Raw genomic sequence first — 62,442 nt, 5'->3', positions numbered from 1 at the left:
TTTCTGCATTACATTTGTAATCATTACGCAAAATCCCCCTTGTTGAAAGCTTCCACAGCTTCCCATATCTTGGTGTTTTAAATGCTTTTGTGCACAAAGTAGCATTCAGCTGGTTTAACCCACTAAAAGAAAGGAAAAGGAAACAGCATGCTTAAAGAACATGCCTGATGCTAAGCTAGCAATCACATCCCACTGACTGGATGCCCACTGCTTCCAGCTGAACTAAGGAAATAACTGCATGCAGTGGAAACAATTCAGTTCTCAGCATTTCATTTCTCATAGCCACCTCTCACTGTTCTCATTAGGATTCTTCCCTCAGACTCTCTTGCTGGGGTTTTAACCCTCAAATATGCATCAATAACCAGCATCTCAAGGAAGTACATAAACCATTAAAAAAGTGTTATTAGGCTGCTTTCTGCAATTCCTTTGGGTTCCTTTATATTGCTCCCATTAATACCATCTACAAACATCAGAAACACAAAAGACTGGACGGCTGGTTTGAGACACTGTTCTAAACCCACCCCACTCAAATTCCACCGCTGAGCAGACACAGCCCTTGGCAACATGACGCAGTGTAGCACTGAACTCAACAGTCAAAGCATTAAGACAACTTATCCCTGACATTTTAAGCCCATAAATGAAGGTGAAATGTGAATTAAAAGGCAAACAGCAATAGACTGTCCCTCAGAAAGACTGCTGCAAAATACCATTACACAGTAAAATCTAAGCAAGGGAGAGGGGAAAAAGACTCCAAAAAAGTTTGAGTACCTGAGAACAGGGAATGTTTGTAGAAGAAGGGTCTCACAATCAGTTATTCTGCAGAGGATCACATTACCCAAGGAGCAACATTCAGGACTTGCTGGGTCTCTTAGTGGTACTAAAAGCCAGTCCATGCAAAACAAGTAAATGCGGAGAGAATGCATCAGCAGAGCATCCAACTCAAACTGAAGTGAGCAGAGCGGGGGCAAACACCCAGGAAGCCCAGGCTGCTATCACATATCAGATACCCAAGCCAAGAGACACAGGGCACCTTGTAACGCAACTCTGTAATATGATTATGTAAGCACGATACCTACACTGTGTGGGAACCTTCTGAGTAAGTGCAAATATAGCAAGAGAAGCCTTGTCAAACGTATTTAGCTATGATCTTGCTCCCCGTTCTGACCTTGCCTGCTAAACCAGGAATGCCTGCACCTCTGTAGGAGGGAGGGGGTCTGGGACCTCCACAGGAGGAAGTCTCAGGACAGACCACACAGTCTAGAATCACCCACAGCCCAGAAATGAAGTCACCAGCAACAGAACAACAGGATGGCACAAGCTGTAGTTCAACAGCCTTAACGATGCTGCTTGGACAGATCTGTTGCTCCCTAGCAGCTGCAATACCCAATTGCCACAGGTTTACTGCCCCATACTTGTCTAATTGAGGGAAGTTTGAGAAAAAGAACCTGTGCCTATTATACCCATGGGAAGCTGTGGAAGAAAGACGGCTGATAACTCACACCTGTCCTGGAAACCTTTCATACCTGGAGAAAGTACAGTGGCAGACCTTCTATGCCCTCTCCTCAAAACAGAGCTGCAAGACAGTCATTCTGCTTCTCAAAGCAAGAGGGACTCCAGCTATAACTCCTGGAGGGTGGGGGGGGGGAGAAGAAGAAAAGAATCAGAAAAGGCAGTGAAAGGTAGCTACTCAGTGCACACAGATACAGATGGACAATTAGTACTGATAATGATGTAAGATTTTCAGGTGTTACCACTGGGCAGCTAGGCCATATTAGCTAAAGACACACATCCTCCTAGGGTTTTAGAACCAAAAAGACAGACTTGTTTTTAAAGTCATCTCTTGTATTCCACTCAAATTATAAACAGGTATGTTCCACCACTTCGTAAAGAAAACCAGAAATAAACTGCACAACTACAGAATACATCTGCTTCTTAAACATCCATCATACCACTTCAGCCTCTAGTGGCCCAGGCTACCTGCTCTGCTTCGTATTTGCATCTGGCTGAAAGCACATACTAGGAAACACAGCTCAGCTGAAGAGCAGTGACTCACTAAACTGCAGCTTGATCACTTAGAAACCCCAGTCCACAGCTGGAGAGAGACCTAGACACAGTAGCCATTGATTGGGTAACACCAGAGAAGATCATGATTTCAGCTGGCCAGGCCCAGTGCAGTTTGTAAAAATTCAGAGAGGCTGGAGCTCTCAATGCATTGAAGCAACATATCTAGCTAATAGTCACTTTAACCATACCAATTAGATATTAAAAGTGTTTCAGTTATTGCACACCTGAACACAAAAAACAGCAGCAGCTACCACATTTCACAAAGCATCCCGTGACACACTGACAGCAGTGCCAACAGCATGGAGACTCAACAGCCTGCAGCTCCCTGCAGAGTCCAGCTGGTCTGCGTACCCCCTTTTGCTACAACCCATACAGCAATTCACAGATGAACCAAACCCTAGAAGGCCGAGAGTTAATTATAAGCTTGAGATACACAAGCTGGCACTGTACCAGGTAAGGAGGGCATAGAAGGGGACATGAAATGGAAGGATATGAACCCCTGATGGCACATGCATTTCCCTGCTGTAACTTTGGTAGCATTTCAGAGAAATGGCAAATTCTTAGCAAGAAGTGGTATACACACTGCATGCAAAGGTACCACTACATATTAGCCAAGCTTGAAGACTGTGAGGGCTCCCATGAGGAATACACATCACTACACACACAGCAAAGGGAAGAGAGGCAGTGATATTAACTATATGTTTCCATTTTATTTAGAATCATCTACCATGCACCTGTGGGATTTTCCATATGCTTAACTTTTATTCTACTATTTGTAGGAGAGGCTTACTTGACAGAATACAGCCAGATGGCTGGAAATCAGAAATTGAGTTTATATGTTAAATATACATAAAGCCCTGAATCAAAGCCCCCAACCCCTGCTTCTCATCCAGACTAGTATGAACTCATCCAGCTCTTCCCACATTAGAGCAGCCTGTTGGATGGTAGAACTCAGCAGCAAGTGACTTTATTAACTTCTCCCACCTGTGGTGGCTTCTTTTCAGCTGGATGAGAAAAACTGAGCAATTCGTTTTGTTTTTGACAAAGAACTGCTGAAGATAGCAGAATTCCAGACTTCCTCAAATACTATTACAACATGTGAAAGCCAGCGGCAGCACCCATCTAAGTTGATATTTCCAGTTAGAAACAGGGGGACTCTGCAGGGCCATAGTTTTTCCTCCCCACTTCTAGAGTAAGGTGGAGAGAAAGGTGTGTGACATTTCCTCTGCCTGCAATGCCTTTCACTTAGGTAGATGTTGACACAGTAGCTGATGCTTTACACACATAATAATAATATGGTACCAAGCTGTAAGGTATTTTTTAGAGCTCTTTCACATAAGAACTTGAGAACAAGCCTTTCAGAGCTTGCTATAAGGAAACCTCAAAATGGAATGGTGCCAGCATAAGCCTTTACTATCTTTTAGACGCAGACATTTTCTCAGGCAGAACTTCATCTTACCCCCTGAGAAACACCTATGGTGCAGGGGTGAAGCAGCACAGAGGGCTGCAAGCCAGCAGACTGCTGTGGAGCCTGGCCACCACTCCATCACCTTGTGGAGATGCCTGGAGTCCTGTTGCAGATTATAATCAGAGACAAGCAACACAAGCATTCAAACAACAACATTCACACATTCTTTATGACACAATAAGGAAGTCTCTTTGGCTGAGAGGGGAAGAAGAAAAAGGAACAGCATAGAGCATTCTGCTCTCAAAACCTTGTAAAGCTAGCAGTTTCTTCTACATATGTATCAAAATAAGCTTCATGCCTAATACTTCCACACCTTCATCTCATATAAGTTAATTTTCTCACCAAAGAACCACCACTGACCTTTTATGCACAGCTGCATACTAAATCCCTGGTATTTGCCAACCTGCAGCAGTAGATAAGCTTTCTTGAAGGAAAGCTCCTCATTCCTTGCCTTGCTACTCCATAGGAAGTCATACTGTGCCATTTTATCCATCAACACTACAGTCAATAGTTCAATACTCAAGTTCAATTTAAGAATGGAGACATGCTTCAGCTTAACATGTAAAACGAGAGTAGGTCCAGTCACCAGGTCCCTTGACAGTGCCACAAAGCACCAGCACAGAACTGTTTCAGCTTGCCCTGAGTAAAGTTCACAGTCCTATTTTCTCTGAACACAGGCATGCTGTACACAGGCACACTCATTAGCCCAATCAGACAAGCGGTGCCATCAGCACAACCCCCTTCTCACTGTCCACAAGCCAATTTTACTACTTGGATGAGTTAAGTCAAGAACAGCACATGCTTGGTTTAACCCTGCCCTAAAGCCAGTGGGGTTTTATATAGAAGCTGACCCAAATACATCAATACATTTAGTAGCAACTTACCAGGGTCAGCCTTTGACTTTACAAATACTTCAGGGCCAGTTTTTTGGTTTTGTGGTTTGGGGTTTTTTTTTGGTTGTTTTTTTTTTTTTCTAAACTTAAAGACCCAGAGAGAGCTAAGCAGACAGTGCCACACACTTAGGAGCAATGCCAGCAGCAAGGCTGATGCTCACAGGCAAAAGGAGCCGGGGTCCCACTGGCTGCTTCTACCACGCTGTGGGTGAGCCCGCTCTGAAGCAAACCACCACCAGCCTTCAGGGAGAGGAGATCCAGCATTCGTCCAACTTCCTCTAAGTAGGACAGAAATCAGCAAACTTTAAAACCGTTTTTTTTTAACCAAACCTGAAACAACCCTCAGCCAGCCTGCCAGCTTGAGCCTGCCACTCACCACCACTCGAGTTTTCACCCGCTCCCTCCCTAATCCCCGCAAAATTATGACTAAAACTTCCCTCTCAGATTCCCCCAGCTGCACGGATAACGGCTCCCGGCACCCTCACACACCCACTCACCGGTCCCCCCGGCTCCCTGGGAAGGCCGCGGCCGCGCGCCGGGAAAAGCCTCGCGCCCCCTCCCTCACACGCCGCCCCCCCCCCGAGGGACCACCGGGGAAGGGGGACCCAGCGCCAGCGCCTCCCGCCCTCCCTACGTCTCCTCACCGCGGGCACGGCGGAGCCCGGCCGGGCCCATACCGAACGCGCAGCGGCCGCGGCCCCAGCCGCGCTGCACCGCACCGCCGGCTCCACGCGCCGCTTCAACTACCGCGCGCCGGGCCCCGCCCCGCCGCCGGCCCGGCCCGGCCCGGCCCCGCCCCGCCCCGCCCCGCCCCGCGCGGCGCCGCGCCGCAGAGCGCTGTCCATTGTGCTGCGGGGGGAGGGGCGGGGCAGTGGCCCCGCCCCCGCGCACGTGCGCTGGCCGCCGCCATGTCGCGGCGCGGGGCGCGGCGGGCCTGGGCGGGAGCGGCTGCCAGAGCGCGGCGAGGCCGCCGCGGGGATTTTACCACAGGTGTTAGAGCAGCGTTTCCTGCTCCTTGTCCGTTAGGCTGCTGCTGCAGGCCTGGCGCAGCAGGCCGAACTGTGGTAATGCATAATCTGTAGAAGGCTTTAACTTACGACTGTTACCTGCCTTAAAAGAGGGGATGTGTGTGGAGATGAGCTCATCCAGGCCTGCAGGCTGAGCTTCCCAGGCTGGCACCAGCCTTTGAGGATGAGGAACCTGCTTGGAGCCTCGGCTAGAGGAGGCAGAGCCACAGCTCCCAAATGAGACCTCACCCTGCTCATGACGGGGCGGATCAGGCCTTCAGGAACTGAGATGCCTGCTCACCTCAGTCCTTGAACTCTATCATTGCATTGTATGGAGGTTTGGTTTATTATGTGACTTACACAGCTACAAACTCACACTTTGAGCAAATGTTCCCATAACTGAATTCTTCCAACAAGTTAAAAGGTGATCATCCAGCTAAGTAGCCTTGAGGAGGATGCTGGGGTGCTTTCTCACCTCTCCGCCTTTTTTTCTCCCACCATCTTTGAAAATCTATATGTTGTTTCATGAACCTTGGGGAGATTTCAGTTACCCTGTGCTTTGGAGTGCATGGTGAGAGTGGACCACGTTCATCAAACCATGAGACTGTAGTAGATAGTTGTCACCATCTTGTGAGGGTTCTTGAGGACATGGTTCTGCTGGAGAAAAAGACACCCACGCTGCAGCCACTTTGGGGTGGAAGAGACAGCTGCTGAGCAGGTGCGTGGTTCTGGGGCAGGAGGAGCATGTGGCACCAGAAGTGGTGGAGGAGAGGGATGTGGAAGACCAGCCTGGGAATGTTTTGCACCCACAAAGCCTCCTTTCGAGATGCCCCTAGGGACCAGCTGCCAGTGCATGATGTTATTGAAAAACATGACACTCGTATTTACTGCTGCTTTTTCTTTTCCTGTCTCCTTATAATTTCTAGCTGTAGAGCACCCCCTTATCTGGGCAGGCATTTCAGGAAGCTGCGGTCCTATTTCTGATCAGCAATATTTCCTGAAATGTTCTGCTATCTCAAACCGAGCAGACCAGCCTGACACTGCTCTGTAAACTACGAACCCACAGCACTGTCAAATGTCAAAGCACTCAAGGCTGCAGCCTGCAGAGTCAGAGCAGGCAGCTTTTCCTAGAGGCCTTCACAGAACAGTCAGGTATCAAAAGCAGACTAACAAAGTTATCCAAGTCCTGCAACATCTACGTTCACTTTACAAACAAATGCTGTCTTTTCCCATTCAGAATGCAACTTTTTTTTCAGAGAAATGGTATTTTTCTCCCATTCCTCAATCACTCTTAAATTTCCTCAGAGAAAACAGAAGAAAAAATAAAATACTGTTTCCACCCTCTTGCTACAAAACTTAGAGCAGCCCATTAGTACTTCGTGACATAACAGCGGCAGTTTTCCTTTTGTTCTAGTCATAAAAGCTAGTCAAGATTTAGGTGAGTAACATCCCATCCTTTCTTCTGCTGGGCAATCCTGACTTTAATTCCTGTTTTCCAACATATATTTTCTCCTGCTGCTGCCAAAAGGTCACCTTGGCATTTTCTAGTGTCGGTAGGCTATGTTCTCCCCTGACACAGAGCCAATCTCCCCTGGCGTTCCCAGAGGCTGTGAAGTCTCTTGCTATCCTTCCACCTACAAGGACTGGGTGCTTGCCTCAAGGGCTGGCATTCAGCCCTCTGTGTCTGGTGGGAGCTGCTCAGAAAGAAGTTCTCACCCCACAGCAGCCCAGCCCAGGAACTCCTGCCAGTCTCTGCAGTTAGAAAGGAGAACATCTGCCAGGAAGGACGTCTGGTCTGGAGATACCATTCAGCCTCCACTTCCACCATTACCAAGGGCTTTTCACTGCAAACTCTCTCTTCCTCTCAACTTTCATGCCTCATCTGTGGGCGTAAATTTGAAAAACTCAACAAGCTAGTGTATGACATGCAGAAAAAACTTGCAGGGATTGTTCATGGGATTGTTATTACTATTTACCTTATTATGAAAGCAGCTGACCTCTGAAGAAGCTGCAAAGGATGTTTGTAGCAACACTGTAGTCAACGAGGCCAGAAAATTCTGTGGTCTGTCTTGGAGGTGGTGGGGTATACTCAGCCCTGTGCAGAAGAAAGATCATGGTGTAGCGGAAAGGCAGCATCACACAGCCAGTCCAGCCCTTTGTCCATTGTCACACTAAGGTGCTTTCCAGCCCTCTTTCACACATGTTCAACAACTCTTAGAAAATCAGCATTGTTTAAACTTTAAAGAGTCTCTTTAAAAATTCAGCAGCAAAGTTCACCTGTTTTTTAGAGCCATATTTAAAGCGGTGTGGAAGTGTATTTCCACCGTCAAGAACTGGGCCTCAGTCCAGCCCGTGTCACTGAGTGGAGCTGGGAGAAAGTTGAGGCTCTGCAGCCTCCAGTGCTGGGAACAGACATGCCAGTCTACTCCACAGCAGTGTTCAGGGCTAGCCTTTCCCCTCTGCTACCTCTACATCTCTAGAGAAACCTTTTAGCACTTAACCTAGCTCTGTTTCATGAAAGCTAAGCAAAAGTTGGGTCTATTGTTTGAGAGCCAGCAAAAGATAAAATATTGAGACTTTTTTCACGGAAAACGCAGAGCAGCAGTACCTCATGCCACACCATTTTTCAGATCCTTTTGTGCCAGAAGGTTGCACCCCATATCCTATGGGTCCCTAGGGCTTTGCCTTCCCCCTGCCACTCATAGAAACTGATACTGTCAGTCCCATTTTTTATGGTGCAAAACAGATGAAATGTGCTGCCCAAGGTCACACAGTGAGATGGCAGAGATCATTGGCAGAGATGAAACTGGAGATCTAATGAGCTCTAGTCCAGCACATTTACAGCAGATTCAGTTACCTTACCCATCAGACTGCAAATAAACAGTGTGCTAATGGCTCTCTGCTACATTCACCTTTCAAGATAGTGCCTAGGTGGCTACCTTCCCAACCTTTCCTTTTTCTGCAGCTGTTCAAATAGTTAGATAGTCATATCTTGTTTTGTTCTATTTCGTTAGGGAAAGAGGTCTCCCAACCTCTGACCCACCAACAGTTAAGAACTGAATTTCTGCTTTGCCTAAGAAAAATACAAAATAAAACCATTGCATTGGTGATATTTAACCCCCAAAGCTTCCAGGTCAACAGATGACCATGCTGATGCTCTTTAAATGCATCTTTATGAGTTTATACATAAGCAGTGTGTTGAACGTGGTCTATTATGTCCATTTATGGGGACTGTTTGCATTTTCCTTGGTGGCTCATAAAATACTTGCCATTTTCCATCTTACCCATTCAGGAAGATCTGATACCAGGAAGGGCTGATTTTTACCAGAAATACTCCTCTTTCTACTCCTTATTTTGGTTCGGTTGTACTGGGACCCTTTTAGACAAGATGCAGCACGTTGCAACAGCAACACATCTCCACAACCTTCCAAGCAAGCTATAATATTGCAAATAAAGATAGAATTCTGCTTTTTGCAAGAGTGCTAGACAGGCCCTGCGTAAATAAAATTAATCCTGTTTAAATGACATATTCTGTGACTTCTCTTTCTGTGCTGATTGTTCCTTTATGCATTTCCCCTTTTGCCTCTTGGTAGCTCTGTGAGGAGACGTCACCTCATGACTTGCTGAGTTCTGACGAATTCCACTTGCCTGGGAGTAAAGCATGACACAAGTTTGTTATTCTGGGTCACTGAAATCAACATCAGCTCCAGGAGCACAACTCTTGTCATATCTTAGCTTTCAACATTACCTTGAAAAGGTAGCAGTTAGTAACAATGCTATTAATAGAGAATGGGAAGTTTTCTATGCTTGAAGTAAAGGCAAAAGGAACATGATAAATTCAAAGAAAGTAATGAAAATCAGTTAAGTTAAATATGACTGCTTTGGAAAGCACACAATGCTTGATGCTTGCTCTGTGCAAGGATCTCCAGTGGCTGATAGGAACCTGGGGAATTTCTTTTCCAAAGAGGTTGCCAGTAAGCTGAGAGCACAGAACTGTCTAGGCTTTGTAAAAGGTCAATATCTTCATGGCTCTTTGCTAGCAGACAGCTCGGGACACACAGAATACAGTGGCCCTGGGTCAGCATCTCGCCGTTTCCACCCTTTGCCATGTGTTAACATCAACTGCACAATGTTTGTACTTTGTCAGGCTTGTCTCATCCAAGCCTTCACCCACTGTGATACTTTTACACAAAATCTTCCTTCTTGGGACATTAAAATACAAATCACTTGACTATGGAAGGAGCAGCAAGTATATTCTCTTTCAGACCATGTAACTGATCCATGCTGGGACAGGACTGGGCTGTGTCCTTCTAGTACTCAGGAAGGTGGAGTTCAACACTCGTGTTTTGAAAAAATTCCATGATTCTCAGAGTTGGTAGCAAAACTCCTGTTGATTTCCACCAGATTAAAGTTTGGCCTAAATAATTCTGTTTTCCCCATACCTTGTCCCTTTTCTACTAGGTTTCTCAGGTGCCATTGGGAATATATAATGACACAGTACAGCTGAAAACCTGCTACTTTGCGAAATCTTGTGTGTACTGTTCTCTGGTAAGTATGGCAAGCAGTGGCTGGAGACATCTCTCTAGGATGCAACCTCCAGCCGAATCCTTTTGAAGACACGCCGCTAGAAGCAGATTGGTATCTGCCATATTAACCCCAGGGGAACTGGAGATGTTTTTCTAGAGACAGAGTAGACCAAACTGGTGAGACTGGATTTTGCTCTGTGCACCTCTTACCTGTCTTCTTGCAGCTTTGCCCTGGCTATATCACACACGAGATGATAACAAAGCCATAGGGCTAAACCCACAAGTAACACCAGTATTTACTGTCATTCCACCGAAACAGAGAGCACTGGGGAACAAGCTATTAACTATAGGGTATCTCAAGATGAATATTTTTTGAAAGTATCTCCTTCCTGGGATTATTCCTTGTGAGTGGTCCAAAGAATTATGTTTCCTTTTAAAAGAAGTCCTTTAGTTTATATTCTGAGGCACACATTCAAAAGATTTAATTTACCCTGAGCTATGAAATTAAGTTTAACCAAAATTTCAGACTGGTTATTTATGTGACTGTGAAGTTCCACCACACAGTTGCTGTTTTAGCAGTGCAGTGATATCCTTAAGTACAGTAGATACTGGTGAGGGTCATGATTTTTCCTAAGCCTTTATTTTACGCTATAAAGGATCCACATGCTTTGAACCCCCACAAAGGAGATTTGAAGTAATCGTAACAATTCTGTGTAAAAGCCAGAACGCACCCCATTTTCCTGCAACTTCTCAATGCATCTTGCTACCAGCTGCCAAAATAAGAGGGAGGAAAAAATGGACCCAGGCAAGGTATTTGTCTCAGAGACACTGAACACAGCAACTGCAATCATAACCCAGAAAGCAAATGCCTTGTGAGCACTGCTTCCATTTTATTTTCCAGACCTTGTGTTCATCTTGGATCTCTACCCCATTCATTGCTAACCACATACAGTCTTGCATCGTGTATCTGATTTCCAAGTGACACTGCAGATCTTTATTGAAATATGTTCACTATGTCCTCTCTTGCCTTCCAGGGAGTGCTTGGTGTTAAGCAATACATCGTCACAGGTAGCATACAGCTGGCTATCTCTGCACTCTTTCTCCAACTAGCTGAGATGGTGCTTTCCATTTCAAGCATTGCAGCTGGGATAAGCTATACAAAAAGAATAAAAAGAGAAGTACCTATCCGAAGACAGCTAGGATGCTACAGATTAAGCTGCTTTGATTACAGTCACTAAATATACTTTGGTTTTTCATATGAAATACCAAAAGGAATCTGTTGGAGACCCCCGAGTCCCTTGGGTAAGTTCATGCTCCTCTTACTACCCAGGATACAAGCTCTAAAAGGCTGCCAGTGAAATCCAGGCCCTTGTAGCCTCTTGAGAATATTTTTCCTATAAAGCTGCAAAACCATGATCAAATAGCCTTGTATGATAACTCAGAGGTAGACGCGCAGGGGAGGTTGCTGAAAAAGTCTTGGGTAGTTAGGAAGAATTAGCCTCATGTTAGAAAGCTTTTTTCTCAGTCTGGTTTTCCTGGAAGCTGAAGCACCCATGGTGTGTCCATCCCATCTCCCAGCACAGCAGCAACTGTGTTGTGGACAGTCACAATTTGGAGCACGAGCAAGCCATGGGAGATTTATGTAGGCTTCTTAGGCAGTTCATTGGTTGGACTTGGTGGCTGCAGTTCATCACTCTTGCTCTGGCTTGGAGGAGGGGGCCATGTGGTCTTCTGATGAAGATGGCTGAAAATGAGAAGTATGTTTTATGTAGTTTGGGAGAAGAACACAGAGGATAACATGAAGACAACACTGGTTATTTAGGAAGGAAAAAAGGAGGCCACAGATCTTGCATGGCTAGTGGATTGTACTGGCCATCTGTTTTGTCTGAAAATGCTTTTCATAACCTTGAAATCATGGTTTGCAAGTGTCTACTTTGTACCTAACTAAAAAACTGTGCTGGCAGATACTCAGGTTGAGTTGAGGTGATCAGCTAAGACAGTGGTTGGTACATTTAGGTCTCAAAGTGCCCTTTCAGCAGGTATCTTTAGGACATGGCTCTGTTAAACATAAGCCATTTAAGAGGTTTTAGGGAAATTCTTAAGGTACTGAAGGTCCAAACAAAGCCATGTTGTCCTGCTTTCCTTGGCTGGGACTTCACAGCATCTTGATACCACAACATAAAAATTTAACACATTCAGTGATGCTTTTTCCTTTACTCAGAACTCAGTGGTCTATAAAAATGCCACCTATACAAGCCATAGAACCTTAAATTCCCATCTGGACTGAAGGAAAATGAACATTTTAGGAAGCAAAGAAAGATCCAGGAATTCACACGGTGCTTCACTGTGCAGGGCAGGAAGTCTCTTGCTGTCTAGGAAGGGATGTATTTCTCTGACATGGCCATCTGGAGACCTCTACTAGATTATCTGGTTAAAAGTTGTCAAGCAAAAATTTTGATTAAAAAAACCCAACAAAACAAACAGGAATTTTTAGTATGTGTATTGTCAAAATTACAGACCATGACAGTTTTGACACCTACTCCTTGTAATTCGGGTTTCCTTCAGCAGGCAGGCACTGGTCCCTGTCACATGGCAAAGCTGCAAAGGTAAGCACACAGCCAAGTATAAGTGAAGGGTTAGAAAACATGCCAAATGCAAGTAGTACTACTACGTTATGATAATGTACATTTAAATGATGCAGGAACTCTGAAAATGCTGACAGGCTCATATATCAGAGGTGCTCCTTAAAGGCTACAATTATTTTCCTTGTGTCTTGTGCTTTGAGACAAAGACAATGCTGGACCATGGCCATGTTTAGTTGTGAATACCATCAAAGAGTAAAGAATGGGCACCTATCTGGGGCTGTACGCTCACCCAGTCGTGAGGAAGAGATCATAAACTCTCCTTTTGCATGGAAAGAGACAAGCGGGGTCAAATAACTGCTAACATGGACTAAGCTCAGAGTCCCAGACTGGGAAAGTTAATTCAGACTCCCAAGGAGCTAGATGCCTTTTCTCTGATTTTCTCCCATCCACAGACATGTGAGTGGAAGGAAGTCTAAGCTGATTTGTATGCCAAGGAAACAAGGACATTACTATTCCCCTCTGCTCGGCACTGCTGTAGTCATACCTGGATGGCGTAACAAAGGTTTGGATCCCTGGTTCAAAGCTATTGAGAAACTGGATGGGGTCCAGCAAAGGGAGCCCTAGGGCTCATAACCTGCAAGGAGAGGCTGGGGAAGGCTGAGGGAGCTGGGCTTGTTTAGCCTGGCAAAGAGGAGGCTGAGAGGCAATCTCGCAGCACCCACTCCTACTTCAAGGGCAATTAGAAAGATGTCAAAGCCAAACCCTTCTTGGCAGTGGCAGACAATATAACTGGGGGCAGTGGCCACAGATTGCACCTGTGGGAGTTCAGACTAGTTGCTAGGAAAATCTTGTTCACAGAGCATAATGCAGCTCAGGAATAAATTATCCAGAGAGGCTGTGGATTTCCATCCTTGGAGGCTGAAAGCACAGCTGGCTAAACCCACTGGTGATCTCATCTAGTGTGATGGTCCTATCTGGAGCAGGTTTGACTCCTGATCTCCAGCAGTCCCTTTCAACCAGCATTTCTATGATTCTGTGAAACCATCCTCCTGCCTGTTAGGTTTTTTCCCCCTGGATAAATGCCTTTCCTCTGGCCCTGGGCAAAAGTCACACCCTTTGACTCCTTACACTGTGAGTCTACATTTCAGATTCAAAGATGAGTCACATGGATACACGGAGGGCAATTACATCTCGGTTAGCATGAGAGAATCAGATTACATGTATGGGAGGCTTAACTGGTATGGCAAAAAAATACATAAGATGGTGGAAACTGTAAATAACACTAACAGACATCCGTGAGACTTGTTTGGATTCAGGCTTCTCTAGTTAATTTATTGCTTACCATCCTTGTTGGAGAGGATTTGCGCTAACAGTTCTTTAGCTTCTGATAGCAAAAGGTCAACAACATCTGAAGATGGAAGAGATGTATCTGAGACTGCGTCTGTTGTATCCTCTTCTGTTTCACTGTTGACTCTTATAAATATGGAAAGTGCCATCAATACTTCTATCATAGAATGGTCATTGAAAATCCTGGCCAGCCTCTCATGAAGGATATTCTATGTAAATTCTGTGTATTCAGGGGGGATTGCATCTCGATCGCTCAGCATCACAGAAGACTCTTTTAGACATAGTTGCATCGTGGTGTTACAGACACATTTCAATGTATTTTTTTAGAATTTCTCAAAAACATTTTTCCTGCATTATATTAGAAGTAATCATCTTGGAAACTTAAAATTGGATTTCATCATTCTTAAGAACTGGCTTTTTTAAGGGGCTGGTCATTATCAATGAGACAGTGACCTTTCAACAAGTTAATCAATTAAAAACACACCAGCGTTCTGATAATAGAGTTGTGATACATTTTTTCCAAGTGATTGGAGATAGGTTCAGGTTGAACAGGAGTCCGTAAGCTTGAATGCTCTTTCTCCAACCATTCATGCAGTTGAGAATCATGCTAGCTCTTTGCTTACACTCTACCAGTTTCTGCAACTGCTGATAGAAAAGGACATGGTCCTAAAGCCAAAAACTGACATATGTTGGGAAAAGCAGGTGGGTCAAAACTCTGCTTCTTTGAAACAACCCGCTTAGGGTCTCTGCTAACAAGAGCAACTTAACCAGAGGAGTGTTTCACCTACTTATTCCCCCAAAAAGCCTGAATGGAGGCCAACCCCCCCAAGTACCAATCCACCAGCAGCCTCCAGATCATCTTCCTCCCATGGTTTCACTTCCAAAGTGGAAGTATTTTTAGAAACTCTGGGTAGGTTACACGTGAATCACCCTTCCCTAAGAAAGATCAGAAAAGGACATTTTGTGTTGCTGTTCACAATTCCCAGAAGCCATCTCCTACCTTTTCTCATCGGGTAAATGACTGGATGTGCTCAGGACCTTGTGGACATTCTGCCATGCAACAAAAAAAGAGAAAAAAAAAGGTTTCAAACTTGTAGGAATGAATAATTCCTGAGAACAAACCCCATGGGTTTTTCCTGGTATTCAGATTTAATATGACAGTAATCAGCTTCTGCTTATTCACTGCCCTTGAAGCGAATATCTCAAGGCCTTTTTCAACTCAAGCAACATTCACAGCCTATGCAAATATACAGACACATCTAAATTATGCATTTTTAATACAAACACTAGAAATATATGAAATGCAACATAAAAATACTCTTCCAAAGAACAATTTTGCAGGCTGCATTTCAGTGAGCCTTGATCATTGCTACTAGCAATCCCTGCACGTGTAAGTTCTCATTACCATACACGGTTAGTGAATTCTCAAACATTACTGAGGGATGTATAAAAAAAGGAAGATATTGTGCTCCAGTGGTCAAAATCCTGTGATGTTTGACCCTGGGGCCAAGTCAAATCCATTTCCAAAGTCCAGCCCCAAACTGCATAGGCACCAGCACATAGTACTGCAGGTCTAGAGGCATTTTAATTCTTCCTTCTCTGAAGCAGCGGACACAGCATCTACGCTTCCTTTTGTTCCACTGTTTCCTATTGATTCCAAGAGCTCTTGGGATAGGCTACTAGTAGCTGTAGCAGATATACTGAATAGTAGTGATCCCATGCTGGCCAGTTTACTAATTACACAAGCTTGTATTCCCGATACAGGTAGTGAAGTGGAAGTAAGTCAATTAAAAGACTAAAGTAATTACGTGTGTGATTTTGCAGGAAATCGGGGGGGGGAGGGTGGTGGGTGTCGGGGGGAAAGCACTGGAAGAGCAAAACTGGTCTTCAAGTTTACATTTGCTGTGTAGAGAACCAACCATCCAGGTATACAAAGGGAAGGTTGAAACACATGATTTTGACCATCATGTCCGACAGAGTTCCTGGAGCAGCCTCAACCAAAGCATCACGGGGGACTGGTGAGCCGGGGACAGCAGAGCCACCAGGCAAAACCTGCACCACAGTGTTTACATAGCTCTTGGGTATATGAGTATATATGAGTTCATTCCCTAGTTTCTGCTAACCAACAGACAATGCCTTTTTAGGATGAGACAGAATTAAAAAAACCCCTCTCTTGCTTATGGAGCAGGAAGTTATTTGGACTTGCAAAACCATCCTTAAGGAAAGAGGCCCCAGTGATGCCACCAGCACTGGGGATGGTTCAGCACTTCACCTGTACAAACAGGAGCAGTTTCCTATTGCAGATCTCCAGGCGCTTCCGTGAGACTTCTGATTTTCGTAACTGGCCGTCAGCCAGGGACAACTGTCTTTTCAGTTCCAGGATGTCCTCCTGAGACAGGGCCAGAGGAAGAAGAGAAAGGTGATGATGACGCTCCAGCCTTGGCTTTTCGAAAGCAGTTTATGACATTTGCTACAAACACAAAACCACTGTCCTCTTGGAATGGACAGTGGACTTTATACAGATTATAATACAGACCAAGAGACTATGCTGGCCTTGTGGTCATACACAACAGATGATGTATGTGCTATGTTAATTTCCTCCTTTATAAATAGAAGGACGGGAACCCACAGAAGAAGGTTCAGGAGGGTTGTGGGTTTTTTGCCAGACTGAGGGGTTGCATTACCTCTATTTCAGAGACGTGTTTTGCTTTCTTCCCCGCCAACTGCATCTTCAGTTCTGCAATTTCAGCTTCCAGCAAGTGGATCACTTCCTCATAGTCCTGCTCTGCGCTGTGAGCCTGTCTCTGCACAACCTCTGCCATCTGCAGTTTGCTGTGCAGTGTCCGGTTCTCAGAGAGGAACCCCAGTGCTTTCTGGAAGCAGAGAGAAGTTCTGGTGAATTTACCATGTCCCCCTCAGCTGCCAACCACCAAAACCACCCCAAGGCCCCCAGCATTCTCTTCACTAACCTGGTTCAGTCTCTGAAGCTCATCTTCCATTGACTTCTTGCTGTTCTCCACCTCTTTCAGGAGAGACTATGGAAAATATTTTCACCAGATTAGAAACAACAAGCGACAGGACATTCTCTAGAAGATGGCCTGGTCTTGTAGCCCCTACACACCAGAATAATATTTTACAGAAGCAGTTGTGTGCACTCTCCCCCACCACAGTGCTTTTTAGGCTGCGACCTGCGTGCCTGCAGAAATCCACCTGGACACTGCCATGGTGCTAACAGCCATGCTGGCAATCTGCAGCTAGGTCAGGATGGGAGGACGGGCAGTGCTTCTGTTATTCATGGACTTGAATTACTTGTGAGACACGTTTTTGTATTTTTAAATATATTTACTCACTGCTAAAAAGTGACTGCATACTTTTAGTGCAAATAAGTTTTCATTTGAGGTTGAGAACGAGAAAGAGGTAATTAAGGAGAGCTGAGGGTGAGAGTCTCCTTTATAATGAGGAACACACAGAATGCAAGCTGGTGACTTCTTAAGAGGGACAGGCTACACCATTACCCCGCATACGACTACAGTGAACTACAGCAGAAGGCACCAGCCAAGAAATCTGCTCAGAGGAGAGGCTTCACCTTTAGCCTTCGGACTTCTTGCCGCAGATCCATCATTTCCAGTTGCAGCTGCTCCAGCTCCTCATTGCCATTACAGCTGAGAGAGTCAAAGGTCTGCAAGGCAGAGGGACAGACAGCATCATGCACCACTTATGCTTTACCAAAAGCATGGGGCTATATGGCAGGCATATTGTTTTCCATGCCCAGAATAATGATGAATCAAAATCACTTTGAAAAGGACTCAGCATTTTTATGCAACAGATCAAAAAGCACATTAAATAATTCAACTGCAAGATTTTTTTTCACCCCACAGGATTTCACTCTCTGATCCCTGACATAGCTGCAATAGCTGTGCTGCACTGAATTTTCATTTTGTGAACCAGCTGAAATTAGTTGGAATTGATTAATTGTGGCTAATCCTCTTTCTGCATCGCTGCCAGGCTGCTTCCTTCATATCATACCATAGATATTGTTATTTCCTTATTAAAAGTTAGAAGTTTGAGGCCTTTTATAGAATTTCCTGTAATTGAAATGATTAATGCATAGTTCTGCCTTCTCTTTATAACTCTAGAACAATGAAAAAATGGTAATTTAGCTTTTCCTGTCTCATAATTTCATGGATTTCACATAGAAGATCCATGGATTCAATGTAGAAGAGCATTGGACTGACTGACCGGAGAGTGAAAAGCCGATGTGTCCAGCAAATTGGCCACTTCATGCTGTGTGAAGAGCATGGAGTTGGAATCCAGACCAGCCTCGTCCAGCTCCTCCTGCATCAGATCCCTGAGTGCTTGGAGAAGATCTGTGAGAAAGAATCAGTTTTTACCAGGCTAAAAGAGAAAAGCACTGTGTGTTAGGAGAAAATGCCACTGATTTTGGGGACATACACTGGCTGCCAAGCAGAGCAGCTTTAGAGATACCAAACAGCCTCCTCTAACACTCCTGGGTTCTTCAGCAATCCCATCAAGCTTGAATAAGTCGTTGAGAATCTTTACCAAACTCTTGTTGAAAAAAATTAAACTTTTAAAAATCAAACCCCCCAGATATTTTTACAGGGGAGTTTTCACAATCATGGTTCTCAGAGTTTTAAAATTTTAAGCCAAAACAACCTTTCTCTGTCAGAAGTCACCCGCCTGCCTGCTGGCATTTCTCATGCTGCTGATTTAAACAAAAAACAATGCAATAACTTCAGCACTTAGAAAAGGTGTTAAATGGACAAGTCTGAAAATCCAGATTCATTTTGCTTTCAGACATGAAGGAAAGCATGGTGCGAGGGGCTGCGTGGGACAGGCAAAAGCCCCTCCAGTCTTCAGCCCCTGGGCTCCAGCAGGAAGCAGAGTCTTTCTGCAAGAGCAGCATCTTCACTGCCGGCACATTTGCTGAATACCCCTAATCATCCTTATTTCTATTGCCACAAACTACGAAGCCAGTCACTCTTAGGAGAGGCGCACGGTTCTGTATCCCATCGTTTGCTCTGCGCAAAAACATCCATCCAAGAGGCATTGTGCTTTGCAAGTCTGTTCTGTCTGGTGGCGACATTGCTGACGGCTTTGAATTTTTGTGAAAAAACTTCTGGGGAGCAGACCCTGCGGGTCAGATATGCTCTGGCAGGTCACAGAAAGCAGAGCAGGCTTTTATTTTCTGCATGTCCTCTGGCCAGCTCTTGCTAGGCAAGCTAGAGGTTTAAGGAAAGTGAGCCCTCTCACCGACTTCCTTGTATTTTCCTTTTACATATGCTTGTACCAAACACCTTCTTTTGTATTTGTGACTTTTCTTAGGTAGGTTTGAGGCTACATCAATACCCAGCCAGGTACCTTACCTGCCACCTTTCAACAGATGCCTCTCCCCTTTCTCTGCCTCCAGCAAAGCTACATAAAAATGAAAAAGCCCGTCACACGCAGAGCTGCCCCCTCACCTCCATAGGCCACTGTCCCCTGTGAGTCTGTGGTCAAACTTTGCCGTAACTGCCTTTTCTTCTCCTCGGTCACATCCAGACCAAGATACTGCAGAACCTTGAAGAGAAACAATAAGCCTTTAAAAAGAAAAAATACTGGAAAGGCAACTCTTTGAAGTAGGTGCTGGGAAGACACTTGTTGCTGGGTTTTCTCCTAGAAGTGGCTCTCCAGGCAGCATCTCCCAAAGGAGCAGGCTTGGGCTGGATTTCCAGTCTCTCCTTTCCTACACGCGTACAGAAATGCTTGTTCCTGAAGACAGGGACACGTTCACATCCCTCCAAGAACATTTTGTACAGATTTGCAGCTATGACAAACTGTCAGGAGCTTTATCAAAAGCTGGTGGAGCTGTGGCAAGGCTCAGCTGCCAAAAGCTCAGCCTCTCCTCTTTCTCTTACTGCCCAGGGATTGTGTTTGGGACCGAAAAGATAAAAATCTATTCACAGAGTATTTCCTGTGGCAACAGGAGACATTCATTTTCCTTCTCCACTGCGTGTTTTGCTCTCATTATGCCTGATGCCCTGTCTTCTACTGATATTTATCAATTCAACCCCAGGCCACCACACAGAAGCAGACAAACCTGTGCAAACCCCACTTCACTGCTGGCAGCAGCAAGTAAGAGCTTTTAAGCTTTTAAGTCAAGCTCAGCAGACTCTGGGAAAGAGCCCAAGTTAAATGCTCACCTGTCCCAGGCTGCACCCATGGCTCCTCCTCACACATATATAGCACCTCCTGCATGGTTGCCTGGAAAGGGACTGGAGATGAGTCCTTGCTCATGTTTCCATCACTGGCAAGCCCATGGGACCCATCCACTCTCACATGCTGCCTGCGAAGCCCATTTGAGTCCCTGCTCCTGCTCCTCTGCCCACCACCCCTGCACAAGGCAGTGCTGCAGGCTCCTGGGCTTTGGGGTGCCCTGATCCTCAGTCCGCAGATGGGCCACCCCAAAAACCGTCTCAGATTATGCTGGTCGACGTGCATGTCCTGAACCTGGCACTGCTGCAGCCGCCCGCTCATAACACTGGCTTTTAAAAGGGGAAGCCAAGCATCCCCACTCCTCCCACCAAAGAGGAGCTGCTTTTATACCCATGAGGAGCAGGGGTCGCTGCGAAAATGCAGTCCTAAATCACGCTTTAGGAGAATTACGCAGGCTTAGAAGAAAAGTTCCTGCTTGCGTGCTGCCCTTCCGGGAGGCGAGAACAGCAAAAGGGCGAGCGCTGCATCTGCCGTCGGGTGGCAGCAGATGCGCGTTGCATCGGGTTCTCCTTGGAGTCCCCCGGCCCTGCAGAAGGGGCTGCGTTCCCACGCTCCCCCCGGCTCCCCCAAATCCAGCAGTACCCGGGGGGGACATGCACCCCAAAACCAGCCCGGGAACATGGCCCCCCTAAGAGCACTCTGCTCTTCACCAGGGTCTCGGTGAGCAAATGGGCAGCTCTACTCCCTGCCCTTTGATGGTGCCTGTGGAATATGTTTTCCATAAAATGATGAAAGAAGCAGCGGTTCTGGCTGGATCATTGGTGAGATATCTCGTATTTCAGTCTTCCCTCGCCCACACCAGACTGCCTGAGGTCACCCCAGCAGTGACAGCAGCACCGGAAAGTTTGGAGGGCACCTGCCTGCACCTATAGCCCTTAGTCAAATGCATTACATCCAAGGGAGATGCAACTGCCAGGAGGAGACTTCTGGAGCTCCCTGGAGCATTGAGAAATAGTTGACATGAGCCAAGGTATGTTTAAATGCTCCCTTGGACACAATTGGGATGTTTCACTATGCCCTCTTCTCTCTTTTTACCTTTAGACTCTGGACACAACCTCCAGCAAACTTGACTGAAATGTTGAGACCCTTTTTTTTTCCTAGACTCTTGGTAATAAAATACAGTTTTGGTGGCCAACTCTTATGCCTCTATCTGAAAAATCAGATTAATTAATCGTAGCACGTAAGCAGTGTGATGCTAATAAGAAAAGCAATATTCTGAGCACCACGGCTGGCTCTGCACTCCACATTGCCTGTGCTATCACTATTCCCAACACAGCCCAGTTAAATTCCTGAAGAGGGAAGGGGAATTAGGCTGGAACAGGCTGTTCAGCAGAGGATGGTGTACCTGTAGATTAGAGCACTGATCAAGTGCTATAGCTTTATTCTGTGCAAACAGGCAGGCTAGTTCTTTTCGACTATTTCTATGCAGACTTGCGTTTTATAATTCCTCCAAAAAACAAGCAACATAGTGACCCCCATGCTAGTACCTGGCCCAGTCCTCACATGCCTGAGTGCAACCTTGGTGCAAGAATCAAAGCTGAAAGATCTCAATCAGTTCTTTCACAGAAAAGCAATATGAGGAGACCATTCATGTGAGCTTATTTTGCTTGCCAATAATGCAGCAGCTGGAAGCAAGCAGGTATCACGCCAGTGGACTATTTTCTGTATAGCACACCTTGGGAGAGGATTGAAAGGAGACCTCACTTTTGGGAAAGGGACCCATTCCACTTACCAGTTCCAGTTTCCCATCCTTGAGCCTGATATGGGGATCCAGTGCTACTTTTGGTTTGGTGCCTGAAGCTGCTTTATGATTAGATGCTGAAGCAGGTGCTAAAAAGCCAAAAATAAATGTTAATGGAAGACCACGTGGGTAGAGAAAAGAGGTGCCTGCAAAGCAAAATTCAGAACTCTTGTTGCATTAAACATATTGTGTGTGCAGCAGGCCAAAAATCAAAGACCAGGATTTACTAAATCCAGTCCTGGAAGGCTCAACTAGGCCACCAATGAAAAGATTGGATTCTGGGGCAAACCCTTACTGAAACTGGGCTTCCACATGGTTTAAAATGGGATGTTTCATTCAAGGACCTGGGACTGAAAAAAATAACACTTTGGAAATTTCCAGTCACAAGTTTTTGTGGAGTCTTGGGGTCTGTAGCTATGGTGGTCTTCAGGGGAAAAAAAAATCTGCCTGGATCTTGTCTTCTCTAATTGATTAAGTAAAACTGAAACCCAGCATTTTATAAAATGCAGCCTTGGCTTTCACAACACCCATGGAAAAGGGAATCAACGGATTAAAAGTGATGTGGAAAAACACTGCACAAGACTGCAAAAAGCCTTGAACACTTTTCTCTTAGTTGGTCAGGCAGGTTTTTTTGGGTAGAAGGAGCCACATGCATTGCAAGGCAGACACAGAGGAAGAAAGAGGCAGAAATGGCAGCTGCTTTGCTGGTGAAAAGCTTTCATGAGATCAGAAGAACCAGCTGCTGACAGCTGGCTTCTCATTACTGGCACTGCCTTCACAGCTGAAATGGTACAGAGTGCAAGCCCTGCTGCCATGCCCTGCCACTTGTGCTCCTCTATCCCTGGAGGGAACCCCACCTTTCTGTTACAATTAACTCTTGTCCATAAGAAACCATGACATTCCCTGGGAAAGGGGCTGCAGAAGGCGTTACTTGCTCAGGAGCTCCCTTGCCAGACTCCAGAAACATGCAGAACTGCTGTGCCTGCAACCCTGCTGCCTGCTGGCCCATCTACCTGCCCCTGCTCACCCTCAAACCATCAGCCCAGGTTGGTGACAAAATTCCTTCTTGTGCCAGAGGCACAGGATTTGCCCAGGGAGCAATTTCTTTCACCTGCCTGGGTTCTAATTAACATCACAGGAAGCCCCATCCTGCCAAGTAACACCACTTCTCCTGAACCTCTCGAGCACTTCTCACTGCACCCTCCTCTGTCGGGGCAGAGATTAGGCGCAAGAAGGCAGCGAGAAGCAGCAGAGGTGCTGCACAAGCATAATCCCCCTAATCCGGGTATTCATCTGCTCTTCTAGTGCCAGCAGCTGGGAAGCAGGAAGAGGTAATAAATGGGTTTGCTGGATTGGCCACCAACACTTTACTCTCCAAGTTCAAGGGCAGAGCTGTTACCCTTCAACACATGGCTAATCAGGATTAGCTCCACGTGGCTTTGCTGTCAGCTCTGGACACGGAGATATCCAGGACATCCCTCAGGCACCCACAGAGAGGCACTCACTAGCCCAGGCTCCAAGTCTGGCTGCTGCTCTTTCAAAGCCAGTTGTCTGTTTTCATGGATGACAACACTGACACAAAGCCTCCTCAGCATTTCACATTAAAAAACCACGTGTAATAAAATCCCCTAAGTCAGGAAGTGATTAGGTCATTGCTATTTGCTGAATTGCCTACATGACCCAGGGCTTTGCTCCTCATCACCAGGAGCTCTGGCTGTTGGTGGTGGCCACCTAAGAGCCTACCTGAAATCAAGGCTGCAGGATGCTTGGGGCAGGGAGAACAGACCAAGGACCGTCCCTGTCCCAGGTTCTTTACAGTGTAGAGCACAAAAGGTGAATGCTGAAGCCTGCTGAGCTTGCCCAAGGTGAGACAGGCATCCCTGGGAGCAGAACACTGACGCACACCCAGCCCTGCACCATCTGCTCCCTATCTCTCTCACTAATAGACTAAACTAGGTATAGACTAAACTAGGTATAGACTAAACACAATTTACCTTGCAATGCTTACTTTTAGCCTTCCAGGCGGAAATTACAACACAGCACAGGGATTCACAAGTGGGGCCAGTGCCTCGGCAGTGCATGGGGAAGGAAGGGCTGTTGGACTTGCGGCCGCGAGAATGATGAGCTGTGCTTGCTAAGGACTCACTAGGGAAAGCTCAGCTTTTCCTCTGGGCAGAAGTAACCTATATATTGTAGGGACATAGGGTATCTTGCTGGAGGTCATCTCTCTGGACACTGGATCATGGAGGTTATTAAGGTTTCCTGTGATTCCTAAGGGACCTATGACGCTGCAGGGTGATTTGAGTTCACCCCCTGTTGCTGCCATCCTATCGGGTGAACAGTAGGTCTCTCCCACAAAAGTTAAGAGCTCAGTACGGGACTCAGAGCATGGAGAGGAAAACATAGCGTGGCAAAGTAAGCCAAAAATGAAGCTTGGATGTAGAGAGAAATCTGACTTAATCACATTTATAAGCAATTTCCCAATTTGACCAACTGAGGGCAACCTTAATGCCTGTATAATACCCAGGGTTACCATGTACATTACAACTATCATTACTTAACTTTTTTTATACTGCATCTCTGAGGACCACCCATTCCCATCAGAAAGGAATGTTGCCTGCAGTGAGACCTGCTGCATGCAAATCAGACATGATCTTTGCACGTGGGCAAAGGCCCTGCTGCAAAGGAACCACAGGCTGAGAGTGGAAGAAGTTGGTGTCTCCTGTTTCCAGTCCTCTGCATGCCTTAGTAAAGAATTTTGCTACTATGGACACACGTGGACATGATTACTACCTGTTGAGTAGCTGCTACCTTCCCTCTCTCCTAGTGGGCTGAGACTCATTATCACACCATTAGATTCCACTACAGCAGTATAAACACTGATCAAAATTAATTTCATCACCCTCAGCACTGAGGAGCCAAGGCTGTGCTTGTCATCCACACAAAGAAAACAATGTAGCAGGATTCTTACCTGAGACGGTAAGCTCTGGTGGGCAAATGTCCGGTGACAAAGAAGGCACAGGAAAATGATTTTCACGTCTATTCTAGAAAAAGAAGACAAAATGGCACAGGCAATCGCTAAGCAGAATCTGTTGATATAAATAAAGAGCAGAAGATAGAGGAGTTTAAGAGAGAGCAACCCATCTGGCCCATAAAGAGCAAAGGCACCACGTACATCCCTTGTGCAGATGGGCCAAAAGAGACTCCAGGAGTTTCTCTAGGAGCACTTGGCACAGGCATGTGCCTGAGCCATCTCAAAATCTCTGGTCACACACAGAAAACTGAGTTTGTCATTACCGTAATTGACAGCTGGGCATGAATTTGACCTTGCATGTTTTCTCCATAGAGGTTCTCCCTAAAGCTCTACATCCAACACACCAGTGAGGTCCTGATTCTGACCGTGGCCAATTGTGTTATTTACCCAAAACACATAATTATCACAGTGTGCATGACAGGAAGCCAAGACCATCGCCTACCCTTTCTTAAGTGTCAGGTCATGGCTGAAAGCACAAGAAGGAAAAACAGAGTCACAGGGTGGATGTGCTGAGCACCACTGAGACAGTGCTTCCACAGCTGGGAACTTATATGCAGAGAGGGGCACAGGACTGGTGCTGAGGACATACGGGCAGGTAGCACAGGCATCTGAGCACACTTTCCCTAATGTGGAAGCCTAGACCTCATTAAAAGTCCCATCTTTTAGCAGCAAAGTGAATTTAGTTCCAGCTGGCAATGTGATTTTATATAGGTGCACAACATTACACAAGCACACCTGCTGGATGATGAAGAACTATACTACTCAGCTATATGTATATGGGCTAAGGCTGACTTTCATAAGCATTTCTCCAGCCTGGTACACCCAAAGGCAACATATATATGACATTCTTGCAAGTCCATGTCTCCACAGGGTCTGGAAAGAAAGACCTTTTGTGAATGATGCTTGTATGAAAGGAACATTCAGCCAGCCTTTTCTAAAGGAAGTTTCTGTGGAAGAGGGGAAAAGATACACCTGGCATTGCACCAGTCCGGGAGAGGAGTGACAAATGCACAGAATCCAGTCACAGACCTAAATTATTATAAGGGTTGTGTGGTTAAACCCTGTCTCAGCATGCACAGCTCGAGCACTTGTCTCTGTAAACACAACATGGAGCTAGGCTTCACAGGAAGAATGAACCTGGCTTATCATTAGACTAGTGAAGAACAGAAATGGGCTGCTTAGGAACGCTGCGGATTCCTCCTCATCAGAGGTCTTTGAGAACAAAGAGTTGTTCCTGCCTTTGGGTAGGAGACTAGATCAAACCGACTCCTGAGATCCCTTCCAGCTCTATGACTGGTATTGAATGAGATGCAGGTTGCTTGCTATCCACAGAAGGGTTTGATTTTTTTAAAACCTGAGACTTCTGAAACAGGTCTGAATGCAGGCCCTGGAGATGAAACTCCTCTCGTTACCTCCACAGATCCTTCACTGTCTCAAACCCAAGACAGAAGAAACAATATTTCAGATTTAAAATACCTGGCTGTAGAACAGGGCTACATACATCAGCATTACAGACTTTCCACTGTCCAGAAGGGCTACCATGGAGTCCCTAAAGAAGAGCTTTCTCATCAAAGAAACATCACAGGACCGATGTCTGTAGCCTTAGATAGGAACTTCAACCTACCTCTGGGGACCTCACATGGACCTTCATTCTGCAGGAACTCAGACCATTTCCCACAGCCTTTGGAGGTGGTGATGGGATGTTGTTATGAACTGACAGTCCAGGATGTAACCGTCCCCTTCCAGGAATAAAGGCCACTTCTGTGTTTCCCTCATGTCTTAAACAAACAACAAATATGGAACATTTTATTAACAGCACAACTTAAATTTGCAGAACTTCCATGCCCGTGGTTCTTTCTCTAGGATAATCTCACTTAAGCCTGCACCAGTGTAGCTGGATCTCCACCAGCTGTGTTGCTTGTTTGAACTTCAGTTCTGTTGCAGAACTCTGCTGGGCAGTGATAGGGGATATTCAAACATTGGTATGACATAAAAGGTTTTTGCCTAAGACTCAACAGCACTGTGATGATGACGGGAAATATGTTACATGCCTACCTGAATTTGGCTTTTGCAATTATTTTTCTGGCCTCTTCATGTGTGCTGCCCACCAAAGAATCTTTATTGATAGCAATTAGTTGGTCACCAGGTCGGAGCCGACCATCCTACACAAAGAAGGAGAAAGTCAGAGTATTGGGAAGGAATGTCCCTCTGCCCAAAGCCTTCTCCCACAGCACAAATCCTCATTAGTCTGTGCAATGCATTATTCACCTGTTCCTGGAAAAGCTGCTTCAGAACAGCTACAGCTTCTAGGAGAGGTCCCCATTGCAAAGTCACTGAGTCACACTGGCTTACCTTGTAACAGTCACCATCTGGCATAAGCTCTTGAACATAAATCATGGGGCCGTCAGGCCTGTTAGATCCACCACTGATTGTCAGCCCTAAGCCGGAGGATTTTGCTATAGAAATGCTCTGGATTCCTGATTCAATTGAGTAGCTGCAAGGGAGAGATGTTAGAAGGTCACTCAATGTGATCTGGTTTATTTTCCCATGTCACTGAACAAACTCTGCCTGGCTTTCTTTCCGTGCATGATCCTTCTAAATTCTCCCAACCTTTCTCTGCATCTTTTCTTCCACCCAACCTTGGAAAGAGGAGGTGAGAACTCCTGTTTCTTAGCAGACATTGTTGAGCATTATGAAGATGACTGGCTTGCAGAATCTCAAATGCTGGGGAATACTTGTTTGTATTTAGAAAATAAAGAGAGAAGAAACTAAAGGTTTAACCAGAATATATTTGGCACTCCTCATTTTTATAGCCAAAAGCATACAAAGGATCAATGTGGTTATTGTTCAAATCCAATTAAATCACCAGACAGCAATTTACAGATCGGTCAACTATTAAGCAGCCCAGCAAATGTCAAAGTGAAGCTCAGGATACACAGCTATGTCTTAACCAAGGTTTGGACTCAAAACCTTGTAAGATGCCCTAAGAAATGGGCCCTTGAGCACCTTTATAGCAACACCCACCACACTGTGATTTACTTCTGTGGCAGTGGTACAGATGACTCACCCAGTCAAGGATGTACTGTGAATGGAGCAGTGACAAGGTTGGACCCTACCCTCAAAGAGCTGCCTGCTAGACAGGACCCAACAGGCCACCAAGACCGGGACACAGCAGGCAGCTCCATGCAGGGAATGAGGTTTAGCAATTGCAGTAAGAGTTTGTGGGAACAGAGATTTCACTGACCACCCACAGGCGGGTGGGAACGACTGGGCAGCATCGCAACAGGAAGATTTTGTGGAAGGATTCAGTGGGATCTAAGGGTCAGTAAGCCCTTTCCTCATAATGGGTTGGGTGCAACTGGCATTTCTCCTTTTCAGTTTATTTCCACAGCAGCCACTCACCAAACGGTCTGCAGTTTGGTCCTCCTTGTGTTATCTGATAACTTAAGATGCAACGATAGCTGTGCATCCCGTGCCTCCAGCACTCCAGTGACACCGGCACATAACCACCCCGTGCTCCTCAGCAGTGTCATCCCCATTGGTCAGACACCCCAGTGACAGAGCAGCATGCTGCCAGCACTCCCCAGCTGCCAGCTGGCTATATGGGGGAAAGGGACTGCATTCGTGCAGCATGTGTCTTACTCTTATAGAAAAATATTGCTCTAAGAAATATTTTAGGAAAATGATGTCACAAAATGTAACATTAAACCCTCCATTCAAATCAAAATATCAGACACTGTCTGTGGTGAGACTGAATCATATCTGGGTCCCGTTGCTCAATGGGGTGGCAGGACCTCAGATGACACTGCAATGAGAGGTCACATCCTGGGGACAACCTGTGGTGAGCAGAAGGGATGGAAGCCACATGCATGAAAAGACCCATGGCTCAAATTACAGGTCTGCAGCTGACCACCAATGCTCAGTTGCAATCAATGGTCTGTGATTTCAAACAGCTCGTGCTGCTCCCAGGAGAAGACCACTGGGGCCTGGCACTGGCATGGAGACAAGCAGAACATGGCACAGTGTGGCAGCACTGAGCAAGGAGGCCACCAAGTCAGGACCCCTCTAGCTTATATTGCAGCCTGGCGTGGGTTAACAGCAGAGCAAGGTTGTCTAGTTTGTTAAAACCAGCTGCCAAGTAGATGAGCTGGCCCCTCCTCTGTAAGGGTCTCTCACTCCATGCAAGCAGCTTAAAACTCTGGTGCCAAATATTTGTCCTCTGCAAATCCCTAATAAAGAGCTGGTATTTAGCAAGAGGATTTACTGGTTCTGCAGTGAGGGCTGATTCTCTTTACCAGCGACTTGGCTTGTTTATGTTGGCAAAGGAAGGGAAGCTGCAAGCCCTGGGGACAAATGGTCCCGATTCCATGACGGTTAATACCCTTTGAATTGTCCCTCTTGAGAAGGGCAACTCCAAGCACGCTGGAGATGAGAATCCACAGAAAAACAAGCTCTGTCTGTCCAAACCTCTGACCCTGTGAAATATGAAATGGACAGATGACCACATGAAAACACATGCTCCAGGAGATGCTCTGGAGACAAAAGGATGCGGTGTCTGCAGGCAACTGCTGTTGACACCAAAGCAAAGGGCATCAGGAGTGTTTGCATTGAGAGGGCAGTGCCTGTGCTCCTGTTGCATGATGTCAACGTGCCAGAAGCAGGACAATAGAAAACAAGCTCCTGAAACACCTTCTGAAAGCACCACTGGCCTCAGAGAAACACTCTGCTCATGATGTGGTTTATAAAGGTGATGTGCAGGGTCCTCTCAGATGGCTGCAAGCCACAGCTTCTCCCCAGGTTTCAAGAGGGGAGGAAGAGGAGCAGTTGCATTTTTAACCATATTGCAGTTGTATTGACTGCCTCAACAGGGAAGCTTTTCAGCTCTTGGGCACAAGCTTCCCAGGAACAGTCGAGATGCCACCACAACAAGGACTTCTAGAAGATGCTGTGGTCTCCTAGCCATTGTGGTGATACAACGGTATAGGAGACATAAGAGTGAACAAAGCAGTTCTTCAAACACTGAAAGTATTTACTGGATCTACCCCTAAGACAGTGTTAGACATTCGGTGATATCTTCATGACTGACCAAGGGACAGGCTTTGTGGGGCTTGCCCCATGCAACCTGTACGTACTGTGCATGAGGAGGGTGTGCCGGGTTTCCGATGACGGGGCCATGCGAATTGGCGGGGCTCAGCAGCAGCGGGCTCTGAGACCGCGAGGAGGAGCCTGAAGATGTACTTTCCAGGTATCGACCTAAACAGCAAAGTCAGAGTCAGTCCAGGGAACGCAAATACTGCAGTGTCACCCTCCTCCCCTGCTCTACCACTGAGAGCTGACACCGTTTTCCCAGCTTTTTGGGGAAAACCACATGGTAGTTAAAGACATCAGTATATCACTCATGGAGAGGAAATGTTCAGCCTCCTTGGCACAATTCCAGCATGGGACTGTCACCCCTCTGCCAGCCCTACATACCTCTGCCATAGGGGAAGGGTTGGCAGCCTTCTGGTGGGATACCAAGCCAGAGGGACACCTTCTTTCCCGATGCACACATGATTTGATGCACTGGCACCTGGCTTATGTTAACCTTGTTGCATCTCATTAAACATTTCTCATTTGCAAATGAAAAATCATGATCATTGAATGAACGATTGCTGAAATGCTTTGAAATGCATAGTAGAAAGCTGCACGTGCAGGGGTGGGTATTGCTGGGGTTACCTGCTCAGCACATCAGTTAAGCAGAGTATGGGGATCTGGGAAGCTATTACAACCCAAACTCAATTCTTCCTTTCTCACCCCAAGGAGGCTAGCTTGCTGCCTCGCTTTGTGCTTGCTGCCTTGTTTTGTGTTTGCTCTGTGCAGGCAGGACTGGCCATGCCCACTGCTCTGCACCCAGGGATGCACTAAGCGCTTGCAATAAGGATGAGGACTTCTCTTCCTTCAAACCTCCACCCAAGCACCTGCACAAATCCAATCAAAACGCCTTCAAAATAACACTGGCATAAAGAAAACCCTCTCAGCAGAGAGAGGGGCTTTTGGTTTCCCCCCAAAGGCATGCTGAGCTACTCACTGCCACCATGCAGGATCGGCGAGCTCCGTGCTGAGCCTGTATTGCTCTGGGAGCCAAACTTCTCCAGCAGCTCAGAGAACTCTCTCCTGGAAACAAAAACATGGAATAGTCAGCTGCTGCTTAAAACTATTCCCCATGTGATTATATGACAACAGTGCCTCTGATGGCAGTGACTTACTACTAAGTCCATAGGGCCAATGCCCTCCAGCAATGGGGAGCAGACAGAGCTTCTTTATGCATAAGTGTATAATCCCTCTGGTTTCAAGAGGTTGTTGTGCAAGACCTAAGGTCGATAATCAATCTTATGGCAGTGCAGCTTTCATGCAATGGGCTGGAACTTTGGTGTGCTCTTTCCCTGCCCTGGAAAGTGTTCAGGGTGAACATGGGCAAGAGGAGCTGGGAAGGGACATATGGACAAGGCACTGGTGACAGGGACTGTCCTTCCTGAGAGATGGCAGATGAACACAGGAGCCCTACTTTGCACCCTGCCCTGCACCCCTGCCTTGCACCCCACCACTTGGACCCTTCCAGGAATCAGCTGGAATAATTTCACCCCCAGCTATAAGGCTCAGAAGTTCTGCTAACACACACACAAATTAAACAGACTGTCAGAAGGAGCTGTAACTATGCAAACATAAAACAAAAATGCTTGGCCTATTTGTGACTCCTTCCAGAATAGTTAAATGTCGATTATTCTCTGTTTTTTCTCCTCCTTTCCTAGACAGAAAGCAGATCCTGCTAGCTGTTGCTGGGGTAAAGATCGGAGGTGGCTTCTGAAGCACATGCAAAAGCAGCAGCCCACTCTGAATCCATCCATGGTGATATCCTCCATGAACATCACAAGATAAACTCTTGGAGCACACAACCTTAACAAAGACCTGCACTTCTAAAGTGTGCTTGGGCAGTGCAGGCTTCTATACTCTTCCCAGAAGCTCGTAGATGAAGATGCTGAACCAGCAGGCACATGCTAAGTTTACAGATACCAAGGTCAGAAGGGCTTGTTGGTGAATTCAAGAACAGGGAGGAATGGCAACTCACAAACATTTAGCATGATCTCTCTGTCTTGAGGTAACCCTCCTGCTTCCTATAGTACCTCTCTGCAAAACAATCTCATCCACAACATCCCCTGGAAAGCTGGCTTCGTGCCCAAGTGCCTTCATTAATGCTTTGCTTCCAGGTTGAGTTTGACTACCATATAACTACCCAAGTGTGTTGAGTCCTTGATGAGCTGTAACTACCTGTACACAACAGGTGAATTGCTTCGTGACCTTCCTTTTCCCAAGTGTAACATGTTGAGTTCTTAAACCATTAAGAACCATGTTTACCAGCTCCTACATCCTTTCTGTAATGCTTCTTTGAGCTGCCATGAGCCTCTCGCATCCTTTTGGATGAGGAGGCACAGAAAGGGGGGTGCCACATTCAAGCATCAGCCTCCTGTGCCCATCCCTGCCACATTGGCTCCTTGGGCAATGCAGCTCCCAGGAGCATGCTGTCCCTCTGTGACTGCGCAGTCTTCTCACTTCATAACCCAACAATTCTGGATCAATTCAACCTTTTGGCAGAGAGAAGAGTCTTGAGGATGCCTAGTTTCTTACAGGTGTCACTAAACAAGCAGCCAGGCAACAGGAAGAGATCCCAATCATTTCTGTGGCCATAGTAACAACGTTAGATGTCCACTTTGAAGGCATGAAGGAATCCCCATGGGAAGGTGCCTTCTTGATGCCATGGGAAAAGCCTCGTTATGAGCAGCTAGCTCTCACACCTGACAGTCAGACAAGCTCAAGACATAAATCTGTAGGAAATCAGCCACAGCAAAGTTTCTTTGGTGAGGAGACTGCTCTTACACACAAGCAAACGTTGTGTCATCTGCGTACTTTACCGGGACAGATGTTGTATATTATTGGCTAGATTAGAGTCAACAATATTAAATGATGAATCAGCTCCTTAGGTTCCTGCTGGAAATGCTCTCAGTAATTTACATCTTCCCATTAACAACCAGCTCATTAACAAACTTCAAAGACCAGTGCCTGCCTTATCTAGTATTGCCATCAAATGTATGCCTTATTCATTACATTTAATGCTAATTTTAAATCCAAGTGTCACACAATATTTAGTGGAATGCCTTGGTGAATCCCAATACTTTGCATCAACACTATTGTCTTTATCAACTACATCCATGACCTTAAAAAAAGACAACAACTTTGGTCAAAACCCTCACCTTCACAAAGCTGTTCTAACTAGCAGTTTCACAGTGTTAGACACTGAAATAGATGTAAAAGCACCGAGAAAGTGGAAGGACAACTTAGACCCTATAGCAATAGGACAGCGGTTTGCTGTTCTGTGATTCCCTGGGTTAAGCCTTGAATGGATCTTACCTTAGCAGAATTTTTCCAATTAGCCTCTGTATTTCTATAGGTGATTCACACTCCCATTACACTGGTAACTCATGCAATGATGGCCTTATACCTCCATGACCTATTGCAATGTCAGGTCTAACTTGCTGGAAGCTAATCTATTATTTCCAGTGGTTACCAGGCCATCAGCAGCTGGCTTTTTGTTTTGGGCTGGGTGTTTCTGTGGTCATCTATTGTTACATTTTCCTCAGATAATAATCCATCAGAGCACAGAACAGGTTGTGAACTTAAAACAATGGCTAAAAAACTCTTAGTCAATGCAAATGCAACTAGTCTGGCAGCTCTTATGCTCTTTAAACCCTGCTAAGCAATGCAAATCCAATCACCAATCCATGCTGTCAAACTTTGTTATAAGCAAGAGCAAGTATGACTTGGGCATTCTTTGTTGTTGTTTATTTCATGTCGTTAAGTTCATCCACAAAGCAATATTTATCATTATTTGCTCAGGAGCCTGAACAACAAGCTCCGAGCCCAGGATTGCTTTGCTGTAGGGACAGTGTGACTAAATACTACATCATGGGTGACTGTCCCCAGAGCTCTTGCTTTGTTGGTCAGTACTGCAAACCCTGGTTCCACCAAGGACACAAACACATGACTAACTTGAAGCACACACTTATCCCAGCAGCAAGCAATACACTTTCTGGTGTCAATCTCCTGAGAATTAATTTTGTGTTCAGTGCTGTATTTGAAGGAATTTGCAAGTGGGCAGACGATGCCTAAACATTGCTGATTAATGAACAAGTACACTGAAGGAATGCCAACAAATGTTGCTTTGTGCTTTCAGACACTAGGAGACTTCAGAGGACATCTTTAATATTTAAAATTTGACCCCTACTAAAACATTATGAGTCGTCAGGTGTCTGCAGGACTAAAATGCCCAGCTTTATTTCAAAAAAAAAGAAAACAAATTGTGGGGATGTATTAGGTGGAAAGTTCATTTTAACAATCCCTTCTCCAGCTCTTTTGCATTAAGGTGCAGACATTTGAGGTCTGGAGGATCCCTGTAACAGAGCTTGGACCTGCACAGCTTTCAGCTAGCCCCACGGCGTGGAGTGGGATAATGGAGTTTGCCAGCAGCAGCCAGCTGTAGACTGACTTTGCTGCAGATTAAGCAGTGGGGGGTCAATCTTCCTGCAGAATAATGTTGTTTTATCTCATAATTCCTTTTTGTCCTGTGCTTTTGTTCTTGGGAGAAAAAAGGGTGAATCCTACATCAAAGGTTATGTGAAAGCACAGCGTCTGGAAACCTCAGCTCTGCACCACAGCTAGGGGAGGAAGAGGAGCCTGTGACACCAGATAAATTAATAGTTTGTCTCAAAAAACCAAAGCCTGCAGGTCAGTGGGAACTGTGAACCCAAAGCACTGCAAAAGTATCACAAAAGCAGATTTTCTTGCCTCCAGCTCACAGCAGCTGCAGCATTTCCACAGCTGTCCGGTAAGGATGATGCTCTGGAGCAGCCGCTCTGGCACAGAGCCCAAGTCCATCCCAGCACAGACCTGCCAGGGACAGGGCTGCACAGAGCCAGCACATCCCAAGCTGTGAGCCCTCCCACACTGGCTATGCTGGGCAGCATATCATGCCACTGCTTGTCTTTGCTTTTTCATTAATGCCTAGGAAGCAGTGACATACATGGGTGCATCTCGGCTTCTGTGTAAAAGGATGCATGTTTTCCCCCAGTTACCCTGGGACATCCCAGGCTTGCAGGAGTCAACTCCACCACTGCTTTCCAGCTTAGCACCAAGTGCTCAGAGAGGCAGGGCTCACAGGAAAAAAAGGGATTACCTTGTATTTGCACCAGGCTGGGGATGAACTCCAGCAACGGCCTCTCTACTGATTCCTGGATATTGGTTGAAACTGGTTGTGCATTTGCAGAAAAGCAGACTGCTTTCCTTACTGCTTCTTATGCAAGTCTTATTAATACAATAACCCATTTTTACCAAGATGACTGTGCATATCATGCGGAGATGCAGTGTATTTAGCATTTTATCATGCAAGTACTAGGCGGTGCAGTGCAAACTGGCTTTCTCACAGTGATAAACCTGAAAGACCAGGATGATACCTGTGCAACGCATAGAAACGAGGAACTATTGTAACTTTCAGGCTGAGAATGAATAAGGAATAATTATGTGTATGCAATAAAATTATCCTCTTTAGCTAAAGATTAGCACAGGCAAAAACCAGATCCAACCATCATCCAAACCCAGCATGTCCAGCTCTAAATCTGAATTTTCTGCTTTAAGCCCTAGCATTACTGCCACTCTCTGCAGCATGTCTGATGCGACAGGCTGAAAACATGCATCTTATACACGCCAGGACTGAGTTCCATTAAGAGCACAGGTAATTTGGGCCTATAATTAACTCCAGGGACAAATAATAGCATTTATGAATCAAATTCACCCGAGGGCAACCACAACAAAATGCTACTCAGCTGAGTCATTGGGAAAATTGGCAGACAGGTTGAATTGTCTTCCAAACCCAGAGCCAGTTTCCTCCTCCAGTGTGCCTTGTGCGCTTAGGGTTTATGAAGATGATCTGCATGCGAGTATCTGCAAATACTCTGAATTACACTCCTCCCTGTGTCATTCTCTTGGCTTTCATGTCTCGTGAGCCACTTTGCTGGGCAGTAGGAAGGTGCAAGGCTGCCCTCAACTCATGGGAGTTCACGACACAACATATCCATGGGTATCACCTGCAGAGCTGACAGTCCCTGGGAAGTCAGAGAGCCCATTTCAACCCAGACAGAGGGCTGTCTGCTCACCCACGCTCAAAGGACAGACTTAAAAGATAATAGGGCATCAATAAAATAAAGACAAAACTAAGGAGAAAAGAAAAAGTAGAAAGCAGAAAAATCCTTCCCCCGTTGCCACAGTCCTTAATCCTGGAGATATGTATTCATGTATTAAACAGTTTGTGAGATGATTATGTAAGTGAAATCTCTGCAAATCTTTTTTTTTTTTTAAAAAAAAAACCAAACCCAAAACTGATTACTTCCCCGCTCTCCCACTGGCTAACCTTTTGCAGATTTAACAGATAACCAAAGCAAACAGAGACCAAATGAATCACTTAGTTTCATTGCCCTCCCAGTCTCCCTTGGTCAGTTTACAAGCAGCTCCTCCACAGGGCGACTGGGGGCTGCCAACAGATGCACAAAGGAGCTGAAGCTGCTGACAAAGCCACGTGTGCGTATTTTTAAGAAACATCTGCTGAAATTTAAGATATTAGGAGGCACATCAAGATGCCTGAACAGAGGCACATCAAGATGCCTGAACAGCTTGGAACAGATCACCATGGGTGAAGGCAGAAAACCTGTTTTGGAGGCTCTGGCTGAGAAATGAAGTGTTTCCCTAAGCAAGTCCTGCTGGTGCTGGGCACAGGAAGCTGCTCAGCTGTGGAAACCCATCCATCCTGCTAAGGACCAGCCCTGGCAACAGCCACCCAGAGGGGACAGCGCAAGATGTCCACTGCCACTTCCATTCCTAAGGCAAGCACAGGGACTGCTGCAGCACAGAAGTGCATCCTGCGCATCCTTACTCAGACCAAAAGAGGGTCAAACTCCCGAATCTAGCTCTGGTGACCTGCGTCCTTCATCCAGTGCTTCTTCAGCAGCTGCTGAAGGACTTACAGTTAATATAATAATTTGAGATGTTATTTTCACTGGAAGAGTGGAATAGAGGTAAGTAAAAAGTAGTCTGTCATTAATAGCAAATAATTCTTCCGCCAGAATATTACTGTGTCAAAATTAGTCTCGTCCCTGTCATTACAGCACTCTCACTATTCTGCTAAGGCAGTAATGCTCCACAGCCACTGATGGATAAGGAAGGAAACCATCATCTCTGACGCTAACAGGATGAGGGTGTGTTGAGCAAATAACTCCATGATCTTCAGCCACCTACATGCAGTGGAAAGCCTCAGCGCCACCAGGCTGCCTGCCCATGACCATGCTCTGCCTAAACCCACTCTCATTTCGGTGGTTCCCAGTGCACCTCAAGTTTCCAGACCTGTGTTTCTATTCAACAGGGAGAGGATGCTCCAGCAAGCACATTGCACCAGATCTCCCAGGGGATGTGAGCAAAGGACCCCACTAATCCCATACCTCTGTTTCCACAACCCTGCCCTCTTTCATGACACCATCATTGTCCTACACAGCTTAAAACCAGCCAAGACAAAACTGAACTCTTTCCTTCTCCTTCTGAATCCTCCAAACCTCTCTAGAGAAAGCAAGGTTTTACAGGGAGTGATGAGGGAAGAGGTTTCAGGGAGAAACTGCTCATCCTCCCTAAGAAGGAGGAATCCTTCTGGGGAAGGAAGACCTTAACTCAATGTGTCTAACTGGAAAGAAAAGGGAAGATCCTGCTGTCCCTCTAGGTCTTCATCCAAAGCTCCATGCAGGACATGATAAGCCATAGGCAGCTCAGCACCACACAGCAGAGCTGAAGGAGCCTGTGCCACCCTACAGCTGAGGCTGGAACTGCCCTGGTCCTTGCTGGGGACCTGCAGAAATCCGCTTGATGCTGGGATGCCCCATGGACCTGGCACAGGCTGGGGTGGAGCCAGGTCTGCAGCTGGAGCAACCAGCTTTGCTTCCCTTCCCGTTACAGCTCCAGCATGTTCTCACCGGTGTACAGTTACCAAAGACCCTGGGCTTTGAGCCCAGTTAGCTCAAAGGCAGTCCAGCTATGGTGCTGATGAATACTACAATCCCCCTTCTCAGTGTGAGATGACACCCCTTACCTGGCATCATCATCGCGGGCTATAAGAAGGCGCATGTGGCTGGTGGCTGAGGCTGTCCTCAGGATGTCCACGGCCCTGCGAGACAAGGAGAGCAACACATCAACACCAGCTCACAGCAATGCTCCACGGAGCTCACCACTGTGCCAGAGCTCACAGCAAACTGGGCAGAGACCCATGGCCTAGGCAAACCCTATCAGCAGCCACGTGACTTTTTTTAGCTGGATGCCTATGGAGCAGCCCCATTCCCTGCCCTGGCAGCAGGACCAGAGGGAAACCAAGTCGCAGCCTGATTTTTCCCACTTCTGCACTAAATTAGAAGTCCCCAAAACAAAGCAGACCCAGAATATGCATGTGGCAGTGAGCGAGTACCTCCCAGCAATCTCCTCCCTTGGGAAGTTTCTGTCTGAGGGACAACTTTCTGGTTCAAAATACATGCATCCGTGTGGGTGTCAGGGCAGTGTGCTGGGGGCCAGACGCTGTCTCCCTGCAGCTGCAGAGATATCCTTGGGGACCTCCTTCATCAAACCCAGCTGCTCTGGGGGTTTGGGAGCAGGAAAAGCTCCTCGTTGCTGCTTCCCAAGCATTCATGCAGCCTAAGCATGCCATGCAGCAGTGCCAGGCAGCAGCAGGCTAGCACCACATTTAATGGAAAAGGGGTGCCCCAAAAGTGTGGCACTCCTCTGGATCAGTTAATTATTTTCTTGGCAGGGAGACGAGGGGCTGGATTGGAACTCCGGAGGGAATCCCCCGTGCAGAGCAGTGCAGTTGGGCTTAGGCACTGGCTAATCTCCTGCACTGGGAGCTGCCAGGCTTGCTGGGAAGCTGCAGCAGATGGAGTGGGGGTGCCAGGAGCTGGTAAAGAACCAGCATTTTGGGGAAATGTCTGAATATCTCACAAATACAGTTTGGGTTCACCGGTCTATTTCTATATTGAAACTTTTTGTTTGATAATTCCAAAGTTGGCTCTCAGGAACAGTGCTGGCTACATCAGAGCACAGACAAAGCAATGCCCTGGTGTCATTTGTGCAACCTGCAACCTAAACCACTTCACAGAATTATACAAAAGCAACAGGAATGCAAAATTTCTGTTTGGATATGGTACCTCTCGCTTGTAACCCCAATTAAGGAATCTCCATTGACCTCCAGGATCTGGTCTCCTGGCTGCAGGCGCCCTAGAAAAGAAAACTAATGGATAGAAACTGCAGAAAATACAGCTTGAAGGGACTGGGAGAGGTTGGGCAGTTCCTCCCTTTGCCCAGAGACAGGATGAAATATGCATAGGTTGTTCCTGAGATGTTCATCCAACCTGTTTTTCAAGATGTCCTTAGATGAAGTTTCTGCAGCCTCCCTGAACAGCCCATGCCAATGTCGCAGCACTTCCTCTGCTGTAGGAAGTTACAAAAGTAAATACCAAAAAATGCAATAAAGCGTTTACTTAATTCAGTTTGAGGTCAGGTAGAAAACCACAAATGGCACCTCCACCTGTTCTGGATTTATTTTTCTTTATTAGATGGAAAAATGATGTTGTAACATTTGGAAAAAAAAAACTTTCTGGCTTAAGTTATGAAAGGTGAACTCTGCAGAGGCCTCCCTAATACCTCCTTATTTGAAGATGCTCAGAATGAAATCAGTGGCCCAGAGCAGAGCTGAATTTGCAAAACAGTCTCAGGTCATTCTGGGGCTGCAGGCAGTCAGTAGCACATGGGAAAGGACAGGCAGCAAAGTGAAGTTCTTTGTGTGGCAGAGATGGATCTTGCTTTAAAGACACAAAGCAATTGTACATATGCTGAGAAGCCAAGACAAGGCTGCTGTCGGATGTTACAATCATTGCCACACTAAAAAAATTCCCCCACTGCTGGAAAATCTGGGAGGAAGCACCTGAAATGCCTAATAAGTCAACATATAAAATAAATACACTGGATTTTGGCTTTTCTCAGACTTTGTGGTGCTCCACACTACGTTTAACTCACCATCCACGTAAGCAACACCCCCTGGAAGGATCCTCTTGACATAAACTCCATATTCCTCTCCAGTGTGTTCCTTGATGCCCCCGATTACCTTAATACCTGAAGGAAAAGAAGTGCCCATGACACAAAGGCAGAAGAATCGCAGTTTCCATGAGCCATCTCAGAGGGACACAGCCTCCGGCACAGCCCCCAAGCACCCCAGCATCACCTGACATCCCTTTTAAAAACCATTTGTGGAAAGCCCCATGTATCCCCTGCACTACACAAGCAGTAGCAGAAGCAACAAGATGCAGCTGCTGACACAACACAAAGGCTAAAGGCATCTGATAACACCTGCTCAGAGCAACAGCTACAGAGACAAAGCTTCCAAGAAAGGTATAGGCAAGGAGCAACCACCTTCCCACTGCCAAATTCGTAGAATGGTTTGGGTTGGAACGGACATTTAAAGGTCATCTAGTCCAACACCCTGCAATGAGCAGGGACATCTTCAACTAGATCAGGTTGCTCAGAGCCCTGCCCAACCTGACCTTGAATGTTTGCAGGGATGGGGCATGTACCACCTCTCTGGGTAACCTGGTCCAGTGTTTCATCACACTCAGCATAAAAAACTTCCTTATATCTAGTCTAAATCTACCCTCTTTTAGGACAAGGGGTAATGTTTTTAAATTATCGCAACAGGCTCTGCTAAAAAGTTTGTCCCCATCTTTCTTATAAGCCCCCTTTAAGTACTGAAAGGACACAGTAAGGTCTCCCTGGAGCCTTCTCATCTCCAGGCTGAATAACCCCAACCCTCTCAGCCTTTCTCCATAGGAGAGGTGTTCCATCCCTCTGACCATATTTGTGGCCCTCCTCTGGACCCACTCCAACAGGTCCAAGTTCATCACTGATGGGAAAGGATCTAATTCTGCCGTGGATGCCTCAGCCTGTGTTCATGTCTCTGATAAGACTTGTCATAGGAAACATTACTGGTGACAAGTGTTTCTGCCAGGAGACCCCCCTTGAGGTGCAACATCTGGACAAGCCCCAGGTTCAATACAGTGGTGAGAACATCCCCATTGCAAGCTCGTCTACCTGCCATGCTCCAGCAGCATCTCCACCACCACCTTTGAAGCTGCCACTGATGGCAGAGCTGCACATCAGGAGAAGCCCAAAGAGCAGACACTTTTTATCAGTGTCTAGACGTGGGAGGAGCAGCCCAGAGGCAGGAGCCAGGGTGCAAAATAACCTTTGGTATGGCCCTGAAACCCACCATTGCAGCAGCATGGCTTGGGTGCCCTCTAGCACCTTGGCAAAGGGCTCGTGCTCTGCACAGCCACCTCTCCAGCCACGGGACCTGTCCCTGCTGGCGTGCATAAGCTGGCTGGCAGGAAAAGGCCCAGGAGACTTATTTGTCCAGGGCTCATTAAGTCCTGCTTCAAAGATCCAGGCTGTGGACAGAAGGATTAAACAGCCTGGCTTTAATTAACAAATCTCCCCTGAGAGCCGCTGGTCAGGCATTTTGCTGCTCTGGAGGGGAGGGCATGCTGAGGGCAGGCGGCACCACAGGGTGTATTGGGTTTGCGTGGCAAGGTTTTGGTAGCGGGCAAGCTACAGGGGTGGCTTCTGTGAGAAGCTGCTAGAAGCTTCCCCTATGTCCAATAGAGCCAATGCCAGCTGGCTCCAAGACAGACCCACAGCTGGCCAAGGCCAAGCCCATCAGCAATGGTGGTAGTGCCTCTGTGATAATGTATTTAAGAAGGGGAAAAAAAAAAAAACCAACAAAACACTGTGGCACAAACTGCAGCAGGAGTGAGACTATGTGAGGGGAACAACCATGCAGACACCAAGGTCAGTGAAGAAGGAGAGGGAGGAGGTGCTCCAGGTGCCAGAGCAGAGATTCCCCTGCAGCCCGTGGTGCAGCCCATGGTGAGGCAGGCTGTGCCCCCGCAGCCCATGGAGGTCCACGGGGGAGCAGATATCCACCTGCAGCCCAGGGAGGACCCCACGCCAGAGCAGGTGGATGTGCCCGAAGGAGGCTGTGACCCCGTGGGAAGCCCGTGCTGGAGCAGGCTCCTGGCAGGACCCGTGGACCCGTGGAAAGAGGAGCCTGCGCTGGAGCAGGTTTGCCAGCAGGACTTGTGACCCCGCGGGGGACCCACGCTGGAGCAGGCTGCTCCTGAAGGACTGCACCCCATGGAAGGGACCCACGCTGGAGCAGTTCATGAAGAACTGTGGCCCATGGGAAGGACCCATGTTGGAGAATTTTGTGGAGGACTGTCTGCTGTGGGAGGGACCCCACGCTGGAGCAGGGGAAGAGTGTGAGGAGTCCTCCCCTGAGGAGGAAGGAGCGGCAGAGATGATGTGATGAACCGACTGCAACCCCCCATTCCCCGTCCCCCTGCGCTGCTCGGGGGGAGCAGGTAGAGAAAATCAGGAGTGAAGTTGAGCCAGGGAAGAAGGGAGGGGTGGGTGGAAGGTGTTTTAAGATTTGGTTTTATTTCTCATTACCCTACACATGTTCTGACTCCTCTCTCCTACTCTGATTTGACTGGTAATAAATGAAACTGATTTTCCCCAAGTCGAGTCTGTTTTGCCCGTGATGGTAATTGCTGAGTGATCTCCCTGTCCTTATCTGGACCCATGAACTTTTTTGTCATATTTTCTCTCCCCTGTCCAGTTGAGAAGAGGAGTGATAGAGCAGCTTTGGTGGGCACTTGGCATCCAGCCAGGATCAAACCACCACAGAGGGCCACTGCCAGCATGAAGCCAGCTTTGTCCTCTGGCTACTGCCCTGGGCTGATGAGCTGCTCTGAGCCTTGGTGGGGTCCTGAGATGCACAAAGTGATGCCTGCAAGAAACGCCTCCCTCCAGGAGAGCAGAGCACAGCTTCTTCCCCAAAACATAAGAACCCTTTCTGAAATGAGCAGCAGGGAAGAGGAGTGGACCCTGGATTGGGATTACTCAGGACAATGGCACTGTTTCCATCCCTAGTTCCCTTCACTTTATAACCCAAGCTCTGCTCTAAGGACCCTCACAGTTTTCAGCCACCTCTAGGGAAAGACCTTGTCTCTCAAGTCACCTTACATTAAAATTGTGATTAAAAACAGATTTATCACAATTTTTCATTTCATTCCCATATGCACCAATTGCTGCTTCTCCCAAGCACAAAACTACAGCCCCATCCCCAACTAGAGTTTATTCCCTGGGCTTGATGTGTTAAACCATACATCCCCCAGGGGTCCAAGAGGAGCTGTTTTACCAATGGCAGTGGAAACTCATGGCAAAACACCTCAGGAAAAGGCACCAATGTTGTTCTCCATTGCATTTTAAGAAATTCACTAAAATTTGAAATATTGCCCAAAAGAGGCATCTGAGCAGCACGAGCCTCACTGAGGCATGGGGGCAGGTCAGGCACCTGTGGACCAAAGCAGGAAAGAGATACTGCAGCCCCAAAGCCCACTGACAGAACATAAAACCTGCTCATCACCGAGGTTGCTCAGCTGGAAAGCTTCTCAGCTCCTGACAGGCTTTGCCACCAGCTGGCAGAGAGACCCTGGGGAGTAAGCTCGCACTTGGGATGGATTTGGGAAACACCTGGCCTGGGGGATCCTGCAGAGGCAAAGTTCCATCAGTTCCCCTGGATGGGGAGGACACTGGAAGTCCGGCTTAAGCCAAGGTGATTACTCAAGAAGTTGTTATATGTCTTTCTTCACATTGGAACATGAAGTGATTAGGAATGATCAAACACATTAGACAAATCATGTAAAAATCTGCATCTCAGAAGAGGCACAGCTATAGCATCACCCAGCAGGACCTGCTTGTGATAGGCTCCTCTGCCAAGATATCAAATCAATAATGACTTATTTCCCTTTTGTGTCCACAAATCAATTGTAATAATGTCTTAATATAGCTGAAGTATCTACAAATCCTCCTTTATCCCCAACGATGTCAGGAGAAGATCCGATCTTGTTATTAAAAATCAGTGATTACTCACAGTATTGCTCCCAGACACATTCAAACTTTGACAGGGGGGAGGAAAAAACCCTTGTTGGCAATCTGGCTGGGTGCTGCCAGGCTCTGCCCACGCTGCCCTCCCACCTGTCGCCTTGCTGTGGAGGCAGGCAGATGCCAGTCCTGCCCCCCGAGAGATGCACCGGGGAGTCCTTACCAGGGTGGGGAGGAGGAGGAGGAGGAAGGGCTCACCCCAGCCAGGGCTTGGACCGAGCCATGGGACAGCCCAGGACTGATGGCAACAAACCCGAATCATCAAAGATTGTGGTGGTAGCATTCCTAGGAATCCTTGTATTTTATAAACACTTATTTCAATCAAATTTTTATTTGGGACCCACTGTAGGTAAATAACGGCTCTTTAATTATCACAGCATCAAAGTCCCAGTATAATGCTTATTAAGTCATACTTAGGGCCAGATAATCTAGCCTATTTTGGATCTCTGTCTTTAATCTTTCCTTTCTGGCAAAGGTCCTGGAGCTGATGCCCATGTCCCCACTATTTTCTCTTTTGCACAATAAATGTTTATGGGGAAACTCCAGGTGGGAATACAGGTTAGACTGACCGAGATGGTGTTTTCTTGAGATTCTTAATGATCCTATACATTTCTTCCAGACTCTCAGAGCTTCTCTGGCACATGTAATCCCACTCCCACTAATGCCAGTGTCACAGTTCTCAACTTCTCAGGCTATAATCTCACCTGCTCCCTGCTCCTATACCAGGGGTCAAGGGGTGTCCTGGCTAATCTGGTTGTTTAGCCCAACTGTGATCATCTCTGGCACATCCTGACGCCACCGGACACTGTGCCGCGCTCCCAGAGGTCCGCACAGAGAGAGGCTGCCCGCTTTGCGCCTAAGATAGCAATGTTCAATTACATTTCCCTTAATCCCTCTGTTGATCTTGCAGCCCCAGCCAGCTTCTTCTGTCTGGAGGAAGGGACAGATTGGAGGTGAATCACTCACTGCCCTGTCCTAAGAAGATGAAGGTCAAGATAATGGGATCTCAGTGTTTCTGAGAACTGCTTCTTAATCAGCACTTCCCTTTGATGGCTATTCTTTAATTCAAAGTTCAGGTTTTAGGAGCTGCCAGGTAACCCCTTTGAACTTCTGCTGAGGTTCACATGTGGGTTTCCACCTAAAGCCACAGAGCAACAGACCTGGGGCCAAACGCTGACCTGCCACGCTGGCACTGAGCAGGCTGATGCTGCCCTAAAGAAACTCTGCTAGAATAACACCTGCATCTGAACATAAGAAACTCATGGAGGCACCTTTTTTTCCCCAAAAAACATATTCTGAGCAACTACACCTATGGCAGACATGGGGCTCCTGCAAACACCACTTGGTCCTCAGCAGAGATGGTGATTTCTGGAGGATGACCACTTGTCTTGAGCATTTCAAGCCTCACAAGAGAGGATGAAGAAAGCTGATGATGGCATTAGAAAATCTACATCATTCCTGCAGCACATCGCAAGACCCTGTAGAAGGTCTGCAAGACCTTGAAAAGACCCTCTGGCCACAGACTGGGAGAAAGGAGGAGTACTGGGACCCAGCAAAGTGGCTCACAGTGGGCTGTAACATCTGTGCACCTCTTCCAGAGGTCAGCAGCAGCCTGGTCAGGCTTTTCTGGTCTCCTCCTTTAATGAGCTAATCTAACCCAACAGCTAAAATCCCATCAACTCAACCAAATCCACCTCTGGAGATTAAAATATCATTCACTGAGCAGAGACATTTCTCTGAGCTCCTGTGAACATCATGAACAGAAGACCAGGAGAGGAATCAGCAAAGCCTTCCCTCCATGGCAGAAAGTCCCATTACCCAAGAGCTGAAACAACCAATAATGAATCTATAATTAATCTCAGGTCTCAGGAAACCTGACCTTGTTTCTCTGGTGAGTTTGACTTCTTGGGAGGGGTCCCCAAATGGTCACTAAGGGGCCCACAGCTGCTCTGCGGGATGATGGGCTGCACTCGCAATTAAAAATTATGGAGGAGACAGCATGGTGGGCCCTGAGAAATCCTGATGCAGGATTGCAATTTTTTATAAAGTCCATGAAAGAGCACCAGTATTTATGCTGCTGGATACACAGTGGTCAGATGAGATGCTATACCAGATCCTTTCAGGCTGAGTTTCATGAACCTGTGGCTATTTCTCACTTTCTGATGGATATGACCATCTCTTTTCCCTTCTCTTCCATGCATTGATGTTCAGAGCACCGTGGAAGGACGCCTGACTCGCTCAGCGCTCATACCCTTACCCGTGGGACAAACTTTCCAAAAACAACTCATACAGCCCAGTCCCCAGGAGAGCTGCAGCACCCTGCATCACCCGTTGGGGTGGTGTCCCTGCGGGGGCCTGCCTGCAGTGGGTCAGGGGCAGCCAGCTGGGAAGTGCTTGGGACTTTTTTTTTTCCCCCAATTTTTTTAATTTTAAATTTTAATTTAATTAATTCAGCAGAAAATTCTGAAAAGCCTTTTTCCCCCCTGTTCTGCTCAGGGGAGGGGCTCTGGCCCCATGCTCCTGCACAGCTCTCAGCTCTGCGGCTGCTAACCATCAGCAGGGAATTAGTCAGGATTTTGACCTTATTTTAACCTCCCAGCTGCAAAAGGTGCTATCAGATGCTCAACACAGGCAGGCACAAAACCCAGCATTTCTGTGAGATATCAAACTTCACATAGGGAGGCATATCATAACATGGACGCTGGGTACAGGGGGTATGTTCAAGCTGTCCCAGCCCACCCCGATGTCCCTTGCAGAGGTTCAGTACTCACCTAGCCCATTTGCACAGTCATAGAAATCAAAGCAGTGCATGGTTCGATCCATCCCGTATGGTCCCATGAGCGTCCTGGGAGAGAGAAGAGAAGCATCTTTCTTTCATGGGCTCAGATAAACAGATACACAGGTGCTCAAACAACATGTGCAAAATTACATCCTTCCCACCACCCCAGACATTGCCCACAGAACGATGTAGCCACGCAGGTTGAGGGACACAGCCCTGCATATTAAGCCCACACTGGCAAAGAGAAACTCCCCTCCCACCCCCCACAAAGTTTATACAGATAAATGAGAGAATATGTGCAGGGCTGGACATCATCCTCCCCACCCAGCAAATCTGATGGACCTGTCTGTGATTCATTACCCCAGATTAATGGGGCCGGACAGCTGTCCAGCTCCCGGGAAATGAGATCAGATCTCAGACCAGTGTTCTGGGAATGAACCAGTTTCACAAATACAGGCAGCCTGTAATGAAGACAGCCGGGTGAGATCCGCTCCCAAGTTTTTGCAATGCAGGCAGTCTCCATGCCTCTGGCAGTGGGTCTGGAAAAGGGGGATGCAAGATCTGCTGAGCTGCTTCAAGTCCCTACTTCACCAGGTCGAGGGTGGGAGCATCTCATCGCAAGCCAAAGTGGGTGCAAGAGCATCAGACACCTGAGTTTCTCAAGTGCCAAGTAACTCTCCCAACTGCCCCACAGTCTCTCCCTAAACACCCACAAGGTGGGCATCCCAGATAAATGACACTGAAAGCTCCACTCTGCCCTAGCTGGGGACCCTGGACTCCAAACCTGGGACCACCAGTGCTTCTCCTCCTTGGGTGGTCCCTGGTGGTCACCTCCATGAGGATGGATGAACATGAGGATGGGTGGACCTTGATCTGACAAACTCAGAGCCAGGCATGCCAGGTGGGAAACCAGGGGTGAGGATTTAAGTCACAAGAGAAAAGAAGTTTTTGAATCAATATCAGATCCCAAATCTGGATACAGCTAAGGAGGGACGATACCATGGGGCACAACAGGCTCCTCCAAGTCCAGCAGGACACAGGGGAGGAATAAACCTCTGGGACTTCTCTTTGCAGGCATCCAAAATACCTCTCAAAATATCAAGCTATCTGCAAAGTCAGTAACACCCACCTCTAAGATTCAGACTGGAAGCTTTTTCTCCTCATTAAAAATACGTCCCCTTGATATTCTTGCAATGTTTCACATATTCAAGAGACTGGACAAACAACTGGCCACATCTGGCTGTCAGAAAATGGAGCCTGAAGGTGTCCCAGGAAGCCAGAGCAGCCCTGGGCCCAGACTGGTTCAATTTACCATCCAGGATTTTCAGAGTATTTTGAGCAAATCACTGAGGAAACTCCACCATGAGTAAACAGAAATAGCTCAAACCAGGCTGAAATGTGACATAAGGACAGAGGTTTTGGTAAAGCAGATGCCTGCTTGATATGATCAACTTTTATCCCCAACTTGATGCACAACAGTGGAGCAGAAGTGAGCTTCGCTAATGCTAGAGACGCAAGAAACCCACTAACAGGCACTAGTGATGATGTCCTCGGCTCTTTCTGCTGCACGCAAGCCATTTCTGCCGCTGAACCCTGGTCCTGGAGAAGCCACAGCAGATGACCCTTGCCTAGAGGTGGCCACTGGGACCCCCAGGGCTGCCCCATGCCCCCTCCCCAATTCCTGCCCCGGCTGCAGGGGGGATTACCTGCTGATGATGATGGCTCCCTTGTAAAGGACAGAGACGGCAGGCATCTTGCTGGTGGCGGCAGCCCAGCCCTGCCGGGCACCAGCCACTCTGATTTGGCAGGAATCCGTTAAAGCGATGAGGAAAAAAAAACGGGGGGAGGGGGAGGTTGGAGGGGGTCACGTGGTCTCCCCATATGCATGTTAATTCCACCCAACATTAACACAGATCAGCTAAAAACATCTCCAACTTTAGATTAAAGCTTACGCAAGCCAAAGCCAACACGGCCCATCGCAAGCGCCTTCCCAAACAAGCAGGGAGGGAGCTCCGCCAGCCCCCCCAGCAGGGCTGTCGCACTCATCATTAACACAATGGGGTGATTATTTGGATGCATCCTATTGTGTGTCTTTGGGAACAGCCCCTCCAGGGATGAAGGGCAGTGTTCGGTGAAGGACATGTGTGCTTACCATCCCTAAAGGCTTAAAATCTGTAGCAAAGCTTTGGAACTAATAACAGACTGTAGCACTTAGGGGTTTAGGGTTGGTTTTTTTTTTTTCTTTTAGCATCTTTTCAAGCCCACAGAATTTCCTTCTTAATACAAAGTAAGTTCAGCTGTTCCACTGTCTGTTGGAGATGTCCACTGTCACTGATGGAGATCAGCTGTCTTTAAAGGGGAAAAGGATCCTCGCCCATGAGTTGGCAGGATTCATTGAGAGGGCTTTAAACTAGGTTTGAAGGTGGAAGGGGATATAAACGGGCTCGCTAGTGAGGAGCCTGGGGCGGCATGGCAATATTGGGGGCGAAATCGATAGTCCATCTCAAGTGCATCTACACCAATGCACATAGCATGGGCAACAAACAGGAGGAGCTGGAAGCCCTTGTACAGCAGGATAGCTATGACATAGTCGCCATCACAGAAATGTGGTGGGACGACTCCCATGACTGGAGTGCTGCACTGGATGGCTATAAGCTCTTCAGAAGGGATAGGCAAAGAAGGAGAGGCGGTGGGGTGGCTCTGTATTTTAGGGAGTGTTTTGACTGTATAGAGCTCATCAGTGGTGATGATAAGGTTGAGTGCTTATGGGTAAGGATGAGGGGGAAGGTCAACAAGGCAGATGTCCTGTTGGGAGTCTGCTATAGACCACCCAACCAGGACGTAGAGATAGATGAAGCATTCTACAAGCGGCTGGCAGAAGTCTCGCAATCACCAGCCCTTGTTCTTGTCGGGGACTTCAACTTGCCAGACATCTGCTGGAAATACAACGCAGCAGAAAGGCAACAGTCTCGGAAGTTCTTAGAGTGTGTGGAGGATAACTTTCTGATGCAGCTGGTAAGCGAGCCTACCGGGGAGGTGCCTCACTTGACCTGCTGTTTACTAACAGAGAAGGGCTTGTGGGAGATGTCGTGGTCAGAGGCCGTCTTGGGCTTAGTGACCATGGTATGATAGAGTTCTCAATTCTTGGCAATGTTAAGAGGAGGGGCAGCAAAACTGTTACCATGGACTTCCAGAGGGCAGACTTTGGCCTGTTCAGGACGCTGGTTAGGAAAGTCCCTTGGGAGGCAGTCCTGAAAGGCAAAGGGGTCCAGGAAGGCTGGGCCTTCTTCAAGAAGGAAGTCTTAACGGCACAGGAGTGGGCTGTCCCCGTGTGCTGTAAGACCAACCAGCAGGGAAGATGACCGGCCTGGCTGAACAGGGAGCTTTTGCAGGGATTCAGGGAAAAAAGGAGAGTCTACCGCCTTTGGAAGAAGGGGCGGGCAACTCAGGAAGAGTACAGGGATCTTGTAGGGAGGAAATTAGAAAAGCAAAAGCCCAGCAAGAACTCAATCTGGCCACTGTTGTAAAAGATAATAAAAAAGGTTTCTATAAGTACATCAACAATAAAAGGAGAGCCAAGGAGAATCTCCATCCTTTGCTGGATGTGGCGGGGAACATTGTCACCGGGGACAAGGAAAAGGCTGAGGTACTTAACGCCTTCTTTGCCTCTGTGTTTAATAGCCAGACCAGTCATCCCCAGGGTACTCAGCCCCCTGAGCTGGAAGACAGGGATGGGGAGCAGAATGGAGCCCTCATAGTCCAGGAGGAAGCAGTTAACGACCTGCTACACCATCTGGACACTCACAAGTCTATGGGGCCAGATGGGATCCACCTGAGAGTACTGAGGGAGCTGGCAGAGGAGCTTGCCAAGCCACTTTCCATCATCTATCAGCAGTCCTGCTTAACAGGGGAGGTCCCTGATGACTGGAGGCTTGCCAGTGTGACGCCCATCTACAAGAAAGGCCAGAAGGAGGACCCGGGGAACTACAGGCCTGTCAGCCTGACCTCGGTGCCAGGAAAGATTATGGAGAGGTTCATATTGAGTGAACTCAACAGGCAAGTGCAGATCAACCAGGGGATCAGGCCCAGCCAGCATGGGTTTTGTGAAAGGCAGGTCCTGCTTGACCAACCTGATCTCCTTTTATGACCTGGTGACCCACCTGGTGGATGAAGGAAAGGCTGTGGATGTCATTTACCTGGACTTTAGCAAAGCCTTTGACACAGTCTCCCATAATGTTCTCCTTGGGAAGCTGGCAGCTCATGGCTTGGACAGGCGTAGTCTTCACTGGGTAAAAAACTGGTTGGGCAGCCAAGCCCAGAGAGTAGTGGTGAATGGAGTTAAGTCCAGTTGGTGGCCAGTCACGAGCAGTGTTCCCCAGGGCTCTATTTTGGGGCCAGCCTTGTTTAATATCTTTATTGATGATCTGGATGAGGAGATTGAGTGCACCCTCAGTAAGTTTGCAGATGACACCAAATTGGGTGGGAGTGTCGATCTGCTCGAGGGTAGGATGGCCCTGCAGAGGGATCTGGACAGGCTGGACTGATGGGCCAAGGCCAACTGTATGAGGTTTAACAAGGCTCAGTGCCAGGTCCTGCACTTCGGTCACAACAACCCCATGCAACGCTATAGGCTTGGGGAAGAGTGGCTGGAAAGCTGCCTGGCCAAAAAGGACCTGGAGGTGTTGGTTGACAGCCAGCTGAACATGAGCCAGCAGTGTGCCCAGGTGGCCAAGAAGGCCAACAGTATCCTGGCTTGTGTCAGGAATAGTGTGGCCAGCAGGAGCAGGGAAGTGATTATCCCCCTGTACTCAGCGCTGGTGAGGCCGCACCTGGAATACTGTGTCCAGTTTTGGGCCCCTCAGTACAAGAAGGACATTGAGGTGCTGGAGCATGTTCAGAGAAGGGCAACGAAGCTGGTGAAGGGTCTGGAGCACAGGGCTGATGGGGAGCAGCTGAGGGAGCTGGGGTTGTTTAGCCTGGAGAAGAGGAGGCTGAGGGGTGACCTTATTGCTCTCTACAACTACCTGAAAGGAGGTTGTAGTGAGGTGGGTGTTGGTCTCTTCTCCCAAGTAGTTAGCAATAGGATGAGAGGAAATGGGTTCAAGCTGTGTCAGGGGAGGTTTAGATTGGATATTAGGAAAAAAATTCTTCATGGAAAGGGTGGTCAAGCATTGGAACAGGCTGCCCAGAGAGGTGGTGGAGTCACCATCCCTGGAAGTGTTCCCTGGGTAGACATGGCACTTCGGGACATGGTTTAGTCTAGTCTACCCTTAATTGGTTTAGTGTGGACTTGGTAATGTTAGGTTAATGGTTGGACTGGATGATCTTAAAGGTCTTTTCCAACCTAAACAATTCTATGATTCTATGCCCAGCGCCTAGTCTATGGCTGCACGAAGGCTTTAGCCAAATTGGACTAAGCACAGGGGGTTGTATGTGGGGCCATTTCCCAGTCTGCTGGACAGCTGCAGCCTTCCCTGCACCAAGAGCCTCACAAAGCTACTCATCCTCCCAGCAACCCAACAGCAGGGAGATGGTCTTTCCCCTGCCATCCTGCAGATGATGTCCAGGGCATGGAGAGCTGATCATCATGCTCCATTAAGATAGGAGCCTCCAAGTGCCCAGTGACCCCCAGCTCTGGTATTAAGTGACTCGGTCAATGCTAGCCAGGAAGTTTTGTGGCAGAGCAGACACACAAATTCAACTCCCCTGGGGTGCAGTAACACTCCATCCTGCAATGGGGAGCTGGTCCACACCAGGGCACAGCTTGTCGAGGGGCAGGAGTGCCCCAGCACTGTGCCCACCTCAGGGTGACCTTTTTCAGCAGCTCACCTGTAAACAGAGGCCCAAGCAGCCCTCACCCACCAGCCTCCTGCCAGTTACACTAATGATCATATTCTAAGTCCTCTAATAATTGTCCCAGTCACAGTAAGAGACAATTTCCATCCCACCACCAAAATTCAATGTACAACCTTCTGAGGTCCTTTGAGATTCTGCTAATAAATTAATTCACAGAATTACCCCTTTGAGTCATGGGCCAGAGCCTTGGCTGGAATAAATCAGTGCTGCTGAAGGAAAGGGATAGCACAAGCACTGGAGGCAACATCAACAGGACAAGGTGACCTCTCTGACCAGCTTCAGAGGGCCTGCAGGAGAGATCTCTGGAGCCAGGCCAGCCTGACCCAAGATGTGCAGGCAAACGGGAGAATTTCCCTGCCTGGCAATTCAGTAGTTCATCCACCCTGGTATCTGCATCTCAGGGAACAATTACCACACTCAACATTAAGTGTACATGTGTTTGTTTGGGGCTTGGATGCTCAGCACCTTTGAAACCAAATCCTTCAGCAGTCCAGCCATGGTCCTACCAACTGCTGCCAGCTGCACCTGGAGCCATGCTCACCCTTCCCATGTGCTGATGCTTCATACCAGCTGAGTGGGATGTTGCAATAAACCACACATTTGTCTGTGAGGTGGTGAAGTAAATAAAAATTGAACCAGAGAGGTCCTCAGAGAAGAGGAACAGGGCTCAGCTTCCAAGTTTATCTTGGAATAATATAGGATATAATAAGGATCCTTGACTCCATCCTCCAAAACACAGACTGACCCTGGCAAAAGCATCAGACACTAATGCTCCTCCTGCCAATTAACATCTGTCTTATTTAGAAAAATTATTAGCAAAATAGCTTCTAAATTTTTTTTAGTGTTTTAAAACTCAAGCTCACATTCAGGAAGGATTTATAAGCCACATATAACGAGTCCAAGGGTCCCAGTCCCGCTATGTATAATCAGTGTTGAAGGCAAACATCCGACTGGCAAAGGGGATACACCATATGCTCAAGCTCTTTACCAAGCTGGGACCTAGCTGAGCAACTCAAAGTAAATCCAGCTGGAAAGCTCAGGCTTCTTACCCCAGGGAACCGCCAACAAGACTTTACATTTTTAAATAAATGGGTGAATGAAAGGAGCATGAATTAAGTATGAACCAACACCACAGCGCTGGACAGCATATAAACATGTGCTTAACTTGCATGTCCACCTTTTCACTGACTGCTAGAAAAATTAGTTTGAAAACTCACTGAACTGATTGAAAAAAATTATTTTTTTAATGGAAAAAGTTATTTTTGCTTGAAAGAAATTTTTAATATAAAAAGTTGAGTGAAACTGTATCACTCAGCTTTACTTAACACTTGCATGTATAAGCAGGGGTGGGTGAAGCTATGAGTAGAATCAAAATAAGTCTTAGAGCAGGACCATAAGGTAAAAAAACATTGACAGCAAAATATAGCACATCAGGTGCATTTCCAACACATTTTCCTAAGAGATCATGAAGGGGAAGTGGGGGGCGAGAGAAATTGGGAGCTCTGGGGAAAGGCACAGAAAGGGAGTGGGTTACGTACCAGCGACTGTGTCTGCTGCAGTGGTCTTCTTCCCCCATCCCACAGCAGCCAGCTGAGCTGCTGCTTGCTGCTGAGGAGCAAGGAGGCAAAGCAGGCTGTTACTGGGGCTGGCTATGCCTACACACCATCCTGCCTCCTCCTCCTCCTCCTCCTCCAGGGCATCACACCTTCTCCAAACCATCAAACTTTGGCCATCGCCAAGAGGAAGCAGGTAGGGAAGATGGTGGCAGTATATATGTCTATGTTTCAGAAAGAAAAGAGGGGAAGAGGATGGCTGCAACAAGCACAACCAACACTAAAGTTATTTTTTCCTCATCAGGCAAGTCTCCCCTTGCCCTTCCTACCCACACTACAAGCAAACAGTGCTGGGAATAGCTGGCCTGCAATAGGTAGACGTTGTGGGTTTCATGACATTGGGAGCATTGGCACTGCATGGTCAGCACGGGGGCAGAGAGATGTCCAGCAGAAAATGCAAAATTGTGTGGGAAGACATCGCTTGAGGCTTGTCTCTTGTGAAACACTTATTTGAAACTGTGGGGTTCAATGCCTGCTGTCCCCAGCCAAACAGTTCTTTGCAGCCTGTCTGCTCAGGTATGGTCATCTGTAGGTCATGTTAAGGCCATACAAGCAAAGAAATAGAGCCATCGTTCTCTTCAATAATTCTAGCACCAACATTGAGGCTAAAACCCAGGAACCAATCTTTTCATGCAACTTAGCCTTCAGCACCAACTGATGGCAAAGAGATCTGGAAGGCTTGTGAAGCCCAAGACACAGCCCATGGAGCTCCTTCAGCAGGTGGAAAAGCTACCTTGTCTGAAACTAGAACTAAAGAAATGTCTCCAGCACATCAAAGGAGATGTCTGTCTGCTGGTGGTACAGCCAAGAAGACAACTCCACCGCTTCCCCAATTGAAGAGGACCCACATATATCACTGTCTCAGAACAGGGCTGTTTGCCCCATGACACACAGGACCTCTGGACTTCCAGGCTTTGAAGTGACCGGCTCCTGGACTTTCAGGGTGTTAGTTTTCAATCCCTCTGTGAAAATCTGCAGACTCCATGGGAAGGATGCTTTCTCCTGCTTCTCTCCCCTGCCGAGGTTTCCTGGCAGCACATTTTAAATTTGGATTTTCTCCTAAATACCAATTACACAATCCTCCCTGCCTTCAGCCAAGCAACATGCTGCCTGAGGGGAGAGCTGCCTCGAGGGTTCCCCCCCTTCACTGCCCAGGGCAGATTTCAGCCTTCTTGCTTTAGAAATCACCATTTGGATCAGAGATAATGGTTTGGGTAAGGATGCAAAAAAAAAAAAAAAAAAAAGAGAGTTTCTTTTCTATCCAACAGAAAATCACAAGCAGATGCAATTTTCCACTACATTATTATCCACCTCTCCCTACATGTTGGTCGAAGGACCTTCTGGGCAATCATCCTTTAGCCTGTCTGTGGACAGAAGGGTCTTCTACATTTCTTCCTTGGTCTGTCTTCTGCCTCCTTCCTTCCCTGCTTCTTGGGAAAGACCAACATGAGCACCAAAGTAGGTGAACAGTGGCCACTAAATTGCAATTGCAGCTGGAGGAGCCACACATGGTTGTCCCCGCAAACCAGGGCTGGCTCCTCATGGGCAGGCCCTCACTACGGTCTGTGCTGGCTGCAGGATAGGGAATTGTGAGAATTATGATTAAAAAATAGCTACAGAAAGAGAGAATACCCAGCCACAGGGACAGGCAAGTTGGTGAGCATGAGAAGCAAAGCTAAGAGGTGCATCTCTGGCAGAAACACAGGGCAAAATGATAAAGTCAAGGGAAAGGGCCAGGTACAAGGACATGGTGCTCTCAGCTCTGCCAGTGGGCCAGGAGGGGTTTGCCCCACACCAGCGACACAGTTGGGGCAGCCAGGCTTGGCCACCCTCAGTGTGGGGAGCAGCCAAGCCCCGACACAGCCAAGACCCCATGGGGATGCCCAGCCTGGACAGGTCCCGCAGCGAGCATCACTGACTGAATAGGCAATTTGGCCAGGACCAAATTACCCCACATAGGTGGCAGCTCCAGGCAGGATCCTGAGCTCGGCAAAGCAGCAGCACAAAGATGCCAGAGCTGGGGATGGGTGGGTTGTGCCGACAGCAGCATCACTGAGCCCTCAAGGAGCTTCTGTGCATGGCTTAGCAGAAGAACAGGGTCCAAGCAGGTTTGTGTGGGTGGGAATTAGAGGTGGAAAGACATCCTGCAGCAGCAGTGAGGTCTGTCTGAGGGCTTTCAGCTCCAGAAAGCAGCAGTAAGAAATTTTGGGGTGGGAGGGTGCAGCCCTCAGCAGGGAACTGTGTTATGTTCTCTGCCCATGTCCCATTGATGCTGGGAGCCATGGTGGGGGCAAAGAGCTGCCTGGGTGGCATCAGACACTTGCTTAATAATGACCCAACATTTGTTTCATGACAAAACAAAATTAGCGTAGGCTGAAGAGGCATTTGCATCCGATTAGAAAACAGAAAATACAATTGTATTGCTTACAGGATCAGCTACAAACCGTTGATAATAAATCAAGCAAAATAAATAAGCTACCATGGAGCTGGGAAGCAACTGCACACTGTCCACAGTCATGGCACAGCCCACATTGTTTTCATAAATATTATCCATGGAGCTGCTTCAAATGAGCTCATAAGATCAGGGACATTCACAGACAAGTCTGAACACAAGAGGGAACAAACAAAACCATGCTGCCAAAAATCACTGGCAGAGAAAGCAGGCAGGTACTAAGGGGAGCACCCAGGGACCAGGCAGCTCCACGCACCTGCTCCAGTGCCCTCTGCCCCAGCCCTGGGCATCAGCAGCTCCCTGGCCACCTGCCGGCAGGCAGAGGGGTGGTAGCAGATGAAGTGGTGCTGCTGACCCCAGCAGGGTGACACTGCTCCCCCAAGCCCAGGGTCCTGCCTCTTCCCGGTGACACCACTCATGGAAAAAGTTTGTCCCTACAAACCTGGCTGGCAGTGGTCACACATCAATGTCTCCCCACCCTATGGGCACCTTCCTCCTCCTGATGGCTGTGCAGACCTTGGTGCTCCTTCATATCCTTCCTCTGGGGCAAAGAGGGGGATCCCAGGGGACCGGAGAGGCTGCCCAGGGGCAGCTACTGCTTCCCACCACCACCTGCATGGTTGCACATCCATGCCCTCCCCACAAGGCAGATGGCCGCTGCCGGTCATTGCTGCACACCTCATCTCTGCAGTGTCCTTTCCTTGGGCCATAGCACCCCTACCCCATCCTAACTACACCCCTCGCTGACCCAGCTCCACTCCCTGCAGCCAAGCATGCATCTCCTCTGGCCATGGAGGTCAGAAGGTGGCTCCCAGGGAGCGTTTACATCTCCCCACTCCTTGTGTTGATGGGTCACCATTCACTCCTGCCTGAACCAAATCCTGCTTGTTAGTCTAAAGATAGAGAGGTGAGGAGGTTTTAAAGCCAAGGCAGTTTTCCAATACTTACTCTCCATCTGTTGAAGGAAGATGTCTCCACCCTGGGCTGGATGCATCTCCTCACTCTTCAAGGAGGAAGACCCCCTTCTCCCAGCACATCTGCCCCACGAACCAACACCTCCCGGCCACCAAGACCGTAGGTAGATGAAGATGTCACCTGTCACTGCTGGCCAGGCTTTTCCATTCTTCAGCTCCTTTTATCACCTTCCTCTAAACTTCATACCATTTTCCAATACCCTTCTCAACCAGTGGATTTCTTCAGCATAAGGGACTCATCCCAATGAACCTTCACTGTGTAAAGTCAGGTCTCCTGCCCAACACCTACACCCCAGTGGGGCCAGGGGCTTCCAGGAGGGAGCTGATCCCACCTGAAAGATATGCATCAAATCAATCATGCTGGAGCATTTTCTGAAGGTGCTTCTTGCCCAGTGAGAAGCTCAGCCTGCAGGTGTGTACTTGGCAGAGCTGTCGAGGCAGAGCTGGTCTCAGAGACCACTGGGGCTTGGAGAGGGGTTGCAAGTGTTTTCCCGTAGACGGACACCCCCATTGACATGCAGCTTTTCCCATGCTGTCCTAAAAGGCTTTGCTTGAGGAAAAGGCAAAAGGGCCTCTTTAATTAGCCTGTCCAGCAGTAATTAGGAAGAGAGGCTTTTTCAGATGGAAGCAATGTCAGGCTTGGGCCTGCCAGAGGTTTTTGGGAAAGGTGTTTATGCCAGAGCCCCATACCCAGCCGAGATAAGTGTCCCCCAAAATCTGGTCCAGTCCAGACCTCCCATATACCCACTTGAGATGGGGATTAATGCAATTCAAATACAATCACAGGGGAAAGCTCAAATGAGATCACCTCATTTTCACCCCAGCAGGACTGAGGCACAGTGGCATGCCACTTGCGGGGAAGCCTTCCTTTCTCCCTCCTCCTCCCCTTCCCATGAGGTGGGTGATCTGCTCTGCTTGCAGACTCACACTGCAGCCCCAGTTTGGGTGTCAGCTCCTGTGAAGGGTTAACAGGATTATAAACCTGCCTGCCTTTCTAAATCCCCTGGGCTGTGGGATTGGACCAGTTATAAACTTATTAACAGGGGACGGTTGCTGATGGGGGCTGTGGACTCTGCTCTGCCAGCCGGGCCACTGGTCTGTCCTTGGGGTCAGGCTCTCCAGGTCCCCAAGGGAGCAGCAAACTGATTAATTTTCCCAATTAGGGAAAACACAAGAACAATGGCAGGGAACTCACCCAAGTGAATCCATAAGAAAGAAAAGGGAAATGTCTGGGTACGGAAAGACAGGAAAACAACATATTTTTGTGAAAGATTTCAGAACATGCCACTGAGCTGGGAGCACAGCAGAGGCCGGCGCAGAGGCTTGGGAAGAGCTTTGACCTGTCCTTGAGCTGGGAACATCCCTATGCTTAAACCCAGGCCCCAGCACAAGCCATAATCATGGCAGCAATAATAATGCAAAGAGGACTGTGGAAAATGCCGGGCCAGTCTTGCACCCCAGCTGTGCCCAGTGAGGAGCTGGCAGTGGGCCCACACCCACCCATGGCACGCACAGCACAGTCCAGCCACAAGACCTGCTGTCATGGTTTAGCCCCAGCCAGCAACTAAGCACCACGCAGCCGCTCGCTTACTCCCCCTGCCCCGATGGGATGGGGGAGAGAATTGGAGGAGTAAGAGTGAGAAACACTCCTGGGTTGAGATAAGAACAGTTTAATAATTGAAATAAAGTAAAATAGTAATGATAATAATAACAATATAATAATGATGATGATGATGATAATAATATACAAAGCAAGTGATGCACCATGCAATTGCTCACCACCCGCTGACCGATACCCAGACAGTTCCCGAGCAGCGATCGCTGCTCCCTGGCCAACCCCCCCCCAGTTTCTATACTGAGCATGACGTCAGATGGTATGAAATAGCCCTTTGGTCAGTTTGGATCAACTGTTCTGGCTGTGCCCCCTCCCAGTTTCTTGTGTGCCTGGCAGAGCATGGGAAGCTGAAAAGTCCTTGACTAACATAAGCAGTACTTAGCAACAACTAAAAACATCAGCATGTTATCAACATTCTTCTCATACTAAATCCAAAACACAGCACTATGCCTGCTACTAGGAAGAAAATTAACTCTATCCCAGCCAAAACCAGGTCACCTGCCCAGCATCAACGGACACCTTCAGGGCTTTTTTTATTTCTCACTGGGTCTGGCAAAGCTCCTGCACAAAAGCCACCATTGCAAAACCTGCTTACAGCCTCCAGCAGCTGCTCCCCAGAGGAGCAAAGCCTAGAGGAGAGCCCTGTGGGGTCACGCCAGTATCACCGCTGGGAGAAACTGGTGCTCTGAGATAAGCTGCTGGTCCAGCCACACACCCCATCAATTGCCACCCCGTGCCCCGATGATGCTGGTGGCTCACGTTTATTTATTAAATTCCTATTTTGAACTCTGAAATCAATCTTTTAATCAGTGGCAGAGCGGGACCATACTTATCAGAGCGCTGGGGAGGTGTTATCTCCCCACCATCTGCTCGCCACCCTCCGCCACGTCCTGGCGGAGCTGCCAGACAGCCAAACGCCGGCCGGCACAGCTGGCACCCATTGCATGTGGGGGCTGGTCCCCCGGCACAAAAGCTGGCCACCTGTCAACCAGGGCTCTCTGTCCGCACAAAGCACATCCCAGCAGGCAAAACTGAGGGATGTTTCAACACAAAACCCTGACATATAAGCAGATTTCTAATGTAGAAAATGGTTTTTGAGCATTTTTGCTTTGTAAGTGCTGGGAAGTGAGGTTTAGCAGCTCCATGGAGCCAGGGATGCCGGCAGGACCGCAGTGAGGCAGCTGATGCTGCTGTGCAGGGGTGTAGCACTGCTGCGATGTCCCCAGCCCTGGTATGCACACTACGTCCTATAACATTGACACCCATCAGTGGCACCAACCTGGCAGTGCTCCCCAAAACACACCCCACGAGGTCAAGCCTGTCCTGCACTTCCTCCTTCTGACCAGCAATGGATTCTGCTTTTTCTGCACCCAAAAGCAGCAGGGAAGCATCGGTGTAGCACCCCAAACCAATCTCTCAGGTGAAGGTAGCAGTCAGCCTGGGGTGCTGCCCTTACCAGCCTGCCTGCACCCCCATGGGGTGCTGCCACCCCACAGCCCCCCCACAGCCCTTAGTCCAATGACCTACTTCAACAGGAGACGGATCGTGCCCCAGCAGTGTCCATGGTCCCCGGTGACTGCAGAGTGCCCCAGGCTCTTGGTCCCCAGGAGGGATGCCCAGGCTCAGCCAGCCCAGGAAAGCCTCTGCCAAACCTCAGGATGGCCCCAAGAGCCCGCCAGGGCCCCCCGCTGGCTCTAGATCCGGCCCACTGACCCCCAGTTAATCGGCTAAAGCTGCACGCTCTGAACCCTGGCCCCGGCCACAGCCGCACTCCTGCCGGCTCTCTCTGCCCTACATAGACATCTGCAGCCACCCAGCACCCACCTTCACCTCCCATCCCCTCCACTGTGCCCACCACCTTCCCCGCACCCACATGGGCGTCCCTGCTCCACACCCACCTGCCCCTCCAGGCACTTCATGGACATGGTCCCTTTGGAGAGGCTGGCTTTGCCAGAGAGGAAAGCCCAGGACTGGGGCTGCAACAGTAGAAAGAGCACCCATAGCTGCTCACAGAGGCTGTAGGTGCTTCCCTAGCTGCTGCCTGCAAAATAAATCCCCTTCCCCACCCCTGGCCGATACTGGCCTCACCTGTGTGCTGCCCCTCCCAGGGAAGCTTGGATGCTGTGGGACCCCTGTGAGTCCCTGCCCTCTGGAGAGGGGCCACCAAAATGAATTGAATTAAACCCTGCAAAGAGCTGTGGGGTCACTGAACGCATCCTCCTTCCACGGGCTAACGCCACTCCCGAAGACAGGGTCCGAGACAGCAAGTGATGCCCTGTTCCCAGCATGGCAGCATCCTGCCCTGCTTACCAGTAAATGAGAGAAAGCCCATCGAAGTGCTCCAGGTCCCGGCCAGGGGGCTGGAGGTAGGACATCATCCGGGGCCACCTGTCCCTGCCAAGCCCTTAGGGCTGCCGCGGCCGGCTCCCGCTGCCTGGGGCCATGGGTTCACAGCACCAGCAGCCAGCACGGCTCCCCGGCACAGCCAGCCACATCTAATCCCAGGCGGGCGAGCATGTGATCGCCCCTCTCCCGGCTCCCCCCGGCTAAACCCCGCCAATGTCTCCAGTTCTGCAGTGCTGGCCAGGCATGGAGCGGCTGTGCCGCTGTCCGGGGATGCTGTGGTACGGCTAATTCCAGCCGGCACATCCAAGCCCCCCTGGGGTCAGAGCCACTTGGGGCACAGCATAGCGAGTGACTCTGCTGCAGGACCCCCACAGCACCCAGCAAAGGCGTCCCCATCACCGGTGTGCAGCCATCAGCTGGGGGCTCTTCCTGCCTGGCATGGCCCCTGGTTCAATAAACTGAGCATTTATTTTATCAGGATGACCCCTTCACCCCTCTACTAGTGAGGTTCCCCCTCACCTTGCCCTTGCAGTGGCTGTTAATGATGGTTATAATCATTAACGATGGTTATAATAGATGGCTAACCTGCCACGACAAACTATTTAAAGCCAATTGCAGGCGGCACTGACCTGCGCTAAGCCTGCGCTGCGGTAACATGCACTGCTCCCCTCCTCCCCAACTGCTGCCAACAGGCTTCAGCTTTTC

At 48.0% G+C, this 62,442-nt stretch overlaps 1 protein-coding gene across 1 annotated transcript; it reads right to left on the bottom strand.

Moving 5' to 3' along the window:
• Window positions 1–11,596: 11,596 nt before the first annotated feature.
• LOC142594608 (syntaxin-binding protein 4-like) lies at window positions 11,597–61,769 on the bottom strand. The gene is made up of 22 exons (XM_075719218.1): window positions 61,702–61,769; window positions 46,874–46,947; window positions 40,122–40,217; window positions 39,254–39,323; window positions 38,152–38,226; window positions 31,006–31,091; window positions 30,071–30,191; window positions 27,291–27,432; window positions 26,994–27,100; window positions 26,563–26,716; window positions 24,876–24,948; window positions 21,896–21,993; window positions 19,371–19,467; window positions 18,130–18,257; window positions 17,477–17,569; window positions 16,860–16,925; window positions 16,575–16,763; window positions 16,163–16,279; window positions 14,891–14,940; window positions 13,886–14,016; window positions 12,499–12,556; window positions 11,597–11,702 (listed from the first exon to the last, which is right to left on the bottom strand). Exons 1-22 carry the CDS (start codon window positions 61,767–61,769, stop codon window positions 11,597–11,599), a joined length of 2,199 nt encoding a protein of 732 aa, XP_075575333.1.
• Window positions 61,770–62,442: the final 673 nt, after the last annotated feature.

This window comes from Pelecanus crispus, chromosome 11 (genome assembly GCF_030463565.1).
Source record: "Pelecanus crispus isolate bPelCri1 chromosome 11, bPelCri1.pri, whole genome shotgun sequence".
In the NCBI taxonomy this organism is placed as follows: domain Eukaryota; kingdom Metazoa; phylum Chordata; class Aves; order Pelecaniformes; family Pelecanidae; genus Pelecanus; species Pelecanus crispus.
This window is presented reverse-complemented; position numbering and strand designations above follow the sequence as displayed.

Bases quoted from the DNA above. Each gene is read 5' to 3' on its own strand.
- LOC142594608 (XM_075719218.1), bottom strand. From the start codon at position 61,769: ATGATGTCCTACCTCCAGCCCCCTGGCCGGGACCTGGAGCACTTCGAT. The intron at 26,717-26,993 runs GTAGGCATGTAA...TGTTTGTTTAAG, and splicing joins ATTGCAAAAGCCAAATTCAG to ACATGAGGGAAACACAGAAG. The intron at 21,994-24,875 runs GTAAGAATCCTG...TTGGCTTTTTAG, and splicing joins ACCAGAGCTTACCGTCTCAG to CACCTGCTTCAGCATCTAAT.